General features: G+C 41.0%; 6 protein-coding genes across 6 annotated transcripts; 4 read left to right on the top strand and 2 right to left on the bottom strand.

Annotated features, from left to right (window-relative positions):
- Positions 1-21,154: 21,154 nt before the first annotated feature.
- Positions 21,155-25,880, top strand: LOC122005219 (serine/threonine-protein kinase AtPK2/AtPK19-like). The gene is made up of 7 exons (XM_042560171.1): positions 21,155-21,311; positions 22,347-23,259; positions 24,172-24,254; positions 24,335-24,455; positions 24,539-24,712; positions 25,235-25,342; positions 25,445-25,880. The coding sequence occupies exons 2-7, from the start codon at positions 22,609-22,611 to the stop codon at positions 25,742-25,744; spliced, it is 1,437 nt and encodes a 478-aa protein (XP_042416105.1). The 5' UTR covers positions 21,155-21,311; positions 22,347-22,608; the 3' UTR covers positions 25,745-25,880.
- A 1,924-nt stretch (positions 25,881-27,804) lies between these two features.
- LOC122005217 (pathogenesis-related genes transcriptional activator PTI6-like) lies at positions 27,805-29,368 on the bottom strand. Its single transcript, XM_042560169.1, has one exon. It carries the CDS (start codon positions 28,828-28,830, stop codon positions 28,009-28,011), a length of 822 nt encoding a protein of 273 aa, XP_042416103.1. The 5' UTR covers positions 28,831-29,368; the 3' UTR covers positions 27,805-28,008.
- Positions 29,369-29,584: 216 nt separating this feature from the next.
- Positions 29,585-31,289, bottom strand: LOC122005218. The gene is made up of 3 exons (XM_042560170.1): positions 30,942-31,289; positions 30,457-30,689; positions 29,585-29,944 (listed from the first exon to the last, which is right to left on the bottom strand). The coding sequence occupies exons 1-3, from the start codon at positions 31,188-31,190 to the stop codon at positions 29,752-29,754; spliced, it is 675 nt and encodes a 224-aa protein (XP_042416104.1). The 5' UTR covers positions 31,191-31,289; the 3' UTR covers positions 29,585-29,751.
- Positions 31,290-31,852: 563 nt separating this feature from the next.
- On the top strand, positions 31,853-36,327 carry LOC122005216 (rhamnogalacturonan I rhamnosyltransferase 4-like). Its single transcript, XM_042560168.1, has 9 exons — positions 31,853-32,032; positions 32,144-32,518; positions 34,014-34,081; positions 34,219-34,307; positions 34,399-34,561; positions 34,646-34,935; positions 35,048-35,252; positions 35,324-35,481; positions 35,638-36,327. Exons 2-9 carry the CDS (start codon positions 32,191-32,193, stop codon positions 35,897-35,899), a joined length of 1,563 nt encoding a protein of 520 aa, XP_042416102.1. The 5' UTR covers positions 31,853-32,032; positions 32,144-32,190; the 3' UTR covers positions 35,900-36,327.
- Positions 36,328-36,807: 480 nt separating this feature from the next.
- On the top strand, positions 36,808-42,100 carry LOC122004126 (the record flags this gene model as incomplete). The annotated part of the gene is made up of 4 exons (XM_042559056.1): positions 36,808-36,915; positions 37,415-37,448; positions 40,672-40,712; positions 40,834-42,100. Coding segments are annotated over 4 exons (1,110 nt in total), but the record flags the coding sequence as incomplete, so codon positions are not given.
- Positions 42,101-44,629: 2,529 nt separating this feature from the next.
- LOC122003544 lies at positions 44,630-45,370 on the top strand. The gene is made up of 3 exons (XM_042558647.1): positions 44,630-44,805; positions 44,889-44,944; positions 45,095-45,370. Exons 1-3 carry the CDS (start codon positions 44,652-44,654, stop codon positions 45,206-45,208), a joined length of 324 nt encoding a protein of 107 aa, XP_042414581.1. The 5' UTR covers positions 44,630-44,651; the 3' UTR covers positions 45,209-45,370.
- Positions 45,371-70,454: the final 25,084 nt, after the last annotated feature.

Genomic DNA, 70,454 nt, shown 5'->3' with positions numbered 1-70,454 from the left:
CCAAGTTGGGATTTTGGTATGTTCTTAGGAAATTTAAGGCAATCCGGGCCTTAACTTTAAAGTGCTACTCTTGTGGAAAAATGAAATATACCAACATTTGAGGAATATCCTTAATTTCAATTGGCATAAATTAATCAAGGGAATTAGAAATGCCAATTTAGGTTTTGGCGTTTTCTTGACGCACTTAAGGGCAATCTAAGTTTAAGTTGTAAGTTTAGCTAAGGTTTTAAGGATACTTAGATAGCTAATCTAGGTATATTTTATTTATGCTAAATCTTGCCATGATTGTTTGCCCATCATATGCCATGACATCATGTCTACTTTTGCATTCATGACGTATCATGAAAAATACAAAAATACCATGTCATGTCATGCATACATCATGTAGTTATAGGAATATTTCTTTTGAAAGTTATTTTATTTTGATGTATGGCATAACATTATCATGCATTAGTTTAATTCCTTGTAATTAAGGACAAAAGGCATTTAACAACAATTATTAACAAGTGACATCCTTGGTGGATGTCTAGTATATATCTAAAATGCCTAGATAGATATGCATGATCTCTAGAATAGGGCAAAACCAATCTCTACATCTCACAAAGACCTATAAGATGACTTGTATGTGTTTTAGTGCACATTAGATACAAGTGAGATGTTAGGATGATGAACAAAACTCAAGATGTTGATTTAGTGCATTCTTTTGAGTTTTAGTTTCATCAAAACACATAGATATGTGTTTTCCCATCATTGGGAAAGCTAATGTACAAGTCATGTGCATTAAGCCCAAGGAATATGGTGGGATATTGGTTTGAAAAAGGTTTCAAAATGATTTTGGAAAACCTTGGTGAAGGCTATCTTTTGATAGTAATCACCATTGAATAGTTAGACACAAACTTGAAGAAAACACTAAAGTTTTTGCAAGTTTTCAAGTTTGTGTCAATCTTTGAAAATATGATGTATTTTCATAGAAAACTATTTTTCCTTGATAATATATGCCCTAAACAATGTCTACACGAAATTTCATAATTTTTGGATTTTTGTAGAATTTACTAGGGGTTTCTGAAGTTGACCGAAATGGAATTTCAGCAACTATCAGAGCTCCGATCGATCCATGGATCGATTGGAGTGCCTGAATCGATCCATGGATCGATTCAGAAGGCAAATCTCGCGAGCAGTAGCTCGCTGGATCGATCAGCCGATCGATCCAGGTAGTCTGAATCGATCGGTGGATCGATTCAGAAAGGTTCAATCGATTGGAACCCAACTCCAATCGATCCAAGTTGCTGATTTTGGCTGGGAAAGCCTGATTTCAGCACTTTGAACCTATTTTAGTCCAGGTAACCATTCCAAACCCTTAAAATACATTTGTATACATATAAAGGGCGTTTTCGTGTTGAAAACAAGGATGGAATGGTTAAGGAAGACTTCATTGAAGTTTAGGTTGAGGTTTGTTTCAAATTTTGAACATTTGAACCTCAAAACTTCTAAATCTGGGTTTCCTAAAGGTTTAGGGATTCCAAGTCATTGTTGGTGCAATGACAGAAGTTACCACCATGTCTTTAGGGGGAGGGACTCTTTAAAGACATGAAAATTATTTTTTCATGAACCTTGGAAGGTGGTTAACCTTCTGTTTGAAAATGCTCAAGGTTGAGCGATTGAACTTTAATGGGGGGTTGGATATCCTCATTGTTCAAGTGTTTTCAAGGATAATGCTCAAGAATGGGCATTTACCTACATTGGGGGAGAATGTAGGGTAAGGATAATGAAGGGTATGGGACCTTCAGTATCGTGTTGATCACAATAAGTGATGTTGTGAACAACGATGAGCAACTCTTCAGGGGGAGAGTTTTTCAACAATGGATTTGTTGAAGTGTGCCCAAAATTGGAGCATCGGTTGATGTGTGTCCAAAGATGGGTTGATGTGTTTTTATTAGTAAGGTGTTGATGTGTGCCAATAGGGGGAGAATGAAAGGGCTTGTGAAAGGGAGTAAGTTAGGCTTTTATTACCTAGAGGGAGTTTGCCCTCTTAGGGGGAGAATGAAGAGCTTAACTTATGCTTTCATTACCTAGTGGCATGAAGAATGAGGCTATGGGATTAGCCTAACTTACATGTGGTATTGTAAGTGTGATTGTAGTATTGTCAAACATCAAAAAGGGGGAGATTGTTGGTGCAACATCCCTCAGGTCAAGGTTGACCTGGTTAACCAAGCTGAGTCTTGGTTTGGGTTTAGATGTTTGACAATAAGATATTGATCGAAGAAGAGTCAAGTAGGTCAAGGTTGACCGGATACTTGACTGGGAAGTCCTAACTGGCATGTTAGGCAGGTGAAAATCCTGGTGAGTGAAGCCAGGTGAAAGTCCTAGTGAGTGAAGCTAGGCAGAAGGAAATCCTGGTTGTTGGTGCAACATCCCTCAGGTCAAGGTTGACCTGGTTAACCAAGCTGAGTCTTGGTTTGGGTTTAGATGTTTGACAATAAGATATTGATCGAAGAAGAGTCAAGTAGGTCAAGGGTGACCGGATACTTGACTGGGAAGTCCTAACTGGCAAGTTAGGCAGGTGAAAATCCTGGTGAGTAAAGCCAGGTGAAAGTCCTAGTGAGTGAAGCTAGGCAGAAGGAAATCCTGGTGAGTGAAGCCAGGTGAAAGTCCTAGTGAGTGAAGCTAGGCAGAAGGAAATCCTGGTGAGTGAAGCCAGGTGAAAGTCCTAGTGAGTGAAGCTAGGCAGATGGAAAACCCTAGTGAGTGAAGCTAGGTGAAAGTCCTGGTGAGTGAAGCCAGACAAAGGAAATCCAGATGGATCAAGGATGATCGGACATCTGGTGTTGGGAAGTCCGAGTAGGTCAAAGGATTGACTGGATACTTGGCAAGGAAGGAAATCCAGATGGATCAAGGATGATCGGACATCTGGTGTTGGGAAGTCCAAGTAGGTCAAAGGATTGACTGGATACTTGGCAAGGAAGGAAGTCCAGATGGGTCAAGGTTGACCAGACATCTGGTGGAAGTCCAAGTAGGTCAATGGAGTGACCGGATACTTGGCACGACGAGTAAAAGTCCAAGTGGGTCAAAGGGATTGACCGGACACTTGGTGGGGAGTCCTGGCAGGTCAAGGGAGTGACCAGATGCGAGGCATGATGTACCAACAGTCAAGGTTGACCGGATGTTGGTTAGCAGGTTTGGGACTTGGTTTTGGGCAAAACCAAGTCGGATCGATCCGTGGATCGATCCGGTATGGATCGTCGGTGGATCGATCCGATTCTTCCAGTGACGAAGCTTCGGATCGATCCGTGGATCGATTCGGAGGCCCGATCGATCGGTCGACGCGGCTGCTTCGCGCGATTAGCGCTGGATCGATCCGTGGATCGATCCAGCGCTTCTCGCAGGCGCTCCGGATCGATCCGTGGATCGATCAGCCTCCGATCGATTCGGAACATTCGAATCGATCGGGATCCGATGCGTCGGGTTTAAAGCCGCAGGCGAGCGTGGTCTTCGGCATCTCTTTACGAGCTCTTCTCAGATTCATTCCAGCTCCTCCACAGCTCTCTACAAGCACGTGATCGCCAGTTCTTGAAGGTTCTTGGAGGCTTTCCAAGTCAAGAGGCGGATCTATAGCAAGAGGAAGAAGTTAGGGTTAGGGTTTTTACTGCACTTCTTGTAAGCTTCTGCTTAACTTGTATTTCCCTTTCTTCTTCTTGTATTGAGAGTGTTGTAGGGCTTCTCCGCCTTTGGTAGTTACCATAAAGGAGTGTTATTCATAGTGGAGGGTGTGTGCGTTGGTGTGGATCCTTGGATTAGTCACCTCTTGTGAGGTGGATACCAAGTAAAATCCTAGTGTTAACGTGTTTGTGTTTGTTTCTGTATTTTCCGCTGCACATCCAAGAAGCAACAAGCAACGCCAAGCAACGAAGCGCATCGATCGAACGCGACGAGCTATTCCCCCCCCCCCCCCCCTCTAGCTACTTTTGGTCCTAACAAGTGGTATCAGAGCAAGGCCGCTCTTCACCGGAATCATCGCCGGAAGGGTCAAGCATATCAAGAAAAGCTAGAGGGTGAAGAAGTTGGAGCAAATTCTTCAAGTTCAAGATTTTATCAAGCTCAACTTCAAGATGCAATTCCAAGATGGACTTGGATTTGACACAAGGGTGGCTCCACCATACACATCCACAAGCTTCGATTCTTGGAAATCAAGAATCGAAACCTTTCTTATGATGGAGATAGAGCAATGGTTTGCTCTAATGGAAGGCTTCGAAGCTCCAACAAACTCCAAGGGCAAGCTTTTCAAGAAAAGCAAATGGAGCTCGGAGAAAATCCAAAGGTGCGAGGCCAATGAAAAAGTGACCAAGCTTTTGGTCAATTTATTGCCAAGCACCATCCTTTGCAAAATTGGAGAATTTGAAGATGCAAAGGACTTATGGAGCAAATTGGCCAAGCTTCATGAAGAGATCCCCTCCACTGTACAAGAGCAAGTAGAATCCAGAGAAGGTGACTCTTTGGAGCAAGACCAAGAGGAGGATTCCGAGGTTGAGAGATGCTCAACCTCCGAAGAAGAGGAAATCCAAGAAGCTTCATCCTCAAGGGAATGCAACGAAGGGAACAAGGAGGGAGCATACTCCTTGTTTCATATTCAAGATGATGAAGCCTCCACCTCCAGGATTGAGGGGGAGCAATCCTTGGTGACACCGGATCAAGAAGAAGGAGAAGTTTCTACATCCGGGTCAAGAGAAGAAGAGGAGGAAAAAGCTTCTACCTCCACAAGTCAAGAAAAATCAAATGGAGGAGAATCAAGGTCCGATCAAGAGGAAGTTTCTACCTCCGGATCCAAAGAAAAAGATGCCACCCCTACAAGCAAAGGTATAAATATTTCAATTAATAATAAAAATCATATTATATGCTTTGAATGTAGGGAACATGGGCACTACAAGAGCAAGTGCCCTAAATTAGCCAAGAAGAAGGGCCAAGTGGCACAAAAGGGCAAGGTGAAGCCCAAGGAGACCATCCCCAACACAAAGAAGAGCAAGGAGCATATTATATGCTTCTCTTGCAATCAAAAGGGGCATTACCGGAGTCAATGCCTCAAGGGGAAGAAGATGGTCAAGGCTCAAGGAGGCATTAGTCAAGGGGGAGCCTCCAAGGTAAAGAAGAAGGTAACATTTATTGAGCCTACTCCTTTACATTATGGTAAAAAGCATGATAGTTCTAATTTTTATCATTTTAATGCTATTTACCATAAAAATAGGAAGCATGAGGGCTTTAAGGAAAAGCATGTGGCCCTACATGCCAAAACTACTACACCTAAGGCTAGGAATGTAGGTAAAAGTCTAGGCAAGAACTCTAAGGATGGTAGCTATAAGCCTAGAAACAAAAATGCTCATGGACTTAATGAAAAACCAAATTCTAAGGATTTAATGATAGAAAATCAAGTCTTGAGATCAAGACTTGATAAAATGGAAAGGACCCTAAAAAGGATGGAAAATATCCTAAAAGGGCAAAATGAGCAAAACCTAGGGCTAGGAAAGTCAAAGCCATCAAATAGCCATAGAGGTTTGGGATACAAACCAAAGGCTAAGAAGGATGTGCCTAGTTATCATAGGGTTCCATATAGTTATGGAACAAACCCTAGGTTTAGTGGTCAAGTCAAGAATATTAGGGAAGTCATCCCTAAGAGTATTTTTGCAACCAAAGTGACTAAGACTTCTAAGAAGTCTAAGAAAGTCACTAACAAGGTCACAAGGGAGGCTATCCCTAGGGTTGACCTAGAAAATGTGACCAAGGCTTCTAAGAAGCCCAACAAGGTCACTAGGAAGGTATCTAGGAAGTTATCCTAGTGAGTACCTAGAGCATCCAAGGAGCACCAATAGGTGTTGGGTTCCTAGGAGCATCTTCTCTACCCCATAAATGGGTTAGAGTGTGAACCCAATTAGAAGGGTAGTTAACCCAACTTTGAGGAAATTGACACTCAAGGAGCATTTTCAAGGTTTTTGTTAACCTTTGAAAATGAAATGGAACTATTATTTACTCCTTGAAAGAGTAAAATGTGCCTAGTGGTGAAAAGTTGATTTTAATCTTAAAAGGCACATATTGGGAAATTCATAAGAGCTACCATGTTGGGATTTTGGTATGTTCTTAGGAAATTTAAGGCAATCCGGGCCTTAACTTTAAAGTGCTACTCTTGTGGAAAAATGAAATATGCCAACATTTGAGGAATATGCTTAATTTCAATTGGCATAAATTAATCAAGGGAATTAGAAATGCCAATTTAGGTTTTGGCGTTTTCTTGACGCACTTAAGGGCAATCTAAGTTTAAGTTGTAAGTTTAGCTAAGGTTTTAAGGATACTTAGATAGCTAATCTAGGTATATTTTATTTATGCTAAATCTTGCCATGATTGTTTGCCCATCATATGCCATGACATCATGTCTACTTTTGCATTCATGACGTATCATGAAAAATACAAAAATACCATGTCATGTCATGCATACATCATGTAGTTATAGGAATATTTCTTTTGAAAGTTATTTTATTTTGATGTATGGCATAACATTATCATGCATTAGTTTAATTCCTTGTAATTAAGGACAAAAGGCATTTAACAACAATTATTAACAAGTGACATCCTTGGTGGATGTCTAGTATATATCTAAAATGCCTAGATAGATATGCATGATCTCTAGAATAGGGCAAAACCAATCTCTACATCTCACAAAGACCTATAAGATGACTTGTATGTGTTTTAGTGCACATTAGATACAAGTGAGATGTTAGGATGATGAACAAAACTCAAGATGTTGATTTAGTGCATTCTTTTGAGTTTTAGTTTCATCAAAACACATAGATATGTGTTTTCCCATCATTGGGAAAGCTAATGTACAAGTCATGTGCATTAAGCCCAAGGAATATGGTGGGATATTGGTTTGAAAAAGTTTTCAAAATGATTTTGGAAAACCTTGGTGAAGGCTATCTTTTGATAGTAATCACCATTGAATAGTTAGACACAAACTTGAAGAAAACACTAAAGTTTTTGCAAGTTTTCAAGTTTGTGTCAATCTTTGAAAATATGATGTATTTTCATAGAAAACTATTTTTCCTTGATAATATATGCCCTAAACAATGTCTACACGAAATTTCATTATTTTTGAATTTTTGTAGAATTTTCTAGGGGTTTCTGAAGTTGACTGAAATGGAATTTCAGCAACTATCAGAGCTCCGATCGATCCATGGATCGATTGGAGTGCCTGAATCGATCCATGGATCGATTCAGAAGGCAAATCTCGCGAGCAGTAGCTCGCTGGATCGATCAGCCGATCGATCCAGGTAGTCTGAATCGATCAATGGATCGATTCAGAAAGGTTCAATCGATTGGAACCCAACTCCAATCGATCCAAGTTGCTGATTTTGGCTGGGAAATCCTGATTTCAGTACTTTGAACCTATTTTAGTCTAGGTAACCATTCCAAACCCTTAAAATACATTTGTATACATATAAAGGGTGTTTTTGTGTTGAAAACAAGGATGGAATGGTTAAGGAAGACTTCATTGAAGTTTAGGTTGAGGTTTGTTTCAAATTTTGAACATTTGAACCTCAAAACTTCTAAATCTGGGTTTCTTAAAGGTTTAGGGATTCCAAGTCATTGTTGGTGCAATGACAGAAGTTATCACCATGTCTTTAGGGGGAGGGACTCTTTAAAGACATGAAAAATTATTTTTCATGAACCTTGGAAGGTGGTTAACCTTCTGTTGTGAACTTGCTCAAGGTTGAGCATTTAAACTTGAACTTTAATGGGGAGTGGATATCCTCATTGTTCAAGTGTTTTCAAAGGATAATGCTCAAGAATGGGCATTTACCTACATTGGGGGAGAATGTAGGGTAAGGATAATGAAGGGTATGGGACCTTCAGTATGGTGTTGATCACAATAAGTGATGTTGTGAACAACGATGAGCAACTCTTCAGGGGGAGAGTTTTTCAACAATGGATTTGTTGAAGTGTGCCCAAAATTGGAGCATCGGTTGATGTGTGTCCCAAGATAGGTTGATGTGTTTTATTAGTAAGGGGTTGATGTGTGCCAATAGGGGGAGAATGAAAGGGCTTGTGAAAGGGAGTAAGTTAGGCTTTCATTACCTAGAGGGAGTTTGCCCTCTTAGGGGGAGAATGAAGAGCTTAACTTATGCTTTCATTACCTAGTGGCATGAAGAATGAGGCTATGAGATTAGCCTAACTTACATGTGGTATTGTAAGTGTGATTGTAGTATTGTCAAACATCAAAAAAGGGGAGATTGTTGGTGCAACATCCCTCAGGTCAAGGTTGACCTGGTTAACCAAGCTGAGTCTTGGTTTGGGTTTAGATGTTTGACAATAAGATATTGATCGAAGAAGAGTCAAGTAGGTCAAGGGTGACCGGATACTTGACTGGGAAGTCCTAACTGGCAAGTTAGGCAGGTGAAAATCCTGGTGAGTAAAGCCAGGTGAAAGTCCTAGTGAGTGAAGCTAGGCAGAATGAAATCCTGGTGAGTGAAGCCAGGTGAAAGTCCTAGTGAGTGAAGCTAGGCAGATGGAAAACCCTAGTGAGTGAAGCTAGGTGAAAGTCCTGGTGAGTGAAGCCAGACAAAGGAAATCCAGATGGATCAAGGATGATCGGACATCTGGTGTTGGGAAGTCCGAGTAGGTCAAAGGATTGTTGGATACTTGGCAAGGAAGGAAATCCGGATGGATCGAGGATGATCGGACATCCGGTGTTGGGAAGTCCAAGTAGGTCGAAGGATTGATGGATACTTGGCAAGGAAGGAAGTCCGGATGGGTCAAGGTTGACCGGACATCGGTGGAAGTCCAAGTAGGTCAATGGAGTGACCGGATACTTGCACGAAGAGTAAAAGTCAAGTGGGTCAAAGGGATTGACCGGACACTTGGTGGGAGTCTGGCAGTCAAGGGTGACCAGATGCGAGGAATGATGTACCAAGGTCAAGGTTGACCGGATGTTGGTTAGGAGGTTTGGGACTTGGTTTTGGGCAAAACCAAGTCTTTGGATCGATCCGTGGATCGATCAGGTGGATCGATCGGTGGATCGATCCGATTCTTCCAATGGAAAGCTCGGATCGATCCGTGGATCGATCGAGGTCCCGATCGATCGGCCGATCGATCGGGACGATGCTGCTGCGATAAGCGCCGGATCGATCCGTGGATCGATCGATCCGCACAGAGGCGCTCCGGATCGATCCGTGGATCGATCCAAAGCCTCCGATCGATTCGGAACATTCGAATCGATCGGGATCCGATGCGTCGGGTTTAAAGCAGCGTGGTCTTGGCATCTCTTCGAGCTCTTCTCGATTCATTCCAGCTCCTCCACTCTCTACAAGCACGTGATCGCCAGTTCTTGAAAGTTCTTGGAGGCTTTCCAAGTCAAGAGGCGGATCTATAGCAAGAGGAAGAAGTTAGGGTTAGGGTTTTTACTGCACTTCTTGTAAGCTTCTGCTTAACTTGTATTTCCCTTTCTTCTTCTTGTATTGAGAGTGTTGTAGGGCTTCTCCGCCTTTGGTAGTTACCATAAAGGAGTGTTATTCATAGTGGAGGGTGTGTGCGTTGGTGTGGATCCTTGGATTAGTCACCTCTTGTGAGGTGGATACCAAGTAAAATCCTAGTGTTAACGTGTTTGTGTTTGTTTCTGTATTTTCCGCTGCACATCCAAGAAGCAACAAGCAACGCCAAGCAACGCCAAGCAACGAAGCGCATCGATCGAACGCGACGAGCTATTCACCCCCCCTCTAGCTACTTTTGGTCCTAACACTGGTGAGTGAAGCCAGGTGAAAGTCCTAGTGAGTGAAGCTAGGCAGATGGAAAACCCTAGTGAGTGAAGCTAGGTGAAAGTCCTGGTGAGTGAAGCCAGGCAAGGAAGGAAGTCCAGATGGGTCAAGGTTGACCAGACATCTGGTGGAAGTCCAAGTAGGTCAATGGAGTGACCGGATACTTGGCACGACGAGTAAAAAGTCCAAGTGGGTCAAAGGGATTGACCGGACACTTGGTGGGGAGTCCTGGCAGGTCAAGGGAGTGACCAGATGCGAGGCATGATGTACCAACAGGTCAAGGTTGACCGGATGTTGGTTAGGCAGGTTTGGGACTTGGTTTTGGGCAAAAACCAAGTGCTGGATCGATCCGTGGATCGATCCAGGCTGTGGATCGATCAGTGGATCGATCCAGATTCTTCCCAGCGAACAGAAAGCTTCTGGATCGATCCGTGGATCGATCCAGAGGTCCCGATCGATCAGCCGATCGATCGGGACGATGCTGCTTCGCGCGATAAGCGTTGGATCGATCCGTGGATCGATCCAGGCGCGTTTCCTGAGCACAGAGGCGCTCTGGATCGATCCGTGGATCGATCCAAAGCCTCCCCGATCGATTCGGAACATCGGGATCCGACCGTTGGCGTCGTTTAAAGCCGCAGGCGAGCGTGGTCTTCGGCATCTCTTTACGAGCTCTTCTCAGATTCATTCCAGCTCCTCCACAGCTCTCTACAAGCACGTGATCGCCAGTTCTTGAAGGTTCTTGGAGGCTTTCCAAGTCAAGAGGTGGATCTATTGCAAGAGGAAGAAGTTAGGGTTAGGGTTTTTACTGCACATCTTGTAAGCTTCTGCTTAACTTGTATTTCCCTTTCTTCTTCTTGTATTGAGAGTGTTGTAGGGCTTCTCCGCCTTTGGTAGTTACCATAAAGGAGTGTTATTCATAGTGGAGGGTGTGTGCGTTGGTGTGGATCCTTGGATTAGTCACCTCTTGTGAGGTGGATACCAAGTAAAATCCTAGTGTTAGCGTGTTTGTGTTTGTTTCTGTATTTTCCGCTGCACATCCAAGAAGCAACAAGCAACGCCAAGCAACGCCAAGCAACGAAGCGCATCGATCGAACGCGACGAGCTATTCACCCCCCCCTCTAGCTACTTTTGGTCCTAACAGTTAGTACTAAATACTTAAATTGACCAACCTGAGTCAAATTGCTACTATCTTGTGGTAGTTAGCCTTGGATAAGGGTTGGACATTTCATCATAAGGACAAATTTTCCTTAGTTTTTTCTAAAACCCTTCTTGGACTTTTAGGAATCTATCAATTTTAGGGGGAGCTTCACTCTAAACTTTTAAATTTTATCCCCCTAGTGCGCCTGGAACCCTCAGGGCGCCACGACCAAGGCTATAAATATAGCCTTGGTCCAGAAGTTTTTCAACGAACTCATTACTGTTGGTGCAACCTTAGGTCAAGGTTGACCTGGATGACCCGACTCGAGTTGACCTGACTCGAGGTATATTTTGATGTTTGATAAGAATGGAGAAGTTATATTTTGATGTTTGACAAGAATAGGAACTTGGGGGATTGTGGGTGTAACCTTTGGTCAAGGTTGATCTGGTTGACCCGACTGGAGTTGACCTGATTCGGGAAAAGTCCAAGTATGGAGACTTGGCACGGAAAAGTCCAAGCAGGGAGCTTGGCACGGGAAAAGTCCAAGTATGGAGACTTGGCACGGAAAAGTCCAAGCAGGGAGCTTGGCACGGGAAAAGTCCAAGTATGGAGACTTGGCACGGAAAAGTCCAAGCAGGGAGCTTGGCACGGGAAAAGTCCAACCAGGGAGCTTGGCACGGGAAAAGTCCAAGTATGGAGACTTGGCACTGAAAAGTCCAAGCAGGGAGCTTGGCACGGGAAAAGTCCAAGCAGGGAGCTTGCAGGGAGCTTGGCACGGGAAAAGTCCAAGTATGGAAGCTTGGCATGGGAGGTCGGAGAGGGCTCGGTAGCTCGTTCTCTGAACTGGATGGAGTCGGAGAGGGCTCGGTAGCTCGTTCTCCGGACTAGGTTAGAGAGGGCTCGGTAGCTCGTTCTCTGGACCGGACGAAATTAGAGAGGGCTCGGTAGCTCGTTCTCCTGACTAGGTCAGAGAGGGCTCGGTAGCTCGTTCTCTGGACCGGACGAAGTTGAAGATGACTCGGTAGCTCGTTTTTTGGACTATGTCAGAGAGGGCTCGGTAGCTCGTTCTCTGAACCAGACGTGGAAGTCGGAGAGGGCTCGGTAGCTCGTTCTCCGGACTAGGTCAGAGAGGGCTCGGTAGCTCGTTCTCTAGATCAGGAAGGCTTTAGGTTTAAGGCTGGGAAATTGGATCGGTCTGCTGACCGATCCAGTAACACTATGGGTATCTGGATCGGTCGGCTGACCGATCCAGTGAAACATTGGGTTATCTGATCGGTCTGTGGACCGATCATTATCCACACAGAAACTTTCTGTGAGTAATCTGATCGGTCTGGTGACCGATCAGTAAGAAGGCTGATCGGTCCACAGACCAATCAGGGATCGCAACCAACTCTCTGTGAGAGTTGGGATCGGTCTGAGGACCGATCAGATCCACCCTGGACCGATCAGGGTGGAGCCTGATCGGTCCAGGTCTAGCCGTTGTGTCACAATGGCTAGATTTCTTCTTTGTCTTCTTCGCAGGTTGATATAAGGCCTCTACTGTTGGGACTTCTTCTTGACTCTTCCTCCTTGCGATCTGAGCTTTGCTGAGCTCTTCATCCCTGAAGCTTCGTGTGAGCTTCCCTCGGCTGGACTCCAATTGATCAGTTGCTACTGTTGTTGGCGTGAAGTGGTTGCTTCATCACCAGTCGACAAGAAGGCAAGCAAACTAGTGTTTTTACATTCATATTGTTCTTGGCTTCTTGCTGTATTTCTTGTACTCCGATCTTGCTGTTGCAAGAGAGATTGTGGCGAGGTTTCTCCACCCAGAAGGAGTTTTTATTAGCCGGTTTTCCGGGGTCTCATCCACCGACGGATTGATAGGATTCGTCCACCTTACGGACACGCCGAGGAGCAGGAGTTTCATCTCCGAACCTCGTTATATCGTCGCGTTTGAGGTTTGATATTCTCCATTTTCGTTTCTACTCTTTATTTCCGCTGCGCTAACTCAAATTGTAGGAAGAAACGAGAATTTGGGGTCGGCTATTCACACCCCCCCTCTCTAGCCGCTATCCGAAGGTCCTAACAAGTGGTATCAGAGCGAGGTCTCTCTTCGTCGGATTAACACCCGGGGGAGCACGAGCTAGAGAATGGATCAACTTGGAGAAGACGTCACGATTCCACCCTTCTACGATCGCGACGACTTCGCGTTTTGGAAGGTAAGAATGAAGTATTTTCTTATGACTAACCTAGTAAATTGGAATTGTGTACAAGTAGGTTTTATTCATCCGGTGGATAAAGAAGGAGAACCTCTCGAGAAGAAGAAGTGGACGAAGGAACAAATCCACCAATCCATAATCAACGACGAGGTAACGAAAATCTTTGAATTTTCATTACCTAATGATATCTTGTGTAAGATAGGTAGATACAACAATGCCAAGGAGTTGTGGAACAACTTGGCTAAGTTCCATGAGGAGAGCTCCAATTCAAGTCATGAAGAGGAGTCAAGTGAGCCAAGTAGCTCACATCATGGAGGTATGGAATTAGAAGTTGAGGGCTACTCAACATCTAAGGAAGAAGAGGAGGAGAGTTATTCTTCAAGACTGGAGCAAGAAGAAGAAGCCTCTACCTCCGGAAGGGATGAAGGAGAGAGCTTATATCCACCCTCAACCCTAGGTAACTCAAGCAACTTAATTTCAAGTAAATTACATATAATGTGCTTTGAGTGTAGGAAATATGGGCATTACAAAAGTAAATGTCCAAAGAGGATTAGGAAGACTCCACCGGCACCAAAGGTCAAGGAAGCCGGAGTCCCGATACGCAAGGGCAAGGAGCACGTGGTGTGCTTCCAATGCAAGCAAAGGGGACATTATATGAGTCAATGTCCAAGGGGGAGGCAACCTCACAAGGAAAAGAGACCAAGCACATCTATGGGAGGAGCTAAGGCAAACCCTAAGGTATCCTTTAAGGCACATTCTTGCAATTCTAATAAGACACATGCTAGTAGTTTTATTGCAATTGTCAATAATGATAAGCATGATAACCATAGAAGCCGATACATGTGCTTAGGTGCCAAACATGTTAGCCTAGATAAGGACAATGCTAGAAATGCCAACCCTAGAGTTAACTCATCTAAGGTTAAGGAAAACCTAGATAGGAATCCCAAAATAACTAGACATATGCCTAGGAATACCTCAAAGAAAAATGGAAAATTAAAGCTTGAGGTATTAAAGAAGGAAAATCAAGTCTTGAGGTCAAGACTTGACACTTTAGAAAAGGCTCTTAAAAATTTGGAGAAGTCAACTCTAGGGTCTAAGGGTCAAAAATCAAAGCCCAAGGACATGAGAGGTTTGGGTCACAAACCTAAGTCTCAAGTGGTCAAACCCGCTTATCATAATGTTCCATTCGATTATGGAACAAGACCTAGGGCTAAAAAGACCATCACCAAGGTCACAAAGGGAGTCACCCCTAGAGTTGATCTTGATGAGTCCCAAATGACCAAGGCTTTAAAGCCTAGGAGGGTCATTAGGAGGGTTGCTAGGGAAGTCATCCCTAGTGAATATTTAGTGAACCCAATGAGCTCAAATAGGTATTGGGTTCCTAGGAGCGTGATTCCTTCACGCTAGATGGTTTAGGGTGTGCCAACCTTAATTGGATAGGTAGTTAACCTACTCATGGCAAAATGTGGCATTTTAGAATTTTCAAGGTGTGTTCAAGCCTTGAAAATGAAATTAAAAATTATTCCTAAGGTAATTAGGATGTGCCAACCACATTTGAGGAGCTTTCTAGGGTCAATCTAATTGGCACATAGTGATCTAAAAATCTTTAGTATATGACTCTAGGTCTATTACACTTAGGAATATAGAATTTATGATAAAATGATCAAAATTATCAAAAATGGCAACTAAGGCTAGAATTAGGTATTTTCTATACCTTTATATGTTATTTGCCATACATTGTTTGTCATATGTCATGTCATGACATCATATTTATTTTATTATCATTTGAAATGTCATGATAATGCTTAGGTTAGTTATATGTCATGCCTTATTTAAGTTTCATACTTTATGCCATGACATCATGACATTGGCACATATTTTCACTTATGATATTATTTTATGCCATGTCATCATCTCTTGCATTCATGATCAACTAAATTGATTTAAGTATAGAAACACAATTTGATATGGAGATCAAATTGTTATTTAGAAAATGCATGAGAACTTAGCTTAAGATGACCTAAACTCATATCTCACATCAAAATTGACTTGGATGTGTTTGATACACCTTAGATGTGTGTGAGATATTAGGATGATGAGTTAGGATCAAGGTGCATAGTTCTTGTACATAGATGAGCCTAATTCGAAATTGAGGATCATAGGGAAAACTTGTGTACAAGTCATGTACATTTAGTCCTAAGATTGTGGTCCTAAATTGAATGGTTTAAAATCATTTCAAAATTGATTTGAAAAACCTTGATGAAGCTTTTCTAGTGATAGCATTCATCATTGAGCAAGTTGATACAAAGATGGATTAACCTTGAACTATTTCAAAGTCTTTCAAACTTTGTATCAAGATTTAAAAATGGAAGTTATTTTCATAGAAAACTATTTTTCCATGATAATATATGTTATGAGTAATGTATCCTCAAAATTTTACAATTTTTGGAATTTTCTGTGATTTTTTAGGGGTTTTTGAATTTCAGGAGAAAAATCAGAAATCCTTATCAGAGAGTTGTGGACCGATCAGAGGGGATCCTGATCGGTCCAGGGAAGTGTGGATCGGTCACTGGACCGATCCAGGGAAGTGTGGATCGGTCTGGTGACCGATCAGAGCGTGCCAAAATGCTGATTTTCGACTGTTGTCTGAAATTTCAGTTATGGAAGTTGGTGCTTTAGATTTCTAAAGGGTTGAAACTCTCCAAGACATTATTGGTGCTATGGTCAAGGAGGAGTTGACCTTTAGGGGGAGTTTTACCTAATGGTCAAGGGGGAGTTGACCTTTAGGGGGAGTTTTTACTCGTCAAGATTTCTGAGGATGAGTGATATGAGATTATCACTAAGTTGATTGTTGATTTTAGTATCAAGGGGGAAATTAAGGGTTTCAATGAAAGGTATGGGACTTTCATTAGGAAGAAACTCTTGACCTTGATTCACTCTTTTTGATGTGTGTCAAAAAGGGGGAGAATGTCCAGAGAATGTTCAAGGAAGAACATTGGAGTTTGGGGAGAATGTTCAAGGAAGAACATTGGAGAACTATTGGAAAACCTGAGTTAGGTTATTGGGTTAACCTAACTTGATTATAGTTTTTGTCAAACATCAAAAAGAGGGAGATTGTTGGTGCAACCTTAGGTCAAGGGTGACCTGGATGACCCGACTCGAGTTGACCTGACTCGAGGTATATTTTGATGTTTGACAAGAATGAAAAAGTTATATTTTGATGTTTGACAAGAATAGGAACTTGGGGGATTGTGGGTGCAACCTTTGGTCAAGGTTGATCTGGTTGACCCGACTGGAGTTGACCTGATTCGGGAAAAGTCCAAGTATGGAGACTTGGCACGGAAAAGTCCAAGCAGGGAGTGAAACCAGGCAAGGGAAATCCAGATGGGTCAAGGTTGAGCAGACAGCGGGAAAAGTCCAAGCAGGGAGCTTGGCACGGGAAAAGTCCAAGTATGGAGACTTGGCACGGAAAAGTCCAAGCAGGGAGCTTGGCACGGGAAAAGTCCAAGCAGAGAGCTTGGCACGGGAAAAGTCCAAGTATGGAGACTTGGCACGGAAAAGTCCAAGCAGGGAGCTTGACACGGGAAAAGTCCAAGCAGGGAGCTTGGCACGGGGAAAAGTCCAAGTATGGAAGCTTGGCATGGGAGGTCGGAGAGGACTCGGTAGCTCGTTCTCTGAACTAGATGGAGTCGGAGAGGGCTCGGTAGCTCGTTCTCCGGACTAGGTCAGAGAGGGCTCGGTAGCTCGTTCTCTGGACCGGACGAAGTTAGAGAGGGCTCAGTAGCTCGTTCTCCGGACTAGGTCAGAGAGGGCTCGGTAGCTCGTTCTCTGGACCGGACGAAGTTGAAGAGGGCTCGGTAGCTCGTTCTCTGAACCGGACGTGGAAGTCAGAGAGGGCTCGGTAGCTCGTTCTCTAGATCAGGAAGGCTTTAGGTTTAAGGCTGGGAAATTGGATCGGTCTACTGACCGATCCAGTAACACTATGGGTATTTGGATCGGTCGGCTGACCGATCCAGTGAAACACTGGGTTATCTGATCGGTCTGTGGACTGATCATTATCCACACAGAAACTTTCTGTGAGTAATCTGATCGGTCTGGTGACCGATCAGTAAGAAGGCTGATCGGTCCACAGACCGATCAGGGATCGCAACCAACTCTCTGTGAGAGTTGGGATCGGTCTGGGGACCGATCAACGTAGGGCCTGATCGGTCCCTTGACCGATCAGATCCACCCTGGACCGATCAGGGTGGAGCCTGATCGGTCCAGGTCTAGCCGTTGAGTCACAACAGCTAGATTTCTTCTTTGTCTTCTTCGCAGGTTGATATAAGGTGGAGGGCATCTACTGTTGGGACTTCTTCTTGACTCTTCCTCCTTGCGATCTGAGCTTTGCTGAGCTCTTCATCCCTGAAGCTTCGTGTGAGCTTCCCTCGGCTGGACTCCAACTGATCAGTTGCTGCTGTTGTTGGCGTGAAGTGGTTGCTTCATCACCAGTCGACAAGAAGGCAAGCAAACTAGTGTTTTTACATTCATATGTTCTTGGCTTCTTGCTGTATTTCTTGTACTCCGATCTTGCTGTTGCAAGAGAGATTGTGGCGAGGTTTCTCCACCCAGAAGGAGTTTTTATTAGTCGATTTTCCGGGGTCTCATCCACCGACGAATTGATAGGATTCGTCCACCTTATGGACACGCCGAGGAGTAGGAGTTTCATCTCCGAACCTCGTTATATCGTCGCGTTTGAGGTTTGATCTTCTCCATTTTCGTTTCTACTCTTTATTTCCGCTGCGCTAACTCAAATTGTAGGAAAAAATGAGAATTTGGGGTCGGCTATTCACACCCCCCCTCTCTAGCCGCTATCCGAAGGTCCTAACAATTACTTGTAATCCCAACGCTTGTGTGTTGTAGAGTTGTAGTTAAGCTTTTGTTTCTGCGCTTCAACGTTGTAAGAGGCTTCTCCGCCTGAAGGAGATTGATAGTGACTTTATCTTCCTTGAATTAACAACCTCCCCGGTTATAACTAAGTAAATACTTGTGCCTCGTCTTTTAATGTTCTATTTACTTTCTGCTTATTATTTATGCAAGTGTTAGCTTAAAAAGTTCGAGAAAGGGTTGTTTGTTTTTATTTTTACAGGACTATCCAACAACCCCCTCCTAGTCGGCCGCAACAGTCCTTCAATTACAACCAGTGTATATACAAGCAAGAGAGTACATTGTCTGCATCTCGAATCAGAGATCAGTGTAAATCTATAAAACTTGAAACATCTTTATCAAACTATTATGCTTGTTTATCTGTTAGTAGATAATGCATTTTCTGTTAGTAGATATACTTGGTTAACCTAACAATGTTTGAATTTTTGTGCTAGTTAGAACTTTCCATCAGAAACCCTTACAAACGTAAATGTCCAATAAGTACATCATTTTATCATGAATTAGAAAATAGGCAATCCTCTAATATCATTCTAGTCTAGTAGGCTACCTTCTCCTTTGAGGATAAAAGAGAATCTAATACATCTTTTTATCATGAATTAGAAAATAGACAATCCTCCTTTTGCAATATATGAATAGCATGCCAAGATTGGTTTATGAATTTGTTCAGGAAAGAATTATCTCATTTCCAAATATTTTGATGGTATGTTTTCAAATGTCCTCGAGGACTATGGCAATTAACCAACATATTTCTTGATTTATTGAGTCTCTTAATTAGGCAAGCAAAAAAAAATAATTCATATGGAAATGGGAGTCTGTCCTTCATCTCTCCTAGATAGAAAATTTAGGTATGAAAACTCGTAATCCTTGCATCTTAATTTATCGTCCCTTCATTGCAAGTTCAGCTGACACTTAGGCACAACAGTTCTATACAAATAGCATAGATACAACAGTTTAAAATTATTCTGTTTTTGTCAGAAATTTAGGAGAGCTTGGTTGGATGGTATGGGAGTGAGGAATGAGAAAAGAATGAAAAATTAGTATTTGATTTAGAGAATTGACAGTGGATCTTACCGACTCAATGCTTCAAACATGAGAATAAACTATTACTTAGCAAAATAAAAGAAATAAAAATCTTTCCATTTTCATTTTTCACTTCTATGGCCCAATGCCAATAGAAACCATTGAAACTAGGGCAAGTTAGCATACCTAAACTATGCATTGAAACACCAGATGTTTCACAGTTTCAGAATTCAGAGGGAAGTGAGCAGGACGAGCGTTTTCCGATATCGAGGAAGGGAAGCACAGTGATGGCAGCCTGTGAGTAAAGAAAAACAGAGCTCAAATTCTAATTCCAATAAATTTCCATGGGCTGTATTTATCATCATTTATCTCTTTGGAAGTTTGGATACAAAAATAATGGTAAAAAAATCTTGAGAAGTGACAGAGATGCGAAATCACAGAAATAACCGTTGAAGAATCGACACCGTGACCGTGAGCGAAAGAAGAAGAGATTGCGATAGGGACCTCTAAATCTCTAATATTTTCAAATATAAAGGGAGGAGAAGACATATCTTGAGTCCTCTTTCTCGTAGAGTCGTAGGTCGTAGGCGCAGGTGCAGCGTGCAGGCGGCGTCGCGGGCCGCGGCGAGCGCTGCAGGCCTGCGACGAGTTTTCTTTCCATCGCAGTCGCAGGCGGCAGAAGGAATTTGCCCTAAATCTTTTCCATTCTTCCACTATCTATTAAACATAATATTTTTAAAAAAAAATTTGGCCCCCCCTCAAAATCTAGGCTCAGGGCCATCGCCCAGGATTGCCCTCCTCCAGGGTCGAGCTTGATTGTATATATATATATATATATATATATATATATATATAGATATATATATTATATGCTGGGTGATGTTTTGTGCGCGACCGTGAGCGATGCGTAGACATGACGTTACCAGCTCGGTTTCCCTACAAATAAAATATTCCTTTTATAGATCAAGCGCGAGGTCGGCCGGATGTCGGACGTCGGAGACGGAGGGAGCAAGGGAGAGAGAGAGAGAAGCAAGGGAGAGATTTTAATATTAAACTTTCCCGGCGACTTGTGAGGTCGGTCGGACGACGGACGACGGAGATGGAGGGAGCGAGAGTGGGAGAAGACAAGGAGGGAGATTTTAATTTTAATTTGGGTAATTTCCGCCGCTGAAGTTTTGACCAAAGGCCCGAAGGGGAGAGAGAATAAAAAGAATATTTTATTTATAGGGAAACCGAGCTGGCAACGTCACGACCGTCGCTCACGGTCGCGTACAAAGCGTATAGCTATATATATATATATATATATATCTTGTGTGATTGTGCACACGCGTTGCGTGTGTAATATAATAATATATAAATTATTTGGGTCTTTGAAAATCCGAATTGTTTGGATTTTCTAGTGTCACTCTTATAAATCAAGAATTAATTATTTGAGTGAGATTCGTCTGACCCATGCAATAGTGACGCTAGTAGACCCATGCAATAGTGACGATAGAGAATCCCAACAACAAACTACTGTAATGAGCTTCTTTATGTAAAAAATTATTTTAATTTAATATTATACTTGTCTTAGTAAAAAAAACTAAGAAAAATATATTTTTTTAACATCGTCGGCCTAAAATATTTATAGAAGCTTCTTTTATCATAGTGTTGTCAATTCTAAGATATGAGACTAAAGAGAACTATATTTTTTTATATAAAACAACTAGAGAAAATTAATGATGAGAAAAATTCATAATAATACGCTGTAGCTGAGTCTCGAACTCTAGATCACTAATTGTTTCGCTTGTGGAATTACTAATAAACCTTGGAATTATTTTTAGTATAAATAAAAAAAAGGATATTAACGTAAATGTATTTTAGGCTTTACCAAAGTTAGTTAGTAAAGGGGGACGATTTTTAATAAAATAGTAAGATATATATATATATATATATATATATATATATATATATATATATATATAATGTAATAATTTTAAAATCTGTTATTGACCTATTATTTTATTGATATTCTCACGATGCAATTTTCTTTTTCCTTCCAATTCTTTTAGGTTGCAAATAATTACCACTTTCCGGCAAGGTTTGCGCACATCCGCATGCTATTAAACCGCTCAGTCAATGATGCGGCCCGCTTGGCTTCATTATTAAAGTGAAATAAATATAAAGGAACTTCGGAGATCGACAATTGATCGCCCGCAGCGGTTTCCCGTGAGCCAATCAATCGCTCCGCCTCGCAAGGTTTGCGAATGCTTTTCTCCTTTCCTTTACTCATCTCTTTCTGTTGCCGTTTGTTCGTGGTATTCTTGGTTTTCCTTACAATTAGGGTTAGCATTGGAATGCTGGATTGCAATTCTTTTACTCGTATTTTAGTTTGCATATTTGTCTTGTTACGATGAATGTACTTGAAACAGCGCTACGTTTGCTGTTTCGAAAGAAAAATTAATTCCTTTTATTTTTTTTGGCATAGATGTAAGAAAGTTGGGTGTTTCAATTATTTTTCTTCTAATTTGTGTTCAATGCTCTAGATCGGTTGATGGTTTTGTTACTATACTAGGAGTTCAAGATAATTTTCATGCAAAAATCGTTTTTTTACTGGTGATAAGCTTTCCTCCAATCTGATTTCTTGGAATACACTTGCAAACATGCATCTTGGCTTTCAAGTGGGAAAGAATTCTTGGTGCTGATGTTGGGGAAGGGGAGAGGTCTTACGCCTGCTGGAAGGAACTTCTTAGGATCTGCCATTGATATTATCTTGTGTTTGGCATCTATCTGAAAGAGGCGTGTCTGATTAGCTATCTGCCAACTTAGGAAAACAAAATAAGAATATTAGTTTTCTTATCTCTTTGTTTTTCTGGCTCAGGCATCGCGATTGTTATTGGGTGCCTTCATCTATTTTGATGCTTTCTCAAATCAAATATCAGCTTCTCATTAAATTTAGGTTCTGAGAGTGAACTATTAGGTCCTTCTGGGTATATGGACCTTAGTCGTACTTACACTGTTGCAGTCTTATTGGTGATGGATTATGTTATTATTTATTTAGAGACCTTTGATACTTTCATGTATGGGTTACAAAATGCCAGACAATCCTTTTGTAGAAGGCGATCTAATTCTACTGTTCTTAACACTTCAAGGGGAATAACTGTTTATCCTGCGTCTATTTTACAGTGTGGAATTTTATTTTTCTTCTGCCATATGTTTCATCCATGGAAGTCTAATTTTCATGTAAAATGATTCTCTATTTTTTGATTGCTGTATCTTCTTTTTTTTGTACAGCTCTAGGCAACTTGGTCTTCATGAATTCAAGAAATATAGTGGTACCTTCCGTTTCCTGTACATTGGGAAACAATTGCTGCTCTGGGCTCCTGCTTTGCTCACTGCCAGGGTTCCTTGGCTTTCCTATTGTTTACGTGGACTTCCAACTATTCAAGGCCATTGTTAGGAATCCTTCTTCATCAGTTATCTTAGGGGCCAACAGAGACAGCCTGATTTAGCTTAAAAGAAAGAAAAACTATCTGATCAGTTTAGCAATCCAAAAATGGTTTTCTCTGAGATACGTAGTGCCACCAAGGCCCATGTTCGCAAGAACTTAAAGATGGAGATACTTCTTCCAACAGGCCCTCCTGATGCAGTGGCCTCCGAAAACTTAGAATTTGATTTTTCTGATGTGTTTGGTCCTGCCCCGGTTCATGCCTCTGTTAACTTACATGTTCCCATTTCTGATAATTCAACTGAATCAGTAAGTGAGACAGTTTATGGCGACCCGATAGTTATTCTCAAGAGATCACATTCGCTAGTGGGTCCTTCAACCCCAGTTAGCAAATCGTTGCAGCTTAGAAAGCTCACAATTCATGAGACTGACAGCTCCTTGGAACTTTTGGAGTGTACAACCAGGGAGGCAGGTGATCATGATTCACCAATCTGCATCAGAGATAAGCATGAAACCATATCTGAGAAATGTGAGGGCATTGGACTTGATGATTTTGAGGTTTTGAAGCTTGTTGGGAAAGGGGCATTCGGGAAAGTGTTTCAGGTGAGAAAGAAAGGTACTTCTGAAATCTATGCAATGAAAGTAATGCGGAAAGACAGCGTCATGGAAAAAAATCATGCTGAGTACATGAAATCTGAGCGAGATATACTGACCAAAGTTGACCATCCTTTTGTAGTCCAACTTAGGTACTCATTCCAGGTGTGCTATCTTCATCAAATAATTAAGCAATTAAAAATGAAATTTCTTGGCCTCAACTGAATAAAGATGCCTTCATATGCACCTGTAATATCCAAGTGTAGTATATTTACAATATCTTAAGCTAAAGATATTGCAAATACACTGTTCAGTCAACATGACAAACTCTGATTTAGTACTTCTATGTACTTCCCTGTTCAAGATGCTATATCAATGTTCTCTTACTAAAACATTTTGAAATCTGTAAGTTACTTGGAACCTATCACACCTTTAAACTGAACTCAATCATGAAACAAGTTCTTTGTTGTTTGCCAACTTAATAACAGCATCTCACAAAGCCCAAAATTGGGGATGATTACATTGTAATTTACATCACTAGTAATATTCATTTCAGTAAATCATTTCTTATTATGATACCAGTGTTTTGTTTGATATCATGTAGTTAATTTTACTTGTCTAACTATAGAGTTGTAATCAATTTTCTCTCAGTTTTATCACCTATTGAAGCTACAGCTAGTTGTTCTCTATGTTCATATATCATTTTTTCAATGTTTTGTTCTCTATGTTCGTATCTCTAAATAAATTGTTTGCATTGTTCCTGGCTACTCAACACAAACACAAAATATGATTGATGTTTATTAAATGTTTCTATTATTATCAGGGTAATACCATCCTACTGAAGTTGGAGATAATACTTGATTCTTTGTTATTCACTTTATTCAATTCTATTTAACATTACTCAGTGATAAATTTTTTAAAAAATAATAGTAAACTACTTGGTTTTATTCAAGCAGCTTTATATCCACTCAAGTTAAAAGTATGGGCGAACAGAACAATGTTGTTCCTTTTGATTGAATATGTGCTATTATGGAATTTTGGACATTTTAATCATATGTGTTCATTTGATCTTTGCAGACAAAGTACCGGTTATACCTTGTTCTAGACTTTGTAAATGGGGGGCATCTATTCTTTCAACTCTATAATCATGGCTTGTTCAGGTGAACATATGTTATTTCTGTTCTCTTTATGAAATATTCAAATGAACATTATGTGAACTTAGTTTTAACTACATTATCAGAGAGGTTCTTGCTCGCATATATGCTGCTGAAATAGTATCTGCTGTTAGTCATCTTCATGCAAATGGTATAATGCACAGGGACCTCAAACCTGAGAACATTCTCCTGGATGCGGATGGTCATGTGAGAATCATTTTTACCTTTTTTTTTTACGTCTTATCTCCATTGTTTTCGAGAATGACTTCAGTTCTGTAAAACTTCCTCAGGCCATGTTAACTGACTTTGGTTTGGCAAAGGAGTTTGATGAAAATACTAGATCAAACTCTCTCTGTGGGACGCTGGAGTATATGGCACCTGAGATTGTGCTCGGAAAAGGCCATGATAAAGCTGCTGACTGGTGGAGTGTTGGAATTTTGTTATTTGAGATGCTTACTGGGAAGGTTTGTGATTTTCTCCATTCACTGAACCAGAAAAATTGGTTTCTAAAAATTGCTTTATACTGATTTTGACTCTTAATTTTTTAAATTAATTTTCTACTTATATACGAATTTTAATGCACAGAAAATGACTAAAGTTGTTTTTATAATGATCATTGTTAGAAACTGGCCTATGCTTAAAATCAGCGGCGGATCTAGGGGGGAGCGGGGGTGTGCTTCAGCACCCCCTTGCTCCCGGAAAATTCCACCAGTATGCTGCAATCCGAGGGGCAGCGAGAAGGAAGACAAACTCTAGCTCCCTTCTTTGAGCACCCTTTTCTTTTTTTGTCTGGATCCGTCACTGCTTAAAATATATAATTCGAAATTTTTGTGTATAGGAATCACTAAACATTTGGTTCAGATGTACAGAAAATGGCTCTTCCATTGATCCGACTTTGATTCTTAGCCTACATATAAAAAACATATCTTCACATCTATTATTGTATCTTCTTATAGTGATTCTAATATGACCAATTACATTTGCAGCCGCCTTTTATCAGTAGCAACAGAGAGAAAATGCAGCAGAAGATAATGAAAGAGAAGATTAAGTTGCCAGCTTACTTGTCCAGTGAAGCTCATTCTTTGCTCAAAGGCGTAAGTTTGCAGCATTTCTTTGTAAATTCAAATTTGATTCCTTGTCTATCTCACATGCCATTCAGTGTAAAAGTTCATAAGCCGTTTTCTTTCTCCTATCAGTTGCTCCAGAAGGAAGCAAGCAAGCGCCTCGGCAGTGGTCCTACTGGCAGCAATGAGATAAAGAGCCACAAATGGTTCAAGTCAATTAATTGGAGGAAGCTGGAGAATCGTGAGATCCAGCCTTGCTTCCGGCCAAATGTTGCTGGAAAGACTTGCATTGCGAATTTTGACAAGCGGTGGACAAGCATGCCAGTGTTGGATTCACCGGTTGCCAGCCCAGTGGCCGGGCAGAATGAATTTGCAGGTTTTACTTACGTCAGGCCTGCTCCTTTCCTTCAGAAGCCTAGTCTTCTCAGCTGAAAGACTAGTATGGAACTAAAATGCTTGGCTACTACAGTTTCTATTCCAACATTTGTTTTGGTTAATTTGGTTATCAACATTACAGTCCGGGTTATCTTTCTTGAACTTTGTTTATAAAAATGCTCTTTAAGCTGTTTGTCTGCTGTCTTTACTATATAACCTCTTAACATCTCATCAGATTCTAACTCGTTCAAATAGGTATTTTGGAATGATTTCTTACCTTTTCTTCTCCCCATGGAGACTGGCAACTCGATGAATGATCAATTCATTCTCAAGATTGGAATAAAATCTTCTTAGTTTTTTGGCCAAATCAAGCAAGGTGTAGAAATTAAATTTGATTCCTTTATTTAATCTCCTTAAAGGAATTACTCTTTCCTCAACACTTATGATGCAACTATCAAGTGAATATAAAACAAGACAGGCAAAAAATGTCACTGCATGTCTATATATAACTATCAAGAGAATTCTATCACTTGAATATCGTCCTCAAGTGGTTGCAAAGAACAGCATCCATCTCACTTGTTTCTAGTCAACAGAAAGAGGACGTTGAAATTCTCCCCTCCAACCTGTAATTACCAGAGGTTATCTGCTATCTCTTGATCTCTAACAAAGAGAGATGCACTCGATGCCAAGAACCCAACTAAATGGAAAATGTCTGGGAAAGGTGAGACGGCCATCAATCGTCCCTCCCTCCCTCGTTCATGATCATCCAACATCGTCTCAGTCAACGTTGGGAATTCCTCTTTTTCTTCTTCGAGTTCGAACTCGTGCAGTAGTAGTGACAGCCAAACTCCTCCATTATCTGCATGGACGTTTTTCCCCCTACGATGTGCGTTTTGTCTGTAACACACTGCACCTGCTCACTCCCTGTCAAACTCACATGCCAAGACATGAAACGGAATTTGTTAGTATGTATCTTCGTGTCCATGAACCATGATTCTCCCAGTTTTCCAAACAATTCATCATCAGGTTGCTTCTATGACCACCCCACTGAAGAAAATGACCTTCAATCAGCTGATCGAGTCAATTCAATTTGATTAAATATATCCAATATGATTTAACTGGTCAGAATTAAAAGTTTCTGCGAAATTTAGATAAAAAAATATGAACAGATATTTTAATTATCTTGCGTGGCCACGGATTGAGCACCAGTCGCTTTCAGAACTTGAAAGGATATAGAGAAAGGTGAAATTGGTAAAGATCTTTCCAAATTGCGACATTTACAGAGAGATCAATTAATCAAGTTTATATTGATAATAATTCTACAAAAAGACAATTTTTTTTTTTTTAATTCGCTGCTCTCTTGCATTCGAAGTCATGTGATTGTATAATTCAACTTGCACAGTTGCACTTTTCTTCCCCAGCTCCAAGTGGCAGAATACAGGGAGTGCGACGCACTGAACCCGACCACATGGGAATTATGCGGCCGCTTTTTGCAGTGGAGGCCGCCGTTTAGACCTCTGGGAGAGTGGCCATCCGGCTAAGGGAGCCGGTTCAGTCTAAATTTCCGTTGAAGAATTACAGATCGCACTCAAATCTAATTTATTTGCCCACCTTGAAGTCGACCAATCAGATTTTACGCACGTTGCCCAAAAAGAAATTGAGTGGGAAGCAGCCCATCACCTTGGCCGAATGATCGGACGGCTGCGCGTGCATCACGGAGAGATGCCTTCTCCGCCACACACACCCCCCCTGTCCACGTCGACGAGGCCGAGGTCGGGGAAAAATAAAATTCTCGCGGGCAGTTTTGTCATTGTGGAGACAGACAAATCGCGGCGGGTGAGGCGGGCTGACGTGCGACACGAAGAGCTCAGGGCTCAGCCGCCGCCGGGCCCACCTCCTCCCTGCCTCCGCGATCTGAAGCGTTCGTCGCAAGCACTGACTACGTTAACGGTCCTGATTTGCAGACCCATAACGGCCACGCCCGACCAGGATAATATTTTATGCCCTGGGACGGTGTCTGACCGTACACGTAGCTCGATCTTTGACGACAGTATCTCTTTTTTAAAAAGGGAGTTGTGGAATTAAATATGAATATTCGAACTTTCCACGCCAAGCCGTGCAATCCAAGGAAAGTTTCTCTACTCCCTTTGACTGTTCATCACATACTAATAATAAACACAGCTCGCTCTACTTTTCACACCTTCACTCTCATTCCTTAACTATTGGAATTATCTCACAATTTTAAAGCTCAATAATTTAAGTATATAACAAATTTTAATTTTAATTTTAATGCTCCCGTTTTGACCGGCGAAAAAAAGATCTCAAGACAAAGGCAGTATCGTCATTTGAGGCGGTAACAGCTCGAAGAATCGAAAGTCGTCAGCATCGAACTCGGCGAACTCTTCGTCCGCCGCCTCTCCGCCCGGGAGGTAGAGCTCCGGAAAGTGGAGTGGAGGATCGACGCTGAGGCCGAAGGCGTCGACGTCTCCGAAGCTGAGGAAGTCGAAGGGCGTGGGGTCGGAACCGTAGCGGAGGACGGAGGTAGGGGAGGAGAAGGGATTGTCGTAGGAGGAGTCATCCCGAGGGGTGGAGGAGTTGCTGCTGTCGGCAGAGGCGGGGAAAACTTTGTTGCAGGGGAAGTTGGTCACGGCCTTGCCGCCTCTGAGCTTGACGGCGGCATCGTCGTACACAGCGGCGGCTTCCTCCGCCGTGTCGAAGGTCCCGAGCCAGAGCCGTTTCCCCCGAGAAGGGTCGCGGATCTCCGCCGCCCAGCGGCCCCATGGCCGCCTTCGGACTCCGCGGAATCTCTTCTGTCCTGGCCCATCCGTCGCCGTCTCTCGCAGGAGCTTGGGGGGCGGCGGCGAGCGGCGCGGGAGGGGCCGAACGGCCGCCTCGATCCCGATCTCCTGGACGTGCCTCTTAACCCGGCGACGGGGAGGCGCGAGGACTCTATCCTCCTCGTCGCTGGAGGAGTCAGTGGCGTCCGCGTCGGTACAGTGGATGCGGACGACCCTCCTCCGGCGTCTACTTCCTCCTACCGCCAGAACCGTCTTCCTGATGGAAGTGGTGTGCTCGGAGAACTTGACCGCGACGTCAAGAGCCGCCGGGCCGCCTCTCCGGCGAGCAACGGGCGGCAGATTCATCACTCTGAGCCACAGATCTGACGTCCAGAGACCCACAATTTCACGCACAATGAAAAGTTAGAGAATCACCTTCTTTCCCCCAAAGATCTGAAAGATTCCCGCTCGGATTTGAGACGAACAAAGGATCGAGTGAGGTTTTGACTAGGGTTTATAGCGCAAATCGAGGACGGCAAGACAGAGAAGGCGAAGACAAAGCGAAGATAATCTACTGGAGAAAAACAGGGGTTAAATAATAAATCAAAACGAGGGAAGAAGGGAAGGAGCGAGAGCTCTATAAGCGAACCGCACCATGGACAGATCACGTGCCTTTTTCTCCTTTCCAATTTCCCAAAAAACCCCTTCAATATTGCTCTTTCCCTATATATGCCCCCACTTTTGTTATTTGGGCCATTCGGCCACGATCAGGTGCGAACTCGACTGTTAGGTTTGCCGGAATTCCCGCACGCCAATCAAATCTTGCGGCTCCGGCTTGGCCGGCGTCCGGTGGGCCGCAGAAAACGGGCTGTGGGGGCATCGAGTAGGTAGCTGAAATTGGATGAACCGGGAAGTCTTCTAGCTTTTCTGCATAAACTTTTGTTGCCATGCGACCATTTTCGTCGTCAATCTTAAAAGGCTATTTGTTTAGCATTAAACTTCATTTTCATGATGTACGATACGCCTTAAAGCACCTTAATATATCGTCTTCAATTGCATTGAATGGCTTACATAACTCTACCAAAACAGTGGGTACAAGTAATAAATAGTCTTATATATCTATGCAAAAGTATTATTATCTATTAACAACAGCAAAGAATCGCGATAACAATGCTGTCATGAAGTTGAAACAACGTTTAAGTACAAACTCAAACGGATTACATATTGGTGACAAATTCCACCAGCTATAATAACTAATCGAAATGCAGACATTCGAGAGTAAAATGTCTATGGAGAGCTTTTGCTGGATCCTGATGGCAAAAAGGGTTCCCACCATCCGAACTCGTATTTCGGATATGGTGCGGTCCATTTCTCCGTCTTGTCGAAAGTTAGATCGACAGGGTTGTAGGCCAGGGCTTCCTCTAGTGTGTCTGCCTCGAAGCTGTCTGTTAAAACCCTGTCCAGTCTCAGTTTCATGAACCTGTGGAAGCAATTGAAATAAGTCGTCATTGCTGTTAAGAGTTAACCGAATAACTACAATAAACCTAATCGTTCTTATTCACTTGTAGCTTAGGCCAAGCACAGTGGAAGTTCAGGGGTGAAAATGACCAGGCCAAGCACAAAAGGTTGTGAATCAATTGGCTGGCTCGATTGAACATCGAACAGCTCATCGGGTTGACAAGCAGAAAGGCCATAGATTTGATTCAAGATGCAATGTGGAGGAAGGGTGTGCAGTTGCTGCATCCCAGGACAGTTCATCAACTAGCTAAACCCTGAAGCCGAACAACTTTCACACTGGAGCACAGTCTCAAGTAGTAGAACTAAGATCCTTAACTCTCCCTACTCAAGACAATAAAACTAACTAACCAAAACATTCCTACACTGATAACTTGAAGGAAAGCAAATGAGAAGAGCAATTATACAAAGATGAATGCAACTGAGATGAGTAACAACCAAAACATTGAAAATCAAGCATATCGAAAGCATAATTACGTCATCCAGCGTCGATCAGTGGAGACGAGAGCTACAGCCGGTCTGTTCAATCGCTTGGTAATGGTAGGAAACTTGTCCAAGAATTTGGGCTCGACAACAAGCCAGAAATCCAGCTCCCTGTTGCGCTCCCCAAAGCACCGGCGCCTCTCGAACAATAGTTCTTTGAAATGTTCCTCCTCATCAAGCATGAATTTTGCATTGGCCACTGCAAAGTAGTACCTCCTTGTTTTTTCCTACAGTTTCATGCTCATCAGAACAAAAAAAAAAATCTCAAAACAACAACAACAACATATGTCTTCTCATTTCTCAAAGCTCAATGCCACAAGCAATTCTAATCACCAAATGTCATGAATCAATTGTTCATTCAAGAATTACACCTTATGGCAGTCATACAATGATCAGAGCTTAAGTGCAAGCCAGTTCACGGAGATTCCTAATTTTGAAGAACGAGCTAGTGCATCTAAAGTTCTGTTCAAGACTTGTACCTCTTGGGCAGGGTCAGACGAACCGATCTCGTCAGAGTCCACGGCCACAGCTCTGACAACAGGAACCGAGGAAAGGCGAAGCCTTTCTTGGCGAAAACGGCGACTGCAGTCTCCTCCGCCGCGCTCTTCGAGATGGGAGGCGTTGGGAGGGAAGAGCAGCGGAAGTCGCCGAGGCGATGAGCCTTTGCTAGCTGGTTTCGCGACGTAGCCGGCGCACGGGCCGAAGGTTAAGGTCGCTAGAGCCGCCATTGCCCTGCCTGGAGCAAAGAAGCGAGGGGAAAGCAGCAGCGTTGGGAAGATGGAGAAGGGAGTCGGTGACCTTATCCTCAACAGGCACCGGTATAATGGATGGGTTGGGTAGATTGGGACATGGGAGTGTGCGCCTCGACCAAGTGGGTGGGTGAGAGAACCGGTTGGATTTGGTGCTTAGGTTGCGGTTGGATTCTGCGGGCACTGGAATAAATCTACGGTAAGATTTGAGTGAATCTATGGTAAGATCTAGATTTCATTAACGCCATTAATGGCTCATCCGAAATTAAATTGACCGTTTTTTAATTTCTGCTTGTGTGAGGGTAAAATCACAAAAACAAGCAAAACGGATGAGATTATATACATATATAAAAGGGCTCCAATCAGTACAAACAAACAAAATGGACAGATATATATATAATTCTTGATTGTTATATAAATTTATTCTACCAGGAATGTTGTTCGTGGCTTAGTGGCTGGCGTGCATGTGACTCATTGTCGAGGATTGCAATTTAAAATGAGGTTACATTTTGATTTATTTTAACAAAGTTATAAATTTGATTATGAGAATAAGCAAATTGCTTGAAATAAGATCTTAATAAAATAGGCATGTACATTTGCTGACAGCTATATATATAGACTAGAGCGGAAGGGCACTGCCATTTCTTGTTTTTGCAACGCAAATTCTCTCACCAACTTCGTGTTCAGTGGAAGGAGTCCATCGTCGTGGGCGCATCCTCGCGATCCAAAGCAAGGAGAGACGATCTTTTCTTTGAGTACTGCCCTTCCCTTTCTACACTTTTCGATATCTTTCTTGCTTTGCTTCTCGAGTCTCTCGAAAGGTTTGACCTTTTTGTTCTTCCAAGTTTTTTTCCTTTTTGATTTGATCCTGTGTTCGGGTGAAAAATCACTTCTTGATGGTCTTTTTTTGGTGTGGTATGTTTCCGATGCAGTTAGCGATTTGTGGATATTGAGGTTTTGTTTGTCTGCGTGGGGGCTAATGGCGGACGAGGCTAGGGCGCGGAAGGTCCTGCCTCCGGGAAGCATGGCCTACGGTGGGAGCTGGTGGTGGCGCACGGCGACGCGGACGTGGATCTTGCGGTTGGGGTCCAGCATCCTCATCTGGACGGTGCTGATGCAACTGGCTTCAGTGTGGCATCCGCGGCTCCCCAAGTCATCGAGCGCCGCTTGCTTCGACGGCCGCGGTGCCGCAGCCAGCGGCGGCGGCGGGAGCGGTCTCAACGCTTCCACCAACCTTTCCGTGCTTGGTGGCGAAGAACACGCCCTGTCCGGAACCCGCTCCGCCCCTCGCGTCCTTCTTCCACGGAGTGAGTCCCCATTCTTCCTCATTTACTTTTTAATTTCATTTTTATGCGAAGCGTGCCTTCTTTCTTGATCCCTTTTTCTTGCGATGGTAAATTCTTTCATGTATGTTTGTGACTTTGTGGTCTGCGCTAGTTTGCTTGATATTTTGGTTTACTTAAATGTCGATGATCGGAATTGGATATTTTATGCGAAGTGTGCCTTCTCTACTTTCTTGTTTAGGAGATATCAACACTTATCGTGTTTTTCCTCAATCTTTAATTCTGAAAATTTACTTATAATTATAGTGGATTCTCGTGATTGGAGATGGGATTTTTAGCATCTGATTGCATAAGATATAATGGGAATAAAGTATTTGGTGTAAGTTCAATATATCATTAACATAAAGCACACATGTACCTGCGAAGATTGAGATAAAGAACTTGAGTTACAGCAAAAAGTTTACAGAGTCTGAATTTGATGCTGAGAAAGCTGTTTCTTGTTTCACAAAATTGGAGAAGCAAATTCGAATAGAGGTTGAGACTGAGTGAGTTCTGGTGGGTGTTCAGAACCATTTTCTTCGATACGTTTTGACTTATAGACTTACCGAAACAAATTAATAAATATTAAAGAACAGATTAAATAATATGGATACAAATTTTCATTTTTATCAGCAAAACATAGGTTTCTTCCATTTCTCTCTATAGTTCAAGATTAAACTCAAAGGTTCAATTCTCAAGAGAAACTTAGAAATCAAAGATTTTAAAATATAATTGAGTGAAAACTGTGTATGTGAAAAGCGATTTCAATAGTAAGAAAAGAACAAAGGAATAATTGAAAGTGATTTCTTGGATGTGTTTCTAACAAGAAAGCAACATTGTCTTGTGTAGCAGAGATGGCAATGTTATGATGAATGTGTGAGATAATGAGAAAAGTCAAAATAGAAGATGAATGTATAGTTGGCTGAAGAAGATGTTGAAATGTGAGAAGAAGAGAAGTTGATGCAAGATTAGGATTGTGAGCATATGGAACAGCCAGAATTGAGCAACAATGCTTAGACAAAACAGAACTTATGTTGGATCGCATGCTCCATGAATGAGCCAATAGGACCAAAGCCTACTTGTAAAATCAGATCAAGTTCATGAGTTTACAACTTGGAACACAAGCTTATTCACAATCTGAATTTAAGAACAACTTTGATGTGTTCTAATATGCTCTTGTTGTAAACTTAAATGCTTATCAGTCTACCCATGAGTTTTGATGAAACTGAGGACATGTCTTACCACATGAAAAATTAAGAGTCTGCATGTAGCTTAAAGTTGACTGTGACCGAGCCTTTCCACATTAACACCTTCATTTCCTATCTTCATTTATGCCATTGACTTGCTCTTCATATCTTTAAATGCGTTGGTGCATTGCGATTGTAGCCTGTACGTGAGTGGATTTGATGATAATGATCTTATTACTGTTTATAAACATGCATTTTTTTGGCACAAATCGTGATGTGTTTTCATTTTTCAGGACTTTACAGAAGTAATGGTTATCTTAGGGTGTCATGCAATGGAGGCCTGAATCAGATGCGTGCTGCGGTCCATAAATCCTTTCCTTTTGTTTTCTACTTCCTGAATCATTCATGCATTTCCAAATTTGTTTTTCTTTAGCCAGATCATGCTGGTGGATTTAAGTTGCTTGAGATATGTTATGATTGTTATTGGGATTTTTGCAGATATGTGATATGGTTAGTATAGCCCGTTTTCTCAATCTAACGCTTGTGGTTCCTGAACTTGATAAAACATCTTTCTGGGCTGATCGTAGGTATATATTTTATTGTTAGCTTTCATAAATGTGGCCTACTTTCTTTTAATCTGGACCTACATTTTGGCTAATGTTTTTTTTGTCTTTGCAGTGATTTTGGGGATATATTCGATGTAGATCACTTTATTAATTCTTTGAGAGATGAAGTGAAAATTGTAAGAGCGCTTCCTAAAAAATTTAGCACAAATATTCACACTGAAGTATTCTCAATGCCTCCTGTTAGCTGGTCTGGTTTGAAATACTACTTGAAGGAGGTTAGCTAAGAAAGTCCTTTAATTTATTTGCTTTTATTTTTTTCTATTCTAGACGAGTGATCTTTTAAGAAATGTTAATCACAGATCTTACCTCTTATAAGGAAACACAAAGTAGTCCATTTCAATAGAACAGATGCCCGTCTTGCAAATAATGGATTACCTTTACGGCTCCAAAAACTTCGTTGCCGTGTTAACTACAAGGCCCTAAGATTTACACCTGCAATTGAAGCCCTTGGCAATAAGCTCATCTCAATTCTCCAGAGAAACGGATTCTTTGTTGTTCTTCACCTGCGATACGAGATGGATATGCTCTCTTTCTCTGGTTGCACACATGGATGCTCAGCCGAAGAGACTGAAGTTCTCACAAGGATGAGGTTTGTCATTCTTTTGCTTATTCGTGTCCTTTATACTATGCTTTTCATTCCTTTTGTGGTCCTTTTGATTTATCAATAATAAAAGGTCCTTTACGTATCTTTGGATCTCAAGATATGCCTATCCATGGTGGAAAGAGAAAGAAATAATATCAGAAAAGAAAAGATCAGAAGGTTTGTGTCCCCTTACACCTGAAGAAACAACACTAGTGTTACGAGCCCTAGGTTTTGCAAGTGACACCCTAATTTACATTGCCTCTGGTGAAATCTTTGGTGGGGACAGAAGGATGGCTTCCTTGAGGGCTTCATATCCAAGAATAGTAAGACATTTGTCTTTTGACTGTTTCTTAGATATTGTTACGATATAATGACCCAGAACCTTTCAATTCAGTTGAGCAAGGAAATGCTTCTTAGCGCTGAGGAATTGAGATCCTTCCAAAACCATTCGACTCAGATGGCAGCATTGGACTATATGGTTTCAGTTGCTAGTGGTGTCTTTGTCCCCACCTTTGATGGAAATATGGCCAAAGTGGTAGAAGGACACAGAAGGTTTGTTCATTATCAAAATTCAACAATGATCTTCATTTAACTTTTTGTAATACCTGATGCTTGTTATTTTTTTTGTATATACATGTTCAATCTCGTCCATACCTGTGTTGTTCTTGTGCATTTCATGGTTTGTTAATTCTTCTTCCTTGTTTATAGGTATAGTGGTTTTCGTGAGACAATTGCGTTGGATAGAAAAGAACTAGTAAAACTTTTGGATCTTCTTGAGGGCGGGAAACTATCCTGGGATCAGTTCTCGACTGCTGTTAGGGAATTGCACAAGGACCGGATGGGCCAACCAACATTAAGGAAGGTCCTTCCTGGCCGACCAAAAGAAGAGGACTATTTCTATTCCAATCCTCAAGAGTGTACCGGCCCCTCAAGGATCAGAAGTATTGGATCAAGGAAATTCGACATCTAACATCTGTTGCTATTCGGGCTGCCTTACCTGATAGAATTCAGGGTGATGTGCAGCTCTCTGTACAGCTCCAACTCTAAACTCTGATCGAGTCTTGCTCTTTATTTCATGGGCAAGCCTGAAGCCCAGATGCTTACAAATGTAACTCTGGAAGAGGATCAGCAGGCTACCATGTGGAGTGTTGGTCATCAGGCATCAGGCATCAGGAGTTGGAAGCAGAGCTCATTGAAAAATAAATTGATTACTGATTACCTCCTTCACCATTCTTTCATTTCTTATCACTGTTAGTTACAAACTTGCATGACTGAGAAGTGTAGAACTCGACTTGTGAATTTTTTTGTCAAAGAGATTAGTGAATTTCTTTTGTACAATTTTACTGTCTTCACTTTTGCTCCTGTTTCACCTGATGAACTATATGTTTGAATATGTGAAGACCTCATAAATCCTCGCTAGCTATGATCATTTATGTTTATTTTCAGAACACACACCAAGTTCAAGTTCATCTAGTGAAATACAATTCTTTAATACTACACAGGCGCATTTTGCCCCCAAAATATTCTCTCATTAAAAAAATATTATAAAATAAAAAGTCCTCTCGAGCCGGCGGAGGAAATTTTTTAAAATATTTTTAAAATTAAAAAAAATATTTTGGATAGGCAATGCGTGATAAATATCGAAGTTTTGTGTGCCCTTTGATAATTCTTAAAACCTAGGGCGCCCCTTTGTTAAAATGTCCGGTATGTTTTCAATCATTATCAGCTGAGTAGGTTAAATGGGATCCCGCAACAGCTAGCAATTACAACGAAGGTGCACGATCGCGTAGAATGCAACCAGTACAAGTAAGAACTTTTCTCTTTTATTTATTTATTTATTTATCTATTTATACTGCTACTTTTGTTCTCTTCCGCTGACTCCCACAGAGAAGACGACGACCCTCCTCCATTAAAGTTCGGTCCTTTTGGCTCTATTCCACTCTCACCAACGCAAACCACCCCTTTCGAGCCCTAATTTACTCTCAGGTGAATCGATTTCTGTTCCCCTAGCTCTCAATATCCCGATTTTGTTGGTTTAAGAATCTCCTGAAGCATTTCCCTAATCGCGGCGGTTTGATTCTGACCCTTCCTATGCCTTCAGGAAAAAAAAGGGAAAAAAAGAAGCTATTTTGTGGTTCTTCAGTCTCTCGTTCGTCGAAAGGCCTTGCTTTTGTTTGTTTTGCTCCTCGTGCTTGATTTGTATCTCTAGGTTGTCTCGTGAGACACCGGAGTTTTCTTTACCTTATTTTCATGGCGGAGTCATGGACTGATTCTTATTAATCCGGCGAAATTTTTGTCTTATTATCGGTGCAAATGGATTTGTTTTTGTCGTTTTGTTTATTTCTGCAGCCATGTAGTATGTTGGCATTGTCCTTGGTGTTGAAGATGAGGTCCACCGACAATCCGCCATACTTGGCATTCTCCTGTTGGTTATTAAGTTTACTTTTCCTCTTTTGATTTAATAGAATGTTTTTTTTCCTTGCAGAGGAACAATGTTGTAGGTGATCGTAACAAATTGGGTACGCATGTCCTTCATCTTCACCGCCATAAAAGATTTATTTTTTAATTTTATTTTATCTAAGTAGTCTGTGGTTGTTAAATCAATTGGACCCATTTGTTTCAAAATGAAACTTGTTTGTGTTTCGTCAAATTGTTTGTTATATCACGCTGATTTTTATGTTGTGATTTTAATCTTTGCATATTGTCTTCATGATTTGATACTAGTCCATGATGAGGTAATGCAAACAAGGAATTGAAGTTTGAAAAATTTTAGACTTTTTAAAGGTGTATTTTGGTAAGATCTCTTTAGGAGAATAAGTCTTCAAAGGTAGTTTACAAGTTGGTAATCACTAACATTCCACTTTCTTTAATCTTTGTCTGAGATCCTTTCTTCTGTGTGTGGCATAGTTATCCCTATGCTTCATCAATTTCGATATCAATTTTTTATGTGAGTTTGATTTGATTTGGTGTTGCCGTGCATTCTCTTTGACAAGTTGATATAAATATTCCTTTTTATCGTATGAGCCCTAATTTTCTTTTCAGAGATTAGCAGGTCCTTGGCTAAGTTTTTCTAGTAATGCCCATGCTTCTAGTTTCTCTAACAATGATACAACTTTTTATTTAACAGAAGAATTGATAGTATTCACAATCAAATTCTCCTGTTATCAACTGGTATTTTGCACCATTAACTGGTGTAAACCTGAATGGAATTTGAGGGTAGTTCTTCTTGAAAGTGTGGATAATGAAGCTTTGCATGCAATGCAAGTTGTGTAGAGAGTTGCGAATATTGAACAACAATTTTGTCTAAATATTTTTAGTGCTGATTAAATGTACAATAATCAAATAAGTTACATTGTTATAGGATCTGAGGAAGAATATTAGGGTAAAAATACTTTTATTCATATCTTCTTTTGGATAGTCCTCTAATCTCATGTGGGTTAATGATTTTGAATATGTTACAGGCTTTCTTATCAACAAAACGAACTTCGAGTCTGGCATAGATAACTGTCAATTTGCCTTCATGATTTTTAATAGTTTCTCTTGTAGAAGCTGCTGGTCTGTTTTGCTTTCCTCAGATTTGTTGTGTACCATATAAAATATCTAAGACGGGTGCTCTTTGTTGTGTGGCCAGTGGGCCACATGGACCTAAATCTAATTCCTCTAGAAGAGCGTGTTCCATGGATCCAAGTGATCCTCAATGGCGAACCAATTCAAGCTACTCACCTCATTTATCAAGAAGATGGGACTGCAGTTCTCAGTCAGATGAACTTTCCAACAGAGTCCATGAAATTCCTTTAACTGGATGTTCATTCCCTTTACATAGTAAAAGTGGAAGACAAACTGGTGACCTAAATCATCACCATTCTGTGTCAGATGGGGCTGTATCTTATACAGGGAGCCCATCTGACAACCTCCAAGCGCGCCCCTGGACACCATGTACACATAGATATGATCTTGGGGAACTCTCTACACTTACTAGAGGTAACCGTTTTTTTTTTTTTTTGGGCTTCCTTATCTCACTACTAGGACAAGATTAGTTTTTTCTCTCTCTTTATATTTGGATTTTCCATATTTTTCAGGAGGACAAGACAATCTAACTTTTATCTATCTATTTGCATCATTGTCTTTAGTTAACATTGCATGGTGTTTGTGCCTGAATTAGGAGGTAAAAATATTTTGATATGAGTTAGCAAATTCACCACATCCAAGTTCGGAAAGATGGTTGGTAGCTGTCTAATTCTATAGGAGTTTGCCGGACTTTAAGTTGCAAATACATTATGGAATTATCATGGATTTGTTAAGGGGCCTTTAGTCCCACTTCAGCAAGGAGTGGCATATCTCAACTCTCAAGGCCTTATAAGTTCAAAGATATCTCCACCCTTCGAGGTATTTCTCAACAAAAGGGGAAAGCCATGAGGTTCTCACTAAAATAAACAATATCAAGACTAACTCACAGGCCACATTATCTGGGCATGTTCATAAATGACCTCAACAAAGGCAAAGGGAGAGTAGACAAAATAAGTGGATATTACTGTGCTCAGTATTCAGGTTAAATTTGTCATGAGTCACCATACATAGTCATGCATTTTGACAATCATAGATATAATTAAGGTCATCCGCAGGCCGCAATACATATAGACATTACAAAGCCAAGCAGTTTGCAATGTGATGCATTGCTTCTGGCATTAATATCCTTAACTTTTCTTTTTGCTGTAGATTATATCTTACACAATGCTAATATAGAATCAACTCAAGATTAGTTTGTGCATAATGACATGTTCAATAATTTGCATTACAGAAATGTTCAGTTGCAATTAGGTTCCTGCTAGCATGTTAGCTAATTTCTGGTAAGAACATGACTTACCACTTTGTTCAAATATCTTAACAAATTGGATATTTTGTCATATCTATCAATGAATTGCTATTCCTTGTAAGCCTATTTTCTTTTCCACGTCTGTGATTGAACTTGTTTTTCCTCAAGTTGATTGGCAAGTGATCTTCAACGCTTTTCTCTCTCTTTCCTTTCATGTGAAATGTGGTCTTCTTATTGGTTTTAGAAGAGCTACAATCATCTGAAATAAAACATGCCTTTTACTGTTATACCTGATGTTCATTCTTAAATACAAACTTAAAGAAATACCAACAATGTATGTGGCAACTATTTGATAATTGAAGCTTTGCTGCTGTGCAAACTGATATATATATATATATATATATATAATTCTTAAAATCTATGGTTAATTACTACTTTTGTCATGGATTTTTGAGGTTTTAACAAATCTATTGTGCTCCTTTTTTTTCCTAACAAATACATCACATATTTTCATTTTGTAACAAGTCAAAAAGATTTATGAACAAATGTGTAATTAGTACTTCAAAGTATTATTTTTCATGTGGTATCGTGTTTCATTTTGACAACTCCATATATTCTCTAATGATCAAGACGTCATTTATTGATATTTTTATTACATCATAAATATTCAAATTTTAATATTTATTTATTTTGATTTTTTTTTAACTAATCATGTATAATTTTTTTGAACCATCATATGACATGATGTATGATTCATCAAAAATGTGTTATCCAATTTGTTAAGTTGGGAACAAATTAGAAGTACTTGTACGCATTAGTTAAAATGGAAAATTGAAGATAGCTTTGTCGAAACCTAAAAAGTTTCTGAAAGATTTTCTCAGTAACCCCAAACCCATTCAATTAATCCTCAATTACTTCTATGTTGTCAGATGCGAGGCCTGAAGCTTCTGTATTCTCTAAGGGAAGTGAGGTAACATTTTAATTCAGATTTTTCATGGTGTTTGTTTCTCTGAACAGTTCTCACCATGTTTGTAGCTGGTTTCAAGTATATTATTCTAAAAGACAAGCTTTTTCCTTTATTTTAATTGTAGGGATCTGTCTCTGTGGTAAACAGTATTGGTTCTCCTTTTTCACCATTAGAATCTAGTAGATGGCCATCCACTAGCAAGCAGCCCCGTCAACTTTCAAACAGGCGCTCATTCATTTCGAAACCCATATATCCACTTATTTTCCAGAATCCTGTTTCAGATGCGGATATTTCTGGAATAGCCGAAGAAAGCCCTAGTGGTGCAAAAATGCCTCAGGAAGATAATGTGACTTCTCCCTTGTGGACTGAGAGAACATTGAGTCCTGAGCTTAAGTTCCACAGAGCCCTAACTGAACTCCGGAAGATGGAAGCTTCTCCAGATCTCAGCATGAGTTCAAGGAGGGAAGGATTTAGATGGAGTAATGCAAGTAGCTACGATTTTAGGTTTGATGGAGATTCTGCAGAAATCAGAGACAATATCGATGTAGAGAACCAGAGATGCCCCATTAACACAGCAGCATACCAGAAATGTGAACTTTGCAAGAGGTCATTGCACCAGAAGTCTCCTTGGAGTTCTAACCGGATCATTAGAAGTGGTGATATGCCCGTCACTGGCATACTCCCATGCCACCATGTTTTCCATGCAGATTGTTTGGAAGAGATCACTCCAAAGAGTCAAATCCATGAACCGTCCTGCCCAGTGTGTCTGAAAGCCATTGGACAAGAAAAACCAACATCATTCTCAGAACCTCTCCATGCGGCCCTAAAGTCTGCTAGCAATGATCAAGGCATGGGAGTATCCAGTGGAGCAGGTACCAGCAGTAACCTGATCTCACATCAGATCGAGGAGGAAATGAAACGAATCAACTCACTTGCCATGCCTCAACATAGGGGCTCATCTATGAAGAACCGCATCAAAAAGCATTTTTCTTTCAAGAGCAAGACAGAAAAGGTACTCCCAGGGGCCAAGATGTTTAGGAGAGGCAATTGACATTATCACTCAGAAAATTATGAGAACACATACTGCAATATCGATCATGGATTTCCAGGTTGGTGTCCCCTACTGCATGCTCCACCTTGTTGTCCCTGCCCATTATGAGGGTTATACTTTCAGTTTCCGAAAAATTAGGAATATTATTACAAAGAACAAAATAGGCCATGCCACCTTTAAATATGCTGGCACTGCAATGGATAATTTTTTGTACTTATAGTTCAATCTTGAATACCTCCGCTGATATAATGTTATGTGACCATAATTTGTTGTATTATCTGAATAATTACACGAACCAGAAAAAGTGGTAGATATATTTGAATTTGACACTTGATGATTAGCACTTGGATTATGATGGATGTGGATTTAAATGCCATGGAATAGTTATGGTTGCGAAGTGAAAACTTGTGAAAGCTCCATTTGTTTTCATGTGATGGCTTTTATAACCTTTGCCAGCTTTAGTCCCTCAATTCATTTTTTTCACGAGACAAAGAAAGAATTCAGAAACTTAAGGGCTGAGGCTGATGTATCCTGCATTGCCACGCCAAGGATCGCCATGGGGCGCACTGAGCTAGTATCTATGGTTCTTGCTCGACCAAAAGGACACAATGTACCAATCATCATGATGCTATGCCGGTTCCTGTCGGCAGCAGCAACGACCTAACTGATCAAGAGGGACAAGTTGAAGAATATGCAGACAAGAAGCAATATATATAACCTTGGGTATCATTGTCTGAGTTAATTAGCAGATTTGATCGACCATTTGAGTTCCTTTCGGATGTAGTACGTGTATGCTTATATGATCAATCTTTGCTTGTCTCTGAAAGGTTTACCTTTCCAATTAGATGCTATCTGCACCAGTTGTGCCTGGAAAAACACAAGAACCACTTTGTTTTTCTTCTTGAGAAAGTTTCAACCTTATAATAAATTTAATACTCGTTGTCTGCACTTGCTCTTTATCGCTATATACAAAGATCACTATATATTCCACATGCAAAGATACAAAGATCAGTCTGTGCAAGCTTCACCAGTAGTGGAACCAATTATGATCACTATATATTCCACATGCAATGCATGGAGATTCTCTAAATTGTCTATCCCTTCACAATGATTCAGATTTCTGTATTGGTAGTGGTAGTAGCCATCATGAAATTGAAGAACACATTTATGTTTGGTTTACTAGGAGGGAAAAAAACAGGGAGAGGAATGGGAGGGAGAAGAGAAGGATTTCATTCCCTTTTAGAATTTCCCTTGTAGACAGATATGAGATGCAAGCTATGGCTAAGAAAACCGAATGGAAGCATGTTTTTTCGGTAATGAAAGATGCTGCTAAGATCTTAGGTTCAAATTCTGTCTTAACTGGAGCCAAACAAAGGTACTTTAAGTCTGCATGCTTATTTTCTTCTCTTTCTTCTGGACTTTTTGTACCATCAATGCTATCCAAATCACACCATATCATCTTGTGCAACTAGTTCAATAAAGAACCTGAATCATAAGCTATTTCAAGCTAGGCTTTCAAATTAGAAACTTTAAGAACTGATGGAACATCTGAAGCAGTTGCGGACCCAATCTTTTTGTTTGTATGACATTTTTATGTTTACGACAGTTTGTTAGAAGTGGATCAAGAAACAGAAAATATAAAAAAAATTAACAATAAAAAAACAATCTAGCAACTGAAACAGAAAGAAAGATTCATATCATTATGTAGTCCCTCCTTTTGTAATACCTTGGGCCATATAAAATTAGGTAGGTCAGACACACAAGTGAAAAGTAAGATGGAGTGAAAAGAAACAGTTCCAAAAAATTTCTACATCAATAAGGATCTATTCTTCTCTTTTCTGTTTTTTGGTATTTAGCATGCTAATGATGCACAAATATATAAAGAGGACCACCACCCAGAAGCTACAGAGATGAGTAAGATTCCAATACAAGATCTATGATTAGAGTGGAATGGAAAACATGACAAGAACTACGTCTCTGCTTCCAGTCATCTACAAATGGCAACGTTAAAGCCACGATTCTGTGAAGATGACCAGTTCCTATTACTAATATTTCCTTAATTTATTTCATTACACTTGAGTACTTTCACTTTGTCATGGACTCGGAACCAAGGTGATAAAGGTCGACAGGATATGCTTGTAGATGAAGCCTTCCTCGGTGCATGACACATCTGCACGTATCTTTCTCTTCTGTCTTCTCCAGCAAAGAAAGCCTCCAGTGTCTTCCCAACTATCAATTGATTAGACCTTGGCAATTAGAAAACGACTCGATTAATGCACTCATAGTTTAATGTTCAGATTAAGCCAAAACTCACTAGCATTGAGCCAATCAAGAGGTAATGTTTTCTTAAACCAGTTGGAGAACAAATATAACTCGTCAGATCCATTCATAAAGCTGCACCAACTACCATCTTATAGTATTGATCCCATACTGCAGCTTTCTACATCCCTTTTATACTGGAATATTTCTAAAATTTTCTCAGGATCTTCATGATCCACCAACGTCTGGAATGATGAGCATTTCATGTGCTCAAGCCACATGTTCCTTGGAGGTTCACGCCATTAGATTTCCCTGCATGTATCAAGATATATTTACCTCGCAATAGTACTACTAGTGCTCTTGCTTGCACACCATTTCTTGTGGAGGGGCCACTTCTCCATCACTGCTGCATCCTCTACTTTTTAGGTGAGTGCATGCACTTAGGCCATCCACAGCCCTACCAAACTTTTTCCAGTGTGAACATGTAGAACACAAGCTGATAATTTATGTTGTTCCATATCTTGTGGTGTAGGGCTAGGGATTAAGAAAATGTCAACAAGTTCTGCAAATAAATATTGGACAAAGTTGACTTTAGTTTGTCCCCTTTGCCTTTTGCCACTGTATATAAACACATGAGCACCAGAACTAGTAAAAGTAGTGTCTTGAGAACTTCAATCTGGAAGAAGAAGTATATTTCTCTCATGGATCTAAAGAGCCCTTCGAACCATCTCTTGACACTTCTGCTGCTCACGTTCCTTTTCTCTCTGGATGCTGTTCCCCTTTCAAGTAAAATTAAGGATCTGCGCCTTCTCCTTGTGCTGAGAAGCTATATAGATTGTTGTATATTTATGCATGGTTTAATCTTGCAGGAACTCTTTCACTAAGTAACCAAGATGCAGCAGCAATAACAAAGGTGGCAAATCAGGTCTCTTTCTTCTCTCTTTAATCATCTCAATCTCCCTACATGTTCTCAAATCGAAGCTTCATTCTTATGTTTCTTATCGATCTGTTCAGTTTGAACAATACAGAATTTGTTGAACAAAGTGTAAGTAAGTTTTAATCTTTCTTAGTTCAGATGACCAACCAACAAATGGAAGTTGCTGAAAGGAGGATGGATGTCGAACTCCATGACTACCCCGGTTCAGGTGCAAACAGTCGTCACGATCCTAAGAACCCGGGGAGAAGTTAGATCACTCTCCTAATGAGTAGATTGGAAAGCGAGAGTAACAATTATCATAGCAATATATTGTGACCTGTCTCTATTTGGTGTCTTTTGGCATGTAATGTATCCACTAATGTACTAGCTAGCTAGACTTAATAGTCAATAATCTTGCTTGTGGAGAAGATCAAACATAGTTGTTTTAACTAAACAGGGTCATGCTTAATTTTAAAGAAACTCAGAAAGGATTTTGATAATGCTATCAAGGAACTAGCTAATAACTTAAAGTTTTGGGAGGACACCTTGAACTTGGATATGAACAAGCAAAGCTAAAGAAAAGGTATGAATCAGGAAGATAATTGTGGTGATTATGTTTGTCGTAGTTACTGATTTAATCATGGTTGACTTTAAGCTTTCTGAGATGGGGATTTAGATCATAAGTTCAAAATGACAAAGTAAAGCAATTAATGGTACCTCGATACACTCTGAAAACTAAAGGTATATTGAGTACTCGAGATGAACCCCAAGAAGGAACAGCTAGCCATAGATGTGCCAGAATTATAATTATTTAAGAGAAATTTGTTTTAAAGTGCTATGATATTATTTAATAACTTGTGATTTTACACTAATTAGACCTAATTAGGGTTAACTGTGAGCTGAAATATTACTAAATTACTCATTTTTTAATTAAAAAAATCAATTATCCATCAAATTCTTATTCTAAAATTCTAGATTTATTATCATAAAAATTTCTAATTATTTTTAATATGCATGATACTAAACTATTGTGCTTGGGTTGACTCAGATTGGTTGATATTTATAAATTCTGATCACTTTTGCGCTCTTGAATTTGTAAACTACTCATTTTAGATTCACATCTCTGGCAAAATCTGTTAGGGGGTGAATAGCTCTTCGCGATCATCGTGCTCGTCGTTGCTCGCTTCTTGGGATGATGTGCAGCGGAAATACAAGAAACACAAACAACAACGCTAACTCTAGGGATTTACTTGGTATCCACCTCAAGAAGAGGTGACTAGTCCAAGGATCCACACAATCACGCACCCTCCACTAATAAAACACTCCTTTACGATAACTACCGAAGGCGGAGAAGCCCTACAAGCTCACAGTACAAGAAGAAAGGGAAGGGAAATACAATACAAGCAAAAGCTTACAAGATATGCACAAGAAACCCTAACCCTAGCTTCTTCCTCGCCTCTTGACTTGGACGTGCACCAGCACAAGCCTCCAAGAACCTTCAAGATCTGGCGTGAGAGCTGTGGAGAAGTGGCTGTGAAGTTGCTGTCGAGAAAGAATCGAAGCCGTGGAAGCACTTCTGATAGAATCGCTCGCCAACGGCTAAATACGACGCCAACGGTCGAATCCCAATCGATTGGATTTCTCCCAAGCGATTGGGGAGGCTTTGGATCGATCGACCGATCGATCCAGAGCGCCTCTGTGCTCCTGGGAATTGCCTGGATCGATCGGCCGATCGATCCGGGGCTTATCGCGCGAAGTCGCAGCTCCCAATCAATCGGCCGATCGATTGGAGGCTCCCAATCGATCGGCCGATCGATTGGAGGCTCCCAATCGATCGGCTGATCGATTGGAGGCTCCCAATCGATCGGCCGATCGATTGGAGGCTCCCAATCGATCGGCTGATCGATTGGAGGCTCCCAATCGATCGGCTGATCGATCGATCCACCGGTCGATTGGGAGGAGGCTTGTCGCGGGGACTCACCCAATCGATCAGCCGATCGATTGGGCATGAGCCAATCGATCGGCTGATCGATTCAACTCCTGTTTTTGCCCAAAAATAAGTACAAGGTCCCCTACACCAACATCCGGTCAGTCATGACCTGTTGGTTCATCATGCCTAGCATCCGGTCACCTTTGACCTGCTAGAACTCCCTCACCAAGTGTCCGGTCAATCCCTTGACCCACTTGGACTTCCACCAGATGTCTGGTCAACCTTGACCCATCTGGATTTCCTCGTGCCAAGTATCCGGTCAAACCCTTTGACATACTTGGACTTCCCAACACCAGATGTCTGATCAGTCTTGATCCATTTGGATTTTCACGTGCCAAGTATCCGGTCAATCCCTTTGACCTACTTGGACTTCCCATCTGCCTAGCTTCACTCACTAGGACTTCTCATCTGCCTGGCTTCACTCACCAGGACTTTCCATCTGCCTAGCTTCACTCACTAGGTCTTTCACCTGGCTTCACTCACTAGGATTTCCCAGTCAAGTATCCAGTCAATCCTTGACCTACTTAACTCTCCTTCACAAACTCCCCACATGAACAACTGCACCTGCAATCTCCATGTGTTGTCTACATGTATTGTCAAACATCGAAACTCAAACATCAAGACTCAAGCTTGACCCAATTCAGGCTCAGTCAACCAGGTCAACCTTGACTTAGGGAATATTGCACCAACAATCTCCCCCTTTTTTATGTTTGACAATACCTCCTTTAAGTTAGGCTAATCTCATAGCCTCAACTTCCTTCATGCCAATATGAATGAGGATTTCCTTCATTCTCCTTCTTTTCTAGAGGGCAAACTCCCTCTTAGGTAATGAAGGCTTAACTTAAACCCTACATTCTCCTCCTATTGGCACACATCAAAAACTCTCCCCTGAAGAGTTACCCAACATTGTTTACAACTGCACTCGTTGTTCACAACACAATAACGAAGGTCCCATACCCTTCATTATTCTCAACACTCATCCTTGATAATATATCACTTGGTATATTCACACACGATTCAAATGAAGGTCTCATACCCTTCATTGTCACCAAATGCTCATTCGTGAGCATACACCACATGAATAATGAAGATAACAACTCTCCATTATATTAAATGTCCAACCTTGAGCATTTTCGCTAAAGAAGGTCAACCATCTTCCAAGGTGTATGAAAAATAGATTTTCATGTCCTTAAAGAGTAACTCCTCCTAAAGATATGCACGTAACTTCTGTCATTGCACCAACAATGACTTGGAATCCCTAAGCCTTTAGGAAACCCAAATTTAAAAGTTTTGAAGTTCATTAATTCAATATTGAAACCAAACCTCAACCTAAACCTCTACTTAGTCTCCCTTACCCAATCTGTCCTAGTTTTCATCATGAAAACTCCCCCTATGTGTATACAAATGTGTTTTGAGGGGTAAGGAATGGTTACCTAGACTAAAAATGATTTAGAATGCTGAAATCAAGCTTTCCCATCCAAAATCAGCATCCCCAATCTATTGGAGTTGGGTCCCAATCGATTGAACCTGCTTGAATCGATCCACTGATCGATTCAGCTAGTGTGGATCGATCGGTGGATCGATCCAGTGAGCTTCTGTTTGCAAGAAGCTCACTCTCAATCGATCGGGTGATCGATTGAAGGTCTGAAGTTGTTGAAATTTCATTTCAGTCAACTTCAGAACCCCCTAGAAAATTCTATAAAATTTCAAAAATTATGAAAATCCATGTAGATAATCTTTAGGGTATATATTATCATGGAAAAATAGTTTTCTAAGAAAATACTTCATATTTTCAAAAATTGACACAAACTTGAAAACTTGTAAAAACTTTAGTGTTTTCTTCCAAGTTTGTGCCTAAATATTCAATAATGATTACTATCAAAATATAGCCTTCACCAAGATTTTCCAAAAGTATTTTAAAATCATTTTCAAAACCAATATCCAACCATGTTCCTTGGGCTCAATGCACATGACTTGTATATTAGCTTTCCCAATGATTGGAAGACACATAACTATGTGTTTTGATGAACATAAAACTTAAAAGAATGCACTAGATCAACATCTTGAGTTTTGCTCATCATCCTAACATCTCACTTGTATCTAATGCACACTAAATCACATACAAGTCACCTTATAGGTCTTTGTGAGATGTAAAGCTTGGTTTTGCCCTAATCTAGGGATCATGCATATCTATCTAGGCATTTTGAGATTATGAACATCCACCAAGGATGTTACTTGTTAATGAGTGCCATTTGTCCTTAATTTCAAGGAATTAAACATGATGCATAATTATGTTATGGCATACATCAAAAGAAATAATTTTTAAAAGAAAATTTCCTATAACTACATGATGTATGTATGTCATGACATGATATTTTTTTGTTTTTCATAATAAGGCATGAATGCCAAAATAAACATGATGTCATGACATATGATGGGCAAGCAAAACATGGCGAATTTGTATAAATAAAATACCTAGATTATCTATCTAAGTATTCTTAACCTTAGTTAACTTTAAAAATTTAAACCCTAGATTGCCCACTATTTCCCAAGAAAATGTCAAAATCCAATTTTGACATTTCTTTTACTTTTCCTAATTTGTGCCAATTTAAATTAAGCATATTCCTCAAATTTTGGCACAATTTACTTTTTCAAGAGTAACCCGATAAAATAAGGCTTAGATTTGCCTTTAACTTCCTAAGAACATACCAAACCCCCAACTTGGTAGTTCTTTACACTTGATTTATTGTGCCAATTAAACTTATAACCATTTTTTTTTTAAAATTATGGCACATTTTACTCCATTTTAGGAGTAAATGACTATCCACTTCATTTTTAAAGGTTAATAAAAACCTTGAAAATGCTCTTAGAGTGCCAACTTCATCATGATTGGGTTAACTACCTTTTTAATTAGAATTGACACTCTCTACCCCATCTAAGGGGTAGAGAAAATGCTCCTAGGAACCCAAAATCTATTGGTGCTCCTTGGATGCTCTAGGTACTCACTAGGGATAACTTCCCTAGATACCTTCCTAGTGACCTTGTTAGACTTCTTAGAAGTCTTGGTCACCTTTTCTAGGTCAACTCTAGGGATTTTTTCCCTTGTGACCTTCTTAGTGACTTTCTTAGACTTCTTAGAAGTCTTAGTGATGTTTGTTGCAAAAGTATTTTTGACTTGACCATTTGACCTAGGGTTGGTTCCATAACTATATGGAACTCTATGGTACGAGGGCACATCCTTTTTGGTTTTAGGTTTGTATCCCAAACCCTTATGGCCCTTGGATGACCTTTGTTATCCTAAACCTAGGCTTTGCTCATTTTGCCCTTTTTGGATACTTTCCATCCTTTTTAGGGTCTTTTCCATTTTATCAAGTCTTGACATCAAGACTTGATTTTCTCTCATTAAATCCTTAGATTTTGATTTTTCCTTAAATCCTTGCGCAATTTTATTTTTAGGCTTATAACTAAAATCCTTAGAATTCTTGCCTAAATTTTTATCTACCTTCCTAGACCTAGGTGTGGTAGTTTTAGCATGAAGAGCTACATGTTTTTCCTTAATGCTATCATGCTTCCTATTTTTATGGTAAATAACATTAAAATGATATAAATTAGAACTAGCATGCTTTTTACCATTATTTAAAAGGGTAGGCTCAACAAATGATACCTTGCGTTTTACCTTGGAGGCTCCCCTTGAGTTGTGCTTCCTCCTTGAGTTTTGACCGGTTTCTTCCCCTTGGGACATTGACTCCGATAGTATCCCTTTTTATTGCAAGAAAAACACACAATGTGCTCCTTGCTCTTCTTTGTTCCGGGAGCGGTCTCCTTGGGCTTCTCCTTGCCCTTTGGTGCCACTTGACCCTTTTTCTTGGCCAATTTAGGGCACTTGCTTTTGTAGTACCCATGTCCCCTACATTCAAAACATATGATATGATTTTTATTTTTAATTAACACATTTATACCTTCACATGTAAGGATGACACATGATTCTCCATTTGATGTTTCTTGATTTTTGGAGGATGCATCTGTTGGTTGCTACTCGGAAAACCTATAGGTTCCACTGTACAAAAATTTTGTACAAAGGTCTGAACCTTTTCCTAGCTACCATGTGTTCTTTTAAATTAAATTTTGGATCGCCTGCGGAACTTAACACGTTTGATCCAAAACTTAATCTATTTGTTCTTTTAGGTTTTGACTTGGATCTCCTGCGGAACTTAACACGTTCGACCCAAGTCTCCTTAAGTTATTAATTCCATTAAATATTAATTTCCATAATTAGTTCCCAGTACTGACGTGGCGAGGCACATGGCCTTCTTGGATATGAGAGCAACCACCACCGACTAGACAAAACCTTTTATAGAAAGATAATATTTAATTTCCTAAAATAACTTTAGGTTAACCAAAGAGAACAATCAAATCACAAGGAAAAGAAAAAATAAAAGAACACAACTTCGAAAAAACATATTCGAAATTCTAGAACGTAAGCCTCTTGTATTTGGTATTATTTCCATAAATAACTAGCATGATGCGGAAAGAAAAAAATTACTAGTTATACCTTGTAGAAAAAACCTCTTGATCTTCTACCGTATTCCTCTTCTAACCTCGAACGTTGTGTGAGCAACGATCTTCCGAGATGAGAAACCACCAACCACCTTCTTCTCCTCCAAGCAAGGTTCGGCCACAAAGGAAAAACTTCACCAAGGAGGAAAACCAAAATACTAACCAAGCTCCAAGAGATGCTAGCTTTCTCTCCTTCTTCTTCTTCTTCTCCGAGTAGTATCCGGCCACCACAAGAGCTCCAATGGAAGAGAAGGGTTCGGCCACCACAAGAGGAAGAGAGGGAGAGGATGGCCGGCCACACCAAGGAACAAAAGAGGGAGAGGAATAATAGATGTTGTGTCTCATGAAGGCACCCTCACTCCTTCTTTTATATTCCTTGGCCTAGGCAAATTAGGAAATTTAATTACAATAAAATTTCCTCAATTTCCTTGACATGATTTAATTGAGAAAAATAAAATAAAATTTCCCAAATTACAATCTCATGGCCGGCCACATCATTGGAGAACAAATTGGACAAGTTTTAATCAACAATTCAAACTTCCTAATTTGTTTCCGGAAATTTTAAAAAATAAAATTTCTCTTTAAAATCTCTTCATGGTTGATAAAAGGAAATTTCTATAATTTTAATTTTATCAACATGTGAATAATTTTTAAAGAGAAAATAAAACATCTCTCCAATCTACAAATAAGGAAAGAGATCTAATCTCTTTCTTTAATCTTTTGTAGATCTTTTTACAAGAGAGATATTTTAATTTTAATTCTCTTTAAATTATATCTTCCACATAATAATAAAAATTAAAATTAAATTTCTCTTTTAATTTAATTTGGCCGGCCCTACTAGCTTGGGTTCAAGCTAGGGCCGGCCACCCAATTTTATACCTAGGCCGGCCCTAGCTTGTTCCCAAGCTAGCTTGGCCGGCCCATATTGGGTGGGTATAGGTGGGTATAGAACTCTATAAATAAGAGGCTACGATAGGGACCGAGAGGAGGAATTGGTTTTGGTCTCCCGATAAAATTAAGCATCCCGTGTTCGCCCCGAACACACAACTTAATTTTATCAATGATAATTCATTCCACTAGAGAACTATCATTGAACTACCGCACCAATCCCAAATTACATTTTTGGGCTCCTTCTTATTATGAGTGTGTTAGTCTCCCTGTGTTTAAGATATCGAATGTCCACTAATTAAGTGAGTTACTGACAACTCATTTAATTAATATCTAAATCCAAGAGTAGTACCACTCAACCTTATTATCATGTCGGACTAAGTCCACCTGTAGGGTTTAACATGACAATCTTTATGAGCTCCTCTTGAGGACATTATCAACCTAGTATCTCTAGGACACAGTTTCCTTTTATAATCAACAACACACACTATAAGTGATACCATTTCCCAACTTATCGGGTTTATTGATTCATCGAACTAAATCTCACCCATTGATAAATTAAAGAAATAAATATCAAACATATGTGCTTGTTATTATATTAGGATTAAGAGCACACACTTCCATAATAACTGAGGTCTTTGTTTCTTTATAAAGTCAGTATAAAAGAAACGACCTCTAATGGTCCTACTCAATACACTCTGAGTGTACTAGTGTAATTATATAGTCAAGATAAACTAATACCTAATTACACTACGACCTTCTAATGGTTTGTTCCTTTCCATTTTAGTCGTGAGCTACTGTTTATAATTTATAAGGTACTGATAACATCATCTTCTGCATGTGACACCACATACTATGTTATCTACAATATAAATTATATGAACAACTACAAACAAATATAGACAATTGACCAAATGTGATTCTTTATTCATAATGAATGTTTACAAAGCTTAGGCTTTCAGTATACACTCCAACAGCATCGTCTTCTTCTCCATTTGACCCGGATGTAGAAGCTTCTCCTTCTTCTTAATCCGGCGTCACCAAAAGTTGCTCCCCCTCAATCCTAGAGGTGGAGGCTTCTTCATCTTCATCTTGTATATGGAACAAAGAGTATGCTCCCTCTTTGTCCTTTTCATTGTATTCCTTTGAAGATGAGACTTCTTCTTCGGAAGTTGAGCATCTCTCAACTTCGGAATTTTCCTCCTCTTGGTCTTTCTCCAATGAGTCACCCTCTTTGAATTTTTCTTGGATTGGTACAGTGGAGGGTTCTTCATGAAGCTTGACCAACTTGCTCCATAGCTCTTTGACATCCTCAAATTCTCCAATTTGAGCCAATATATTGCTTGGCAACAAATTGACCAAAAGCTTGGTCACTTTATCATTTGCCTCGCTCCTTTGAATTTACTCTTGACTCCATTTGCTCTTCTTGAGGATCTTGCCCTTTGAACTTGTTGGAGCTTTGAAGCCTTCCATTAGAGCAAATCATTGCTCTATCTCCATCATAATAAAATTCTCGATCCTTGATTTCCAAGAATCGAAGCTTGTAGATACATATGGTAGAGGCACCCTTGTTTCAAATCCAAGGCCATCTTGGAATTCCATCTTGAAGTTGAGCTTTTTGAATTCTTTGACTTAATGAATTTGCTTCAACTTCTTCACCCTCTAGCTTTGTTGCCCCTTCCGGCGATGATTCCGGTGAAGAGCGGCCTCGCTCTGATACCACTTGTTAGGGTCGAAATGTAGCTAGAGGGGGGGTGAATAGCTCTTCGCGATCGTCGTGCTCGTCGTTGCTCGCTTCTTGGGATAATGTGCAGCGGAAATACAAGAAACACAAACAACAACGCTAACTCTAGGGATTTACTTGGTATCCACCTCAAGAAGAGGTGACTAGTCCAAGGATCCACACACTCACGTACCCTCCACTAATAAAACACTCCTTTACGGTAACTACCGAAGGCGGAGATGCCCTATAAGCTCACAGTACAAGAAGAAAGGGAAGGGAAATACAATACAAGCAAAAGCTTACTAGATATGCACAAGAAACCCTAACCCTAGCTTCTTCCTCGCCTCTTGACTTGGACGTGCACCAGCACAAGCCTCTAAGAACCTTCAAGATCTGGCGTGAAAGCTGTGGAGAAGTGGCTGTGAAGTTACTGTCGAGAAAGAATCGAAGCCGTGGATGCACTTCCGAGAGAATCGCTCGCCAACGGCTAAATACGACACCAACATTCGAATCCCAATCAATTGGATTGCTCCCAATCGGTTGGGGAGACTTTGGATCGATCGACCGATCGATCCAGAGTGCCTCTGTGCTCCTGGAAATTGCCTGGATCGATCGGCCGATCGATCCAGGGCTTATCGCGCGAAGTCGCAGCTCCCAATCAATCGACCGATCGATTGGAGGCTCCCAATCGATCAGCTGATCGATTGGGAGGCTTTCTGTTCGCGCGACACTTCTGCCCAATCGATCCACTGATCGATTGGGAGGAGGCTTGTCGCGGGGACTCACCCAATTGATCAGCAGATCAATTGAGCATGAGCCAATCGATCGGCTGATCGATTCAGCTCCTGTTTTTGCCCAAAAACAAGTACAAGGTCCCCTACACCAATATCCGGTCAACTATGACCTATTGGTTCATCATGCCTATTATCCTGTCACCTTTGACCTGCTAGGACTCCCTCACCAAGTGTCCAGTCAATCCCTTGACCCACTTGGACTTCCACCAGATGTCTGGTCAACCTTGACCCATCTGAATTTTCTCGTGCCAAGTATCTGGTCAAACCCTTTGACCTACTTGGACTTCCCAACACCAGATGTCCGATCAGCCTTGATCCATCTGGATTTCACGTGTCAAGTATCCAGTCAATCCCTTTGACCTACCTGGACTTCCCATCTGCCTAGCTTCACTCACTAGGACTTCTCATCTGTCTGGCTTCACTCACCAGGACTTTCCATCTGCCTAGCTTCACTCACTAGGTCTTTCACCTGACTTCACTCACCAGGATTTCCCAGTCAAGTATCCAGTCAATCCTTGACCTACTTGACTCTCCTTCATAAACTCCCCACATGAACAAATGCACCTACAATCTCCATGTGTTATCTACATGTATTGTCAAAAATCGAAACCCAAACATCAAGACTCAAACTTGACCCAATTCAGGCTCAGTCAACCAGGTCAACCTTGACCTAGAGAATATTGCACCAACAAAAGCAAGCCTTCAATAAATATTTAAGTTTCTCAAATATCCAATTGATCAGACATTGAAAAGAGGGCTTGATCAAGACTTTCCTCTTGTTTATATACCAATTACATTTATGTTTTGATGTGTGATATTGTCTTTTATCGATGTGCTTGATCATTGATACAGGTTGTTACGAATAGATCTAGATATAATGTGGTAGTTAAAGTCAAGGAAATATGATAGTCAAAGTCAAGATAAAGCGGTGGTCCAAGTCAAGAGGAGGTAGCAGTCAGAGGATCACTCTCAACAAGGCATAGTTTTTCGGCCAATGCTAAGGCCCTTAGTACAAGGGCATCCGACCAATAGGTCAATCAGACCAAAGGAGCCTAATGCTCTCCGCCTATAGTAAGACACTTACTTATACCCGACCAGCCATTGTCGATCCGGGTTCAAGAGAATCTCGATCGACACAAGGCCGACCAAGAATAATATTCGAACAGGATTTGAGAACCTAGTGTCCGCTCTAGGTGCCTAGTATACAGTAGGTTGATCTTACAACCGATTAAACATATGAGTTTTTACTGTTCATTCTCCAGTCCTCCTGTATATGGGCGACCAGATATACAACTAACTAGAGTTATAAGGCTCAGTATCCTTATCTTCACCGAGAAAACATACAAGGCAAATTTCAAAAGAAACATAACTGGATTTCCAGAGCTCAAATATCACTTCAGGACAAGCCTCATAGTATAAGGATGATCAACGAAAAATACTGGTCGGACCTCTCGAGACTTAGTTCCCCATTATTCAGAAATAAGTATCCCTGCATATGGTCGGTCGGTCTTAAGAACCGTTCGAACGTAAGGGACTTGGTTTCCCATTAATTCATAATCAGACCTTCAACATTACACAACATATATCCGAATGGTCTTAAGGGTCGAACGTCTTACCATACTCAGTACTATGTTTTTATATACACACCCAGTTGGCTAAATATCCGGTTGGGATATTTTCGAGGGACCACATTGACAGAGAATCATAACAGTCTATCAAATAATAACAACCACTTATCAGACAATATTCTTCTGTTATTACATGGGCATTCAATAGAACCTTCCTCGAAGGTAACTTTACATTTTTCATTAGCTAACACTTTATGATAGTATATTCCTTCAACAACCTCATTAATGACATCAGTTATAAAAAGGGTGCACACGAATAATGGAAGATTCTTCAGACGGTGATTGTACGCCTCCCAGGATAAATATTCCTTTACTCGATAATTTCTGACACTTGATATTCTCTGCCACCTCATGATTACTGAGGTTATTAAAGGTGATATATAAAGAGGGGCCTCTCAGTTGCCAAGGGACACTTTGGAACATATTTTTACTATACACACGCTCTGCTACACATCTATTGTTTGATTTTCTGCTCAGACATTACACTGACATGAGCATGGAGGACCTTCGCTAGGGACCCCTTCCCTAGTTTTTGGCACTGACGTTTGTTTTCTCTCTCGAGTATGCGCAGGAAAGATTTTTGCTCCCGTTCATAGTCCCTGCTCCAATCTAAAGTCTTCGTTCAGTTAACCTCACCACCACCTGCCCCACGCGTCATCTCTCCAACTTTCAAACAAGATCATATTTGATGCAGTCTGTAGGAATATTCGCCTGAATATGAAACATTAGGATGGAAGAAGCTAGATGATTCACCACTATCACCTTAATGCAAGAGGAGTTAGAAATGTTGATCATTGCCTGAGCATAAAAACTGATGCAGCAACTGGTGGTACTTTGCCGCATGACCCCGCTGTGTTAATAACATGCCCTCATACTGAGCGAGGGTGGGAGGTCCAACGAAGCGCCAACCAATTCCTTAGGCAGTTGGTTTGGTGTCGTCATATGTTTCACCAATCAACATACCATTCGTGCCCTAATCGCCTGCGTATTACCAGGCGCTATTTTGCACGTCGCTGGAGTATATGGGATGAGAGGAGCGACCCTAAGGATTGTCTTTTGCAGATGCAGCCACTTGAGATTTATACAAAGGAAAATCCTTGATGGCTGGAATCTCTCCTAAATGAATTAGTACGTCGTTCTGCCAAGGGGTGTTGGACGACAAATTACCAAAACACTACCGTCCCTTGGCGATAGGGGAATATACAGGGTCCACAGACTCAGAGGACCATCTCTTGAAGTTTGAAAATGCCGCCCTCCTTCATCAATATACAGACGATGTAAAATGCCGAGTGTTTCTCATTACACTCTTTGGTTCAGCACAGAGGTGGTTGAAGCGACTGCCACCTGAATCCATATATAGTTTCAAAATTTTCCACAAGGCTTTCCTTCACCATTTCGCTAGCAGTCTCCATTACCACAAGACCCCCTTGAGTCTCTTTTCGCTCAAGCAGGGACCCAAGGAAATGCTCCTGATTTACATCAAAAAGTTCAATCAGGTGGCTATGGATGTTCCCTCAACCACCTCGGAGATTTTGGTGAGCATCTTTTCCTAAGGGCTCACCGACAATGATTTCTTTAGCTCTCTCATCAGGAGGTCGCTCAGAAATTTTGACCATCTAATTAGCCAAGCAACCGAATATATTAATGTGGAGGAAGTACAGTCCACTCGGAAGAAGGAAGTCTTTGTGCTGGCTCCAGCCTCTGCCATAGAGCACCGAGTGCCTCCACCGCCTCTCCCACATAAAAGGCCTTGAGTAGGTCCTCCCCTGCGTTATCCAGAACCTTGGCCTCAAGCTATGCAACATGTGGAGGCGGGGCGGGTGGAGTGCCCTGAACCCCTTAGATGGGCTCCACCCAGATTCTGTACATACCACCGCTTGGTGACTCACGATACCTAGGATTGTTATCATTACAATTGTGAGAATTACCAGGTCAGTAATCATGGATATCACTAGCGTTCGCCGTCTCCCAACTGCCGACAATATCAGCAGCCTAATGGTCCACCTAGGAGAGATTATCAGAGTGTCGATTGGCGCCAAAGGATGCCTCGGCGGTAGGAAGATCGGGCTTAGGCCTCGCTCGAGTTCAACAGGAGCAACCCTCAATGTGGCAAGAAGAAAGCCACAACAATATCACCCAAGGAGATATTTGCATGATTGCCAGAGGCCCGACCAACGGGGATTCCAACCCGGTGAGTAAGTCGCATGCCCGACAATTGGAGATCCACGCGGTTGACTGCAGCTAAGAGCAGGCACAAGGGGCCTAGATTAACTTTGGTCCTAAGGATTTATAGGGGGTCGAAATATCCCATGATGATACTTTAATAATTAAGGTGGTTATAGCAAATTATAACATCCATCGACTTTTATTGACACATGCAACTCTGTCAATATCATCTTTAAACAAGTATTTGAGCAGCTTCAGATAGAGCCGAGCGAGCTTTAGCCCATGGTGACCCCTCTTGTATGGCTTCACGGGCAATGAAGTATAGTCGCTCAGCTAAATAAAATTAGTCATATCCTTAGGGGAGAAGCTCCTAATGTGGACACACCAATCGACTTTTATAGTTTTGAACGTGCCCTCCGCATACAACGTCATTTTGGGCTGACTATTTCTAAATGAATTCAGGGCGATCATCTCTACCTTCTTCAAAAAAAATAAAATTCTCTATGGATGACCAAGTCAAGGAAGTTAAAGGAAACCAACTGATAGCACGTAAGTGCTATGTTGACATAATAAAGACCGAAGCCAATACCACCTCGAAGATCCAGCGGATGGAGGTCAATACCATCTGTGAGGTGCCTCCTACACTTGTTTATGAGGAGAAAGAGGAGGTACAGATTCAACCTGGTCGATCGAAAGTAACTACCCAGATAGCTGCTGACCTGACTCTAAAGTTTAAAGCAGAGCTGATCGTGTGTCTCATGCGCAATAATGATGTTTTCGCCTAGACGCCTAAGGAATCAAAGGCCTTTAACCAACAGTCATGGAGCACACACTCCACGTCTACTCGGACGCTCGACCAGTCAAGTAAAAGAAGAGGGACTTTGGAGCTAACCAGAATAAAATTATCCAGGTTGAAGTGGACAAGCTACTGGAGGTCGGCTACATTCGTGAAGTATAATTCCTGAGTTGGTTGGCCAACGTGGTCCTGGTGTCTAAGTCAGGGAATAAGTGGCGAGTCTACATTAACTTCAGATATCTCAACAAGGTGTGCCCTAAAGATTATTATCCTTTATCGCACAATAACCAGATGGTGGACTAAACTTCTGGTTGTGAACTTATATGCATGTTAGATGCATACCAAGCCTACCATCAACTCTCGCTCACCAAAGACGACCAGGAAAAGATTAGCTTCATAATTGCTGAAAGAAATTATTGTTATAATATTATGTCGTTCAGACTAAAGAATGCAAAAGTTACTTACCAACGTCTCGTGAACAAAATATTCTGGAAGTAGATCGGACGGAACATGGAGGTGTATGTGGACGATATTCTTATCAAGTCCCTCTGAGCGAGATTTGTGCACTAATATAGAAGAAATCTGCTAGACTTTAAGGCAGTATGGACTGAAGCTCAACCATATCAAATGTTTGTTCGGAGAAAAAAAATGAGCTTTTCCTGGGTTATATTATGACTGAGCGAGAAATCAAAACCAACACGGACAAAGTACAGACTCTTCAAGACATGCCTCCCCGGCATAATTTGAAGGAAGCACAAAGATTGATCGGCTGAATCACAACATTATCTCGGTTCATCTCATGATCAGATCAGAGCTTTGCCCTTGTCTGGAAGAAAGTAAAGCCGGTCGGTGACGTTGGCAAGCTGGAGGCTCCTTGGGCGGACCCCTTCAAAGTCATCGAGAAGCTCCGCTCGGGTGCTTATTATTTGGAGGATGAAGACGGACGGCGGCTGGACCGACCATGGAGCGCGAATCATCTCCAGCCGTACCGAGCTGGATGAGAGGTGCGCTAAATGTAATTTTATATATGTTTTGGTCATCCATGTCCTTGTAATGTAGGAAGCAAAATGATAAAAGATGGCAAATATCTTCGCCGAACGGAAGTGTTAAAATTAGCCTTAAAGGCCGTCGAGCACCGACGTTAAAAATCGAGAGTCGGGCCGGCGACTATAAACCCTCCGAACGGAAGACCGTCGAGCTCCGACGTTAAAAATCGAGAGTCGGGCCGGCGACTATAAACCCTCCGAGCGGAAGACCGTCGAGCTCCGACGTTAAAAATCGAGAGTCGGGCCGGTGACTATAAACCCTCCGAGCGGAAGACCGTCGAGCTCCGACATTAAAAATCGAGAGTCGAGCCGGCAACTATAAACCCTCCGAGCTGAAGACCGTCGAGCTCTGACGTTAAAAATTGAGAGTCGGGCTGGCGACTATAAACCCTCCGAGCGGAAGACCATCGAGCTCCGACGTTAAAAATCGAGAGTCGAGCCGGCGACTATAAACCCTCCGAGCGGAAGACCGTCGAGATCCGACGTTAAAAATTGAGAGTCGAGCCGGCGACTATAAACCCTCCGAGCGGAAGACCGTCGAGCTCCGACGTTAAATATCGAGAGTCGAGCCGGCGACTATAAACCCTTCGAGCGGAAGATCATCGAGCTCCGACGTTAAAAATCGAGAGTCGAGCCAGCGACTATAAATCCTCCGGCCGGACGAAGGCAATATAGAGAGGACTTGTGAGCAAGTACCCAAAAGTACTCGCTGTCAACACCCTTCGACTGTCTATACTCGCCGATCGGCCAAGTACCCAAAAGTACTTAGTCAACATCCAGCGAACATCCTCTTCTGTCGAAACAAGATATATTCATCTGAGCGGACTAGCTACGCAAAATACTTCGTAAAAATCCCTTTCGAACACAAGAAAGGTGACAGGAAAGGCGAGTAACGAGGAGAATTAAGGAAATACAAACGGTAGTTGGAAATCCGAGCGGCCAGCATACATACTGATTTATAAGTGAAAAAGCAAGCGGAAGGATAGCATTTAAGGCATTAAGGCCGAGCGCCTGAATTACAAAAAAGTGATCGTTTTTAGCTGAGCGGCTAGATTACATATAAACTTCTATTCTAAATACTCGTAGAGATCCTTCGGGATGTTGTTGAGGAGTGTTGCCTGGTCCTGAGCGGGGATAACGGCGGAATCGGGAAGTTGCCCTTTGGACTTCAAATATTCTGTCGGGGCATTCATGGCAAGTTCAAAGGCCATGTACATCTGCTCACATACTTTCTCCGAAAATTCGGCCGAACGGATGTAATTCTATCTAAGGGCAGCGACCCAGCTCGGCTCAGCCTCTTGATATTCTTTAAGTGCCGCTCGGGAAGCATCGGCGGCCGCTTGATGTTCTTGTAAAGCAATCTCGAAGTTCGCCACCTCATCTGATCGGGCAATCTTCTCGTTGGCCAGTTGGTCCGTCAGCTCTTTAACTTTTTGCTCCAGCCCCCGAGCCTCTACGTTCTTCTTCTCCGATCGGAGATAGCTGTTTTCTTCCGCTCGGTGGCCAGGCTTATCTTGCGATCCAGTGATTTGTTCAGGCGATCAAGTTCGGCTAGATTGTGCGCCTGGTCGTCCGTCTTCTTCCGCTCGGCCTCCAGTAAATCTTGGGTCTTTTTGAGCTCCTTTTGTAGCTCGGCGTATGATGGACCTTGTGAGCCGGAAGGGCCGCCCGGAGCCTTCAGCCTCTTTAATTCTGCGTCCACCATCGCCAGACGACTGCAAACGGCGATCTGCTCCACCCATCTCTGTCACGAGCAAAGTTGTTAGAAGCCGGTCGGAGAGAATGCGTAAAGGACTAGAGAAAACAAACTTACCCCCGTGGCCTGTTGCATGTGACTGTTGGCCAGAATAGGTGAAAACCTATTTTGAAGCATATTCGGATTCGGGTAATCCAGCACATATGTTAAAGAGAGACAATAATAAGTTGGATAGGAGTTCACTTGTTTGTAAGTTATCCTAGATAAACAAAAGTAGGTTTATAGTCTTAAAAAATAGAAGGTCATTGTTAGCATCAATGACTGATTTTTAGAAAATGACTATATAATGAACCACGTGCTCATAAGTAAATTTGTTCTTAAGGAAATAATAAAGGACATGTCTAACCTAGTACCAACTGTACAAGATAAGATACCACAAGAAAACTGCAACACGTATCACAAATGATACACAATTGCATAAAGTGTCTTGTCGTAGTGGGAGGGTTGTTAGGCAACCTAAATAGGTTCATGTTTTGGGAGAGTTTTTGGACTCGATCCCTGAAGGACATAAACCTGATCTCCGGACATATGACGAAGCACTCCAAGATAAATATGCAGCATCTTGGCAAAGAGTAATGAATAATAGAATTAGAATATATGTATTCTAATAAAATCTGGAAGCTTGTAGAACCACCAAGTGGTGTAAAAGCCTTTGGGTGTAAAAGGTCTATAATAGGAAAAGAGGGATAGACAGGAAGGTTGAAACCTTCAAAGCAAGGCTTGATGAAAAAGGAAACTTTTTTCACTGGTAGCCATGCTTAAGTCTATCCGGATTCTTTTATCTATTTGGCAAGTGGATGTCAAGACAGCATTCCTTAATGGAAGTCTTGAAGAAAGCATCCATATAAAGCAACCAGAAGGGTTCATTGCAAAGGGCTAAGAGCATCTTGTGTAAAGCTCAATCAGTCTATGGACTGAGGCAAAGCTTCAAGGTCTTGGAACATCCGGTTTATCAAAGTAATTCAGACCTATGGATTTATTTAGTAACCGGATAAGTCTTGTGTATACAAAAGGTGTGATAGAAGCGTGGTGGTATTTCTTGTACTATACGTAGATAACATTTTTGGTAGTTGGAAACAATATCAAAATGTTGTCAGAAGTAAGGGTATGGTTGTCCAAACAATTCGATATAAAGGACTTGGGAGAATGTATATATTCTTGAGATCAAAGTAATAAGGGATCGCAAGAAAAGAATATTTTACTTATCCCAAGCTTCATACATCGGAAAAATCCTTGCTCGTTTTAAAGCATGCAAAACTCCAAGAAAGGTTTCTTACCTTTTCAGGATGGAGTAACTTTATCTAAAGATATGTCTCTGTAGACATTAAAGGAGATAAAGGAAATAAAGGCAGTTCTTTATGCTTCGGCTGTCGGAAGCCTAATAAATGCTATGCACGAGATAAGAAATCTGTTTTGCCAAGGGCATAGTTGGCAGATATCAAAGTAACTCTGGACAAGGACAGTGGACTGCAGTAAAGCATATATTGAAGTACCTTAGATGCACTAGAGATTATATGCTAGCTTACAAGGCAGTTAATTTGGTCCTTGTGGGTTGCATGGATTTTGACTTCCAATCGGATAGGGACAATAATAAGTCTACCTCGGGGTTTTGTGTTTACTTTAGGAGGTAAAGTCATAACTATGGAAGAGTGATAAGCATAGGTGTTTTTCTGGACTCCACCATAGAAGTTTAGTATATGGCAAGCCTCTGAGGTAGCCATAAAAGCTGAATGACTCAATAACCTCAAGATAGACTTAGATATGATTTCTGGTTTGTCCAAAAATTATTACAATTTATTGTAATAATATTGGTGCAGTAGCAAACTCGAAGAAACCATAAGTCTATAAAGGCAAGTAAACACAATAGAGCGCAAGTACCACCCAATACGAGAAATCGTATAAACGAGGAGAAGTTGTTGCTGCCTAGAATGCATCAGATGATGACTTATAGATCTTTTCACTAAGGTCCTTAAGGAGAGAGCTTTTGATGGACATGTTGAAGGGTTGGGAATCAGATGTATGGCAGCAGATATGGCAGCTTAGTCTTTTAGTATAAGTGGGAGATTGTTAGAGTGTATACTAAAAGCCTAGCTTTTGGTATAAACTTTTATCTAGAAATAAGAATCACATTGGTCAAATGTCTACATTTATGATAAATGAAGTTGTTCAATTAATTTATATTGTAGATAACATGGTGTGTGGTGTCACACACAGAGGATCATGTTATCAGTATCTTATAAATTATAAATAGTAGCTCACGACCATAATGGAAAGGAACAAACCATTGGAAGGTCGTAGTGTAATTAGGTATTAGTTTATCTTAACTATATAATTACACTAGTACACTTAGAGTGTATTGAGTAGGACCATTAGAGGTCGTTTCTTTTATACTGACTTTATAAAGAAACAAAGACCTCGATTATTATGGAAGTGTGTGCTCTTAATCCTAATATAATAACAAGCACATATATTTGATATTTATTTCTTTAATTTATCAATGGGTGAGATTTAGTTCGATGAATCAATAAGCCCGATAAGTTGGGAAATGATATCACTTATAGTGTGTTGTTGATTATAGAAGGAAACTGTGTCCTAGTGATCTAGGTTGAGAATGTCCCCAAGAGGAGCTCATAAGGATTGTCATGTTAAACCCTGCAGGTGGACATAGTCCGACATGACGATGAAGTTGAGTGGTACTACTCTTGGAGCTAGATATTAATTAAGTGAGTTGTCAGTAACTTACTTAATTAGTGGACATTTGTTATCTTAAACACAGGGAGACTAACACACTCATAATAAGAAGGAGCCCAAAATATAATTTGGGATTGATGCGGTAGTTCAATAATAGTTCTTTAGTGGAATGAATTATTATTGATGAAATTAAGTTGTGTGTTCGGGGCGAACACGGGATGCTTAATTTCATCGGGAGACCAAAACCAATTCCTCCTCTCGGTCCCTATCATAGCCTCTAATATATAGAGATTTATACCCACCGCATACCCACCTTCTTACCCATCCAATGGGGCCGGCCAAGCTAGCTTGAAACCCAAGCTAGGGCCGGCCAAGACCAAGTGGATGAGTCATGTAGGTGGCCGGCCAAAGCTTGGGTCCCAAGCTTAGGTGGCCGACCACTAGAATATTAAAAGGATTTTTATTAAAATTATTTCTTATGTGGATATCATGATTTTAAAAGAGAGTTTAAAAATTAAAAATTTCCTTTTATAACTTTCTACAAAAGATTAAGAGAAGAGATTAATCTCTTTCCTTATTTGTAGATTAAAAGGATGGTTTTAATTTTTGGTAAAAACTTTCCTTATTTGTAAATCATCTACATGTTTAAAAGAGAGTTTAAAATTTGAAATCTTTCCTTATTTGTTGATTAAAGGAGAATTTTAAATTTTAAGAAAACTTTCCTTTTTAACCATGTTCATGATTTAAAAGAAAGTTTAAAAATTAATAATTCTCTTTTATTAGTTTCTACAAAAGATTGAGAAAAGATTTGATATCTTTCCTTATTTGTAGATTAAAAGAGATTTTAATTTTTTGAGATAACTTTCTTTTTATCCACATGTTTAAAAGAAAGATTTTAATTTATTAAAATTCCTTTTTATAAACCAATCATGAAGGGATTAAATTATTGAAGAAATTTTATAAATTTCTGGAGACAAATTAGGAAGTTTTAATTAATTAAAACTCTCCTTGTTTGTAGCTTTGGTGTGGCCGGCCATGTAAATTGAAAAAAGGAAAATTGTTTTAATTAAATAAAATTTTCCTTTTCATGGCAAAAGAATTAAGGAAGTTTTTAATTAAATTTCCTTATTTGCCAAGACCAAGGATTATAAAAGAGGGGGTAGAGAAGGCTTCATGGTGAACAACCTCTATTATTTCTCTCCCTCTTTTCCTTGGTGTTGTGGCCGGCCAACCTCTCTTCCTCTCTTCCTCTTGGTGGTGGCCGAACCTTCTCTATTGGCATGGAGCTCTTGTGGTGGCCGGATACTACTTGGAGAAGAAGAAGAAGGAGGAGAGAAAGCTTGTATCCCTTGGAGCTTGATTGGTGTTTTGTTCTTCGTCCTTGGTGAAGCTTCTTTGTGTTGGCCGAACCTAGCTAGGAGGAGAAGAAGGTGCTTGGTGGTTTCTCATCTCGGAAGATCGTTGCCCACACAACGTCCGAGGTTAGAAGAGGAATACGGTAGAAGATCAAGAGGTCTTTCTAAAAGGTATAACTAGTAATTTTTCTTTCCGCATCATGCTAGTTATTTATGGAAATAATACCAAATACAAGAGGCTTACGATTCTAGTATTTCGAATATGTTTTTCGAAGTTGTGTTCTTTTGTTTTATTTTTCCTTGTGATTTGATTGTTCTTTTCGGTTAACCTAAAGTTATTTTAGGAAATTAAATATTAGATTTCTATAAAAGGTTTTGTCTAGTCGGTGGTGGTTGCTCCCATATCCAAGAAGGCCATGTGCCTCGCCACGTCAGTACTGGGAACCAATTATGGAAATTAATATTTAATGGAATTAATAACTTAAGGTGATTTGGGTCGAACGTGTTAAGTTCCGCAGGAGATCCAAGTCAAAACCTAAAAGAACAAATAGATTAAGTTTTGGATCAAACGTGTTAAGTTCCGCAGGCGATCCAAAATTTAATTTAAAAGAACACATGGTAGCTAGGAAAAGGTTCAGACCTTTGTACAAAATTTTTGTACAGTGGAACCTCTAGGCTTTCCGAGTAGCAACCAACACTAGTCACGGAAAACACAAAAGGCTCTGCACGGTGGTTTGTGAGGCCGAGCGGAGGAAGTGGGTAAGATAATTTCGAAGTCAGATGGGATGTCAAAATTATCCATCAAAATATCGGCGTCGTGCCGATCGAAGCGCGACTCCATGGTAGTATACCATGGGCTGAGGGATTGGTCTAGAGGTTGGGAGGAGCTAGCCATTGGCCGAGCGGACGAAATCAAAAAAGGCAAAGAAAGGTAGAGGATAGGAGAAAGAAGACAGCAAACGAAAAGAGGCCCCGAGGATCGAAACTCGGAAGAGAAATGTAAAGAAAACACAAGAACCAAAGAGAGAAAGAAGGAGAACCTTACAACGAAGAGGAGGATTGAGGAAAGCGCACCAGAGATCGCCGAAAACAGAAGAGCAAGATCGCCGGAAATCTGGAACGCGAGAAGCAACAGTAAGCACGCGACAACAGAAGTGAGGCGAAGGGAAGAAGAGAAGCCTTTATAGGGTGGAGCCCGAGCGGCCTCCACCGTCGGATTCAGGTCGTGAGAATCGGAGCACGCATCGCACCGTTCATTTCGAACCGCCTCGATCCCGTCAGAACACCACGCCGTCGCTGTACAATGACGGCAGCCTCGACACGTGGCATTCGGCCACTGGAACACATTTAATGAGCGTGTGCTCGACCTTGATGATGGAGATTGGCGAAAACTTCGAAAAGATACCGAGGAATGTTGGCGTTGACTGGCGTTTTAGTTGCCCCCTTTGTGTCCGAACGGAGGATAGTTGCTTATGGACGCCGCTCGGCGAAACTGATGGTCCAGTCAGTCAGACTAATCGCCTCCTTCGACTAGACTTGAAGGGAAGGCAAGTGATCCGGCAGTGAGGAGGGGGGACCCCCTGTTAAGGAGAGTCAACGCCACGTGGAGGTTGAAAGGTAAAAGGCCAATCAGGGGTTTAGCCGAGCAGATAAAGATTGGGGCGACCGACCGAACGTTCCGAATGGAAGCAAAGACACCCCAGCGGGGAGTCGGGGTTCCGACACTCATGTTGAACAGGGTTGTATGGCCGAGCGGGCAGCCCGCTCGGCCGAAGGCATAAAGTCGTAATACTGCGAACAGTTTCCACGGAGCACACGATCGGAAATCTCCCGAGCGGAAGAGCACATATGACCGGCCGGGCGTGAGGGGACTGCCGACCGGACGGACGCTCGGCATGGGGTAAGAAGAAACAAAAGGACAAGGGAACATCTTCTGACAGCGGGTATGTTCAACGATCAGGCCATACGTAGGATCTTACGACAGAGGGTTCCGCTGTCCCATCAGAGATGTGCTCGGACTGTAGCAGTATGGTGTCAGGTAAGCTCTTCTAACAAGCCCATACTGAGGTATGGTTAGAGGACACGTATTCGCCTCGGTATGTGTGTGTGAGCCTCTTCACAACTCTATATAAGGGGTCTCACACTTCGCCTGAGGTACGCATTCTCGGATATTCAGAGCCACTTTCTCGTCTTCCTTTTGCCTGACTTGAGCGTTGGAGGGTCGTCGCCGGGAACCCCCTCCCGGCCCAACTTTCTTGCAGGTTCGCCGGAGGTCCACACGACCGGTCGAAGATCTACGTCAGCAGTTCGGAGAGCGCCACGTGCCCAGCGTCCGTTGATTCAGCGTTCGGACAGGATCAGGTCCTAACATACAATTTATAGTATGAGAGAAATTATGATTGGATCACAACTAGTAATTATCTTTACATGTGTAGTTATGGACGTATTAGAATTTCCCTAGTCGTCAAATTGATACATTCGGACATCATTAATTCTGTAAGACTAGCACAGGTTATACTCATTGGTTTGTCAAACAACTATTTTCTAAGTAGTTGGAGATATTGGGATGTCGATAGTTAAACATGGAGCTAGTTAGGGTAATTCGTTTATTGGAGTGACTCGCTGTAAGACTTTATATGGTTATCTATATATATGGATATGTCTGTGAAGTTCTTATTGCAGTTTGAGTGCAAGTTTCCTTGGACTTGAGGTATATAAGTTATCTTGGTTATGGAGACTTATACTTTGACATTTTAAGCAAGCACCTCATTGATGTGTTGACCCGGGATGATTGGGTATATATCGAAATGCCCAAAGATGTTTGGATAGCCCACAGAGGATTCACTGCTCCTTGTGAGGAGACGTATACCCTATGATCACTCGTTAGATTATTACTCAAAGTCTTTGGCTAAAGTATCATATGTTAAGAGTATAAGACTCTTGCACACATGTACGAGTAATTTGAATACGTAGAATGAGAATGTATTACTTGGGCTAGGTGTGACATAGTCAGTCTAGTAGGAATAGACACATAGGTCATGTCCTGAACCAAGTGGGTATAAGACGAGTTAAAGGAATAAGACATGACTCACTGTTGTTGTTAAAAGGTTTAGAATTAGTTTTAAGATCAACTATGATTTTTCAGCTAATTGGGGATCATGATGTACTACTAGGTGTCACTCATGATCGTTCTATAATTAAGTAGTTAATTATGAATAACTAAGATAAACCGAGAACCTATTAGGTCACACACACTAACGAGTCTCTAAAAAACATAAAACAAATTAAAGAATAAGATTCTTAGATCAAGAGATAAATATTTGGTTGGACCATATATAAGACAAATATGAAAATATTTATCATAATAAAAGCGTGGATGAGCTACATCTCTTATGGTAGAGTTGAACCATAATTGGTTTAATCATGAATTAGTCATGAATCAACTTAGTTTAGTTGTGAACCAAACCAAAGGGTTAATGAGTTAATTTTTGATTAAGGGATAATGTGTTGGATTTGGACTTTCTAATTCAACTCATTAAAGAGGATTATATATAGATGTAATTGGGAGAGAATTAGATACAAATTTTATTATTTGATTGATTGGCATTTGGAAATCTAAATCCTCCTCTCCCTCTCCTCTCTCTCCCACCACCGTGACCACCACAAGGGAGAAAAGCTCTTCCTTGTATGCTTCTCTTCTTTTTTTCTCTTCATCTCTCCTCTTCGCTCGTGTCTAGTAACTTCCAAAAGAGAGACTTGTACTCAAGGGGTTATTTTGAGGAGCTCGGCGTGGATACGAATATAGGTGAGATTTGACAACGTCGGTATGGTTGATGCCCTTCTCTTTACAGGTCATCCGTAAGATATACTTAGCGTAAATTTACTTCTTATAAAATTTTAATTATGCGATCATGTTAGACATGTTGTATTCTTGTATGCGTGTGGTGTGTGTGATATAATAATTAGGAATTATTATTGTTTTATTTTCTGATGCACATGTTTACGAAATGTGTTCTAGCACGCACTCGTATCGGGCATATCCGAACAATTTGGATGCTAAGTAGCTCCCCTCCCTGAGTTGTGTCACTACACTGTCAGCCCCATAGAGGAGAGCTTTGTTGATGGAGTT

The sequence above is a fragment of the Zingiber officinale genome, chromosome 7B (genome assembly GCF_018446385.1).
Source record: "Zingiber officinale cultivar Zhangliang chromosome 7B, Zo_v1.1, whole genome shotgun sequence".
Lineage (NCBI taxonomy): Eukaryota > Viridiplantae > Streptophyta > Magnoliopsida > Zingiberales > Zingiberaceae > Zingiber > Zingiber officinale.
The sequence above is the reverse complement of the archived record's forward strand: the minus strand, read 5'-3'. Positions and strand labels throughout refer to the sequence as shown.

What these genes read in the sequence shown, in the direction of transcription:
- LOC122005219 (XM_042560171.1), top strand. Translation starts at nt 22,609, where the DNA reads ATGGTTTTCTCTGAGATACGTAGTGCCACCAAGGCCCATGTTCGCAAG. An exon ending in TATAATCATGGCTTGTTCAG is followed by an intron (nt 24,255 to 24,334) that starts GTGAACATATGT and finishes CTACATTATCAG; the next exon opens with AGAGGTTCTTGCTCGCATAT. An exon ending in TTGAGATGCTTACTGGGAAG is followed by an intron (nt 24,713 to 25,234) that starts GTTTGTGATTTT and finishes TTACATTTGCAG; the next exon opens with CCGCCTTTTATCAGTAGCAA.
- LOC122005217 (XM_042560169.1), bottom strand. Translation starts at nt 28,830, where the DNA reads ATGAATCTGCCGCCCGTTGCTCGCCGGAGAGGCGGCCCGGCGGCTCTT.
- LOC122005218 (XM_042560170.1), bottom strand. Translation starts at nt 31,190, where the DNA reads ATGGCGGCTCTAGCGACCTTAACCTTCGGCCCGTGCGCCGGCTACGTC. An exon ending in CGTCTGACCCTGCCCAAGAG is followed by an intron (nt 30,690 to 30,941) that starts GTACAAGTCTTG and finishes ATGAAACTGTAG; the next exon opens with GAAAAAACAAGGAGGTACTA. An exon ending in ACTGATCGACGCTGGATGAC is followed by an intron (nt 29,945 to 30,456) that starts GTAATTATGCTT and finishes TTGCTTCCACAG; the next exon opens with GTTCATGAAACTGAGACTGG.
- LOC122005216 (XM_042560168.1), top strand. Translation starts at nt 32,191, where the DNA reads ATGGCGGACGAGGCTAGGGCGCGGAAGGTCCTGCCTCCGGGAAGCATG. An exon ending in TCGCGTCCTTCTTCCACGGA is followed by an intron (nt 32,519 to 34,013) that starts GTGAGTCCCCAT and finishes TTCATTTTTCAG; the next exon opens with GACTTTACAGAAGTAATGGT. An exon ending in TCTTTCTGGGCTGATCGTAG is followed by an intron (nt 34,308 to 34,398) that starts GTATATATTTTA and finishes TTGTCTTTGCAG; the next exon opens with TGATTTTGGGGATATATTCG.
- LOC122003544 (XM_042558647.1), top strand. Translation starts at nt 44,652, where the DNA reads ATGAGCACCAGAACTAGTAAAAGTAGTGTCTTGAGAACTTCAATCTGG. An exon ending in GGATGCTGTTCCCCTTTCAA is followed by an intron (nt 44,806 to 44,888) that starts GTAAAATTAAGG and finishes TTAATCTTGCAG; the next exon opens with GAACTCTTTCACTAAGTAAC. An exon ending in TAACAAAGGTGGCAAATCAG is followed by an intron (nt 44,945 to 45,094) that starts GTCTCTTTCTTC and finishes TTCTTAGTTCAG; the next exon opens with ATGACCAACCAACAAATGGA.